Raw genomic sequence first — 72,089 nt, forward strand, 5'->3', positions numbered from 1 at the left:
GCAGATTCCTGTACCAATTCATCGCGCCTTTCCTTAGCGTGGTCGGAAAGATGCGGCATTTGATGGATCCTCGTACCACATGGTAGTCCATGACAGCTTCGATGCTCCTTATGTGGTCATCGGGGTCGGTGGTCCCGTCATAGTGGTCTAAGGCTGGTGGTTTTTCCATCCCCCGGGGAAGACGAACACGCCGGATTTGCTCGGACAAGGGACTGCGGAAATCCTCCTCGTCGCTAGGTTCAGGGGAGTTTGAATGTCTGCCCCGCTGGGATTTAGTGCGTGCTTTGCCAGAGGTTTTGCGGTTGTCTTTTGGAGAATGCTCGCGGACTTTCTGCACGGCTTTGGAGGGGCCTCGGTGTTCCTGCTCGGGTGAGAGACTCTTGGCTTCAGTGGTTTCAAGTTTCTGATTCTTCCGAGTCTTTCGAGGTGGAGAGCGGGAATAAGACCGCTGGCGCCGGTTTCTTCTCGAGGGGGAGCGAGACCTAGATGGACTGCGCTTGCGACTTCTCCTCGGAGGAGACCGCGAAGAGGAATAGGAACGTGACCGATGGCGTCTCCGTTGGGGGGAGCGATATCGTCGCTTCCTTTCCAGGTCGTGGATGCGGTCGCCCTGTTGGCGGATGAGGCGGTTGGTCTTCTGTAGCTCTTTGAGTAGGAGAATGGCGGTCGGATCAGCGCCCTCGGGAATGTTGATCTGTTCCTCCTAGTCCGGGCTACGGCTTCTTCGTCTGCCAGAGGTGTGGGTGAACGAGGAAGCGGGTTGCCCGTCTCGGGTATCAGTTTCATTCACCACTTGGAGCTGCTCTGGTTCAGTCTGGGGCCGGGTCTGCCCGTCTTCCCCGTTCTGAACTTGTCCTTCAGGATGGGTTTGTTCGACGTTCTGGACTTGTTGAAGGCCGTGCACGTGTTGAATGTGCTGAATCTGTTGCCTCTGTCCGGAAAAAGCACGTTCCTGCCGACGGCGATTCGTCAGTTCGCGGCTGGAATCTTCAATCAGTTGTTCCAGGACGAAGGGATCAGGACTAGGTATGTTGTTGTTGGCCATGACGATGGTGAAAGGTTATGCTTTGATCTTTGTTAAAGAAGGGGGAGCAAGGTTCCCACAGACGGCGCCACTGATCGTACCTGATCAGGAGAATCGTCAAGGCGCAATATCTGGCTTGAAGAGCAAGATGGGGGGGGGGGGGTACCTGCAAGGTCCTCCGATGCTTAAGTCAGTAGCTATCAGAGAATGAGGTTTAGAGTTAAGAATAGAATACCTGACCCTCTAGTGAAAGAGGGTATTTATAGCCCCCAGCGCTGGGCCAAGGTTCCCTAATTGGGCCAAATCCAACTGGAGGCCCACGTGCTAGGGAACTGCCAGAACGTCCCATGCTAGGGCTGAGTCAGCAGGAGACTCACGTTCCGGATGATCATAGCGTAGGGTTCGGAGGTGGTTGACCGAATTCCTCGCTGCGTGACGCGTGGTCTTCGTGCGTGGATAACTCCTTGACGGTTATCCAGTAAGTGGGCCTAAAGGTTTGGGCCTGCTCGGCCAGAGTCTTCGCGAAGGGCAGCCCTTATCTGTTGTCCAGTAATTGGGCCCAAGGGAATTGGGCCTGCTCGGCTGGTAACAAGGGTTGGGCCTGCTCGGCCCAGACCAGAACAATTATTTTTTAGAATCGTACCAAAGAACAATCGATTTAGATGTTATGTGTCTTATTTTGTTCTTAAGATAATCAAACGTGACTTCAATTAGCTTAGTTTTTTTAACTAATAATTTTTACATTTTAATAATCAAACAAGATTATTCATTATCATGTGACCTTTTAAATTATTTTATTTTAAAGTAATCCAAATTTTTTAATCAATTTACATTAAAGTTACAAGTACACAATTAGTTATCATAAGAATTTGCCATTATTATAACTTATATTGGTCCTAGACTAATCATTTAAGAGGAAACTGCAATGGGTGTCAAAATTTTCTCATTTGAGAATTTGGAGGGCAGGATTTCCGAAAACGAATTTTTAAAAAAATATAGAAAAATATTTGACATTTTTTGAAAATATGATTTTGTTTAGAATGATAAAAGAGTCATTATCATTACAAATTTTTTAATTTTCAAAACAGTATAACAACCTAAAAGATATTTGAAAAATTTATGTAAACTCTCCAAAACCCTCTTTCAATATAATTTTTGAGTTTCCCCGTTTTATGAGATTTTTGGTGTTAGGAATAAAATCAAACACTCCAAAACTCTAATATCCAAAATCTTTTTATTTTTTTCACCCAATTCTTCCTATTTTTCAAAGTCCTCCCCTACCTTCCCTCCCAAACATAGCCTTAAAGAATTTAACACTATTACATGCCCATGATTAAATTCTAACTCGATCTCTGATTAAAATGACTTTTTTTTTACATATTGACTATTTACATGATAGTTTGATCTCCGTATCTTTTTTTTTTTCTTCTACACATTTCATCTGTCTGCTAATTAACTCCAACAACCATATTTCACATCAGTAATTGGCATTGCATTTTCAAAGTGAAAAAATACAGTGATTTAGGATGCAATCAACACAAGTTATAAGAGGATAATCATGGTAGGATCCTCAAATTAACACACATCTGTAGCCCTCTTATTCTGACATCAAGTTACAAAGACATTAAAAGAAATTTTCATAACCATATTAAAAGAAAATTTGTATTAAAAAAAATCGTAATAAAAGAAATTTTTGTAACCATCTAAGAAAATTTGAAATTTGATTAAACTAAAAGAATTATTCCCAAACAAAACCACAAATGCACCTATTCATCAGGTTCAGCAATGTGGGGATCTAGAGCTGCTCCTAATCTCTACTCATTTGAATTTGGTTTCATGTAATTCCTAACGACATCTCGGTAGAAATCAACGATGTTCCATCGGGCCGGAGCATTTTCCAACCCATCCTCATCAACTTCCTTTTGCCCAGTAATCTTCTTATAAAGTCGTACCCATTTGTATGATGCTCGCTTTAATCGAACACTCTGAGTTCCTCCAAGCAGATACCTGATGAAGTCCCTAGCTAGCTTTGTAAGTTCCACGCCGTTGATGACATAGATATACTGAAAAAGATGTAAGATGGTGTTATCATATCAGACATGGTGACACATACATCATTATCAGAGAGAGCAAGATAGGGAGAGTGTACCACAAATATAAAGCCAATTGTTGCAAAAACAACTTGAAGGGCCTCATCCGACATTCCATCCTCTGATCCACCAGAGCCGTCGCCACCGCCGCCACCACTTCGTCCACCTGGTGGCTTGGACCCACTTCCCCCACTGTATTCTCCCTTTCGGATTTTTTCTTGTAAATTTTTCATAGCTTCCTCCAGAGATTTCCGCTGGGAATCCTAATCATCAATATTCATAAAATGAAGAAAAATTAAAACCAAAATTGCGGAAATATAAATACAGTTTAGTAGTAACATCTAAGCATTTCCTACGTGAGCCAGCGCAAATTCGGCTCAAAATAGCTTAAAAGAATAAATTTTACATGTTCTCTCAAAGGGAATCTAAAGGAAAATTTAGCATCTATAATAAACCAAACGATGAAGGCAAAATGCATAGTATAACTCAAATGAAAGTGCATTATACCTCACTATTATCCATCATCCCTTTACCACCAGCCAAACAAACATGGAGCGGTTTCCGAGATTTTAAAACAGGCAAACATTGTAAGCCAGATGAAGATTTTGCTCTTGGGATCAGGAAGGTCCTAGAGAGAGGGTTGGCATTCATTGACAATCCATGTGGTGTAGAAAGAAAATGGTGTGGCTGATACTTTTTTCTGATGCAGATCCCAGGATTGCTTGCGGCAACTTGGATGGTGTTCATCTTTATTGAATGAAGTGGGCACCACAAGCTTCACTCCTGCACATCATCAAAGCATGATTAAGTCATATAATTTCAGCAGAAAACTGAAAGTGACGGGAACTTTGTAAAATAAATCAGAGATTTCACACATCAATCAAAGCAACTGAACCGCTCAAGTGCTCAACTAAACTGATAATATGTATCACAACATTAACCACAAAAGACAAGTTATTCCATCATCGAACTATGAAGTTCCAATCACAACATGCACTAAACCAGCATAAGTCATTATTCTCTCTAAGATCTTCCAAACAAAAACATAGGAGTGTGCATGATTTGGTTTTAATGAAAATTCAAACAACGTACATACTTAAACTAATAAACTTATTCTATGGATTAGATTTCAAAACTGGTCCTGATTTCCTCTAAGGTTGGCTCAAAGTAAAGTTATGGTTCTGCTTGTAATTATGCCTCCAAGCAAAATAGTCGTTCTGCATTCAATTATAGCTCAAAGCAGACCAGTGTGAAAGCTATTCTATGGCTCTGCATATTGAACCACAATGTTTAATATGTGCATGCAATTATGGTGTCATTGGTGTGCAAAGAAAGCCCGGGCTATGAAGCCCAATGATCTTTGAGTCAGTTATACATAGCCTAAGCTTAAATAACACCTAGAGATGTATAGGAAAGATAAGACAGGAAAATTACTAATTTGATAGAGAATAATATTTCCTTTAGTAAATACTCAATTTTCATGTTGATTCTATCTGTGATCTGACTAAGAACCTGAGGGGAAACTGTTAGGGATCCTATATATACATACTACTTCAAGAAATAGAATTACTGGAGTAGAGTTTATTTTAGAAAAAGGGGAGAGTGCTCTAGTTTGAGGGGATCAGAGTCCTCCGTGTACATTTTCCCTTTGTCATCAATAAAACTAAAGCATCAAAATAAACATGGTTGACCTATCGTTTCAAGGTAGGAATTTCAAGTTCCTATCAGAAACTCTACATAGAAACACTTCAAACTACATACAAATAAATACATCTCAATATGAATGTGTTAAACTTCAGTTGAAGTGGCAAACAGAGAATTAAGATACAATGGTCACCCAGTAAAACTATCAGCAATTCAGCAGCAACAGGACCATAAGACTTAAAAAGAGTTGATGCACGCTCAATTCCTTGTAGCTAATTTAACATTTGACTACAAACTTGTTTATTAGTAAAAAACTACATGTTCTGCATCAGGTATATGGCAGTAGCCTCTACAACCAGAATCATGTCATTAAAAAATACCATGATATATGATCATATATAAATTCAATCACAGGAATGTTTTATAGCTTCATATCTTGCTTAATTAAAAGCAAAACCTCTTGTAACAGAAAAACCTTTTGTAGAGACATAATAAAGATTAAATTCAAAGCACCTATCACTATTTAAATAACATTTACTTCAATATAAACATGAAGTTGCAAACCCAAATTCTAGGCATGTAAAAAACCCACAGAAACAATAAACTAATATCAACCTACCGATAAGAATTTAAAAAGAACAATTTTACAAAGAAAAAATTTTGAATTGAAATCAAGGAAGCATATTGCATGATCAGAACCCTAACCGAAACAAAAACAGAGATAATCAAATACTCAAAAGCATATTACAAAATCAATTGATTCAGTTTATCTAGAAAGAACATATTTTGAATTGAAATTTGTTCATAACATTGAAAAATTCGATGGAATCAAGAAGTACAAGAGAAGAGTGCTGCTTGAAACTTACCGTGAAGTTGATTTGGATACTGAGAAGAGAGGGTAGAGAGATTTGGAAGAAGGGAGTTGCGAAATGGAAGCGCGATTGAGATGTGAGAAGAGAGAAGAATGAACGGTGAGACTACGCCGGTCCGGTGAGAGGCGGCGAAGAATCGTAACCGATAAGATGATTTCCAAATGGTGTATGTCACTTTGTTTATAACGTGTTAATTATTAACCATGGTTTATCTCACATTATTTTTTTTTATTTTTTATTTTTTTTTAAATGTTCTCTTTAATTTTAGAAAATTTCTTTACCTACCTCCTACTTTCTTAGTCACCTCTGTGGCGAAAAATCAAAAATACTCTTATTTCAAAAATATATTTCTGAAATAATTTTTTTTTTTAATTTTTCCAGAATTCGGAAATACACTTCCAAAAACATGAAATGGGAGTGTTTTCGGAGATGCATTTCCGAAAACTCTCATTTTTAAGGGTTTCGAAAATATACTTCCGAAAAATGCATACCCAGACCAACAACTTCCACTGTGGCCAATGTGAGTGTGATGATAGACACAAAAGTGATGAACAAAGAATCTAAATCCGTATGCGTGTGCGTGTGACAGAATATCTTAATTAGTTATCCTTTTTATTTTTTTAACACTTCCTAACAGCTTCACTATCATAAAACCTCCAATGCACCAAACAAGTTCAGGTAGCTTGGTAGCTTGAAATGTTGTAACTTGTTTTCTTGTACAATATGCTACCAGTGCATTTCAAAGTTCATAAATGTTGAAATAAAAGGGTTTTCAAAAAAGATGAGAGAAGAAGAAAGATAAAAGCAGTAAAATAGGGGTTTTTCTAAAGTTGTTGTTCTGGGTAAGATTTTTTCGGAAGTATACTTCCGAAATCCAAAAAAATGGGTGTTTTCGGAAATGCATCTCCGAAAACACCCCCATTTGATGTTTTCGGAAGTGCATTTCCGAATTCTGGAAAAATTTTGAAAAAAAATTTACTTCGAAAATGCTTTTATGAAGCAGGGGTTTACGATGGGGATCACCCCCATAAAGAGGTGGATAAAGAAATTTTCTTAATTTTAACCTATAATTAGTTAGGCAAAGGTCGATAGGATGAATTAGTTATATTTTTAACGATATAATTAACTAATTATATTTAAGAATCAGTTAATTATTGTATTTAAGAATTAGCATGGCTTATATTTCTAAGAATTACTATGATGAAAAACAAATAGGCAAACGAGAATATGAGTACAGGTAGAAAAAATATTGAGAGTTAGAATAGATCGTGCTCTCTATTCTAGAATTGTGTGAAGACAGGTAATGTTAGATCCGCAATGGTAGAGGTGTTCAAAATCAAACCAACTTAATAGAAAATTACAAACTAAACCAAACCAAATCAAAATCGCAAAAAATTGCATTTGGTTCGGATTTGCTTGAGCCATCTTTTAACAAAACCGCACGGTTCGGTTTGCGGTTTGTATTTTGTAAACCGAACCAAACCGAATCAAACCGCATTATGTTACAATCAAACTCAAACTTAAACCTATTATACCTTAGCCTTATGATTACGAACAATTTTCTCATCCTTACACATATGATTTCAGACCCTATCTTCTAAAATCTCTAATAGTATTATCGCGCCTTTTTTGCCACATACATCTTCCATCTTCTTCTCTAATCTCTACTCTCTTATATTCTTTCTTTTTCACACTCTCATTTTTATGAAATGTTCCCTATTTCAGTTTTGTTTTTATCGCACATCTTCACTAATGTCTCGTCTCGTCTCATCTATTTATTTTGTTTCATTCTAATAATTTTTATATTGTTTTATGCTATTATTTTATGTTTATTATTCCACTTTTGTCTAATTTAATTTTTACATATTAAATGGAAAGTTGTTGTCAAAATATGACGAGTTTTGTTGATATTTGATAGTGTATGAATGTCAAAATACAAAGTTATGTTGTCATCTATATGTGTATGGTTTAAGGTACGCACGCTTTTCATACTTCAGTCTATCCCTTTTTGAACTCATTCACTAACTTAGACATTGAAGTGTTAATTTTGCAGATCTACTCTCATGTTCTACTGCTTCGGAGACTTGCAAAATTGTATAAGAAGTCAAGTACCTCAATTCAAGCATAATTCTATTCCAATCCATAACAGTTTCAATACATATCTTAAATTTTATTTTTAGTCCTTTAAATATTTTCAGTAAATTTTGATCAGCCCTAAATTTTCTGTCATGAGTTTTGATTTTCGTTGTTAATTGGATCTATCAGAAGATAACGTGCCACAATCACATATATCACTTTAATAGCATGATTTATATTGTAAGTTGTTTTACTTTGAATTTCTTTCATTTTGGAATCTTAGTGGATAACTTTGCTCTCACGTCTTCCACAACGTTGTATTAATTTTTGAAATAGTCATCAAAAAATACATTAAAAGAACAATGACAAGAAGTTAATATCTTCCAAGTTTATTACTTCAAAATGGAAGTACTTCTTTTGAAGATAAGATCAAGAAAGTTTCTCAAGAAGTTAATTGTACAATAGTATGCTCAACAAATCCACTACAAAAAAAGCATGTGTATTATTCACAGAAATTGTGTCCCACTATCTCATGATAACACTGCAAGCTACATGCATATGAAGTGACATGTCGTACTCTCCAAACATCTACACTTAAATTTACCAGTTGGAATGTATCTATTGATATTGGAAAGGAACTTTATATCCTTACAACATCTCTCTTTTGAAAAGGCTATAAAAAAATGTCAAAGATTTTAGAAGAAGTGCCGAAGCTCATATACTCAAGCATATGCGGAAGCTGATGCAAAAGGTATGCGAGTTTAAGCCAAACAATAAAGGAGATAAAGAATGAGAAGAAAGTAGAAAAAGAAGAACACTACAAGATGCTAACCAAGTGCTGATCAAATACATCTTTGTATAATTATGTAAAAGCAAAGAGTTGTTGCTCATAACTTGCTTAACACTTTGTGTTATTATCTCTTGTACTTAACAATTGATTAATCAGTTTATAAAAAGCAATCATGTAAACACAAATCATTAAGCAACTGATAGTTGTTTGTTCCTTGAGAGACTAATGTTAGTATGTAGACTCAAAAAGACTTTGACAAATTGTCATTGTGGAAAAATCTCCTCAAAGGGACCAGTTGGGTCAGAATCCTTACGGAGGCAATGATCGTTATATCTCTTAGGGGACCAGTTGAGTCACAATTTTTAAGAGATCACTAACAGCTTGATCGTTGCTTTGGTTGTTAGTCACTGGCGGTTAGCCCGTGCATTTGTAATCATTTTGATGATAGTGGATTAAATCTTTTTCTAAGACAAAATCACCTTGACGGATGGATAAGATTAACCTTCTCTAAGGTGAACCTGGATAACATGAATGTGTCATTTTTATCTTCATTGCACTCTTTATTGTTCATCATTTTGAATGCATAGAATTTCTAAGGGAAAAGTTTTGAAAACCCAATTCAAACCCTCATTTCTTGCGTTTTTCTCTACTTTCAATAAAACACATCCATAATAAATTTGAGAGTTTAAATCATTAAAAAAATTACATTATGAGACTAAAAATAATGGTTTATTTATCTATAATCTATAATAGAAGAAAATTTGTTGTTTTGGAAATCACAAAAATACCTTTTTTGTTATCTTAGTCTAAATTATAAATTTAAGGGAAAAAAATGTCTTTTGTTGGTTTTTTCCAACTCACTTTTGACTTTCCAACTCACTTTTCATTTTTTTACTTTTTCACTTTTTACTTTTCCAATCCACCTTTCACTTTTCACCTTTCACTTTTCATTACATTATAATAATTATTTCTAATAAATTACTAATCAAAGTATTCCAATAATTTTTTTTTATAAAAAGATTATTATGATCATTTTAAATGATTGTTAATTTACATTTAAAATAGTATTTAATTTTTATTTTAAGATATAATATTTTTTAAGAAAAGAATAATATTTTTTAGTTTTTAAAAAAAAATCAATTAAAATGAATTTAAAAATATACTTCAAAAAATGTGTTATTGGATAAAATACAAAAATGTGTGTCACTTATCATTAACTTTAATTTATATGATTCAAAATATTATTATATTAATATATGTCATTAATGAAGTTTATACAATTAAAATAATATTTGCACAAATAAATATTAGTAAAATTATTTGTTATTGATGTCATTTCACAAATATGTGTTATCAATGTAAATAGGATATATATATATATATATATATATATATATATATATATATATATATATATATATATATATATATACACACGGAGAAAGTGTATTACTTATTCAATTGTAACATACTACTATTATTTATAGTCAAATTCTATTAGTATATCAAATTCTATTGAATGCAATCATTTTGTTAATAATTTTATGGATGATAATTATTATTTGGCAAAGGAAAACTAAATGCAATAAAGTTCTAATAAACTTATTTTCTTCTAATATGAAAATTATATAAAATAGAACAATGAAACTATTAATTCAAATATTTAAATATGAAATTAATCAACTATTAAAATATTGAATATTTACGGGAACTTTAAATTACTGATCAAAATATTGAATATTAACGGGAACATGAAGTTACTGATCACAATATTGAATATTAACGGGAACCTGAAATTACTATTTAAAATAGTGAATCTTAATGGAAACACGAAGTTACTGATCACAATATTGAATATTATGGGAACATGAAGTTACTGATCAGAATATTGAAAATTAACGAGATCCTGAAGTTACTGATTAAAATAGTAAATATTAACGGGAACATGAAGTTACTGATCACAATATTGAATATTAACGGGAACCTGAAGTTACTGATTAATTAAAATATTGAATATTAATGTGAATATGAAGTTACTGATCAAAATAGTGAATATTAACGGGAACATAAAGTTACTGATCATAATATTGAATATTAACGGGAACCTGAAGTTACTCATTAAAATATTGAATATAACCGGGAACTTGAAATTAGTGATCAAAATATTGAATGTTAATGGGAATATGAAGTTACTGATCACAATATTGAATACTCACGGGAACCTGAAGTTACTGATTAAAATATTGAATATTAACGGGAACATGAAGTTATTGATTAAAATATTTAATATTAACATGAACATGTTGTTACTGATCAAAATATTGAATATTAACGGAAACATGAAGTTACTGATCTAAATATTTTGAAATTAACGACGAGAACATGAAGTTACTGATCAAAATATTGATTATTAACGAAAACATGAAGTTACAAAAGGTTGTTTAGACACAATTTAATTTTGCTGCTTTCAATTTTGTTCCCGAATTTTTTTAGACACAATTTAATGTTAATTATTCTTATTTTTTCCCACAAAATGTTAAGTATTTTAATATACATTTTTTCTATTAAAAATATATATCTGAAACAAATGCGCGTCCGATACTAAAACCCATGCGAACGCACGGGTTTGTTACTATTTTATATTCTAAAAACCAATCCGGACTTCGTTTTGGAGTGTTGAGTTAGTGTTCTTTCTTCTTATATATTCTCATCAATGGCAGGATCTCATCACTTTATTTGCATTACTCATCCATTACTTAGTCATTTTTATAAGAAGGAGTGCTTTAACTGACACATTTGTTATTTATTGATAAGCTCATATTAGAGTCTAATTTATTTGAATAAGAAAGGTAAATTTGGCATATCATACAATTGATTTGTTATTGTTAGATAGTAAATTATTAGATAGTAGATTTGAGATTTTAAATTACTCCCTCCATTTTAAAATATCGGCCGTTTTAACAAATAAAATTTGTTTTAAAATAATTCTCATTCTCATTTTTTAATATAGTAATAAATTTACACTACTTCTAATACTTTAAGAGTGAAGACCCATTTTGGTCCCTCACAAATATTAGACGAGTTAAATTAGTCCCTCACAAAAAAATTGATCCAATTTAATCCCTTACAAAATTTAACCGGATTCATATTAGTCCTTCTGCTAATATTTTTCTCAAATCGGTTTTTTTCTATTTCTAAACCGGTTCTTTTCATAATTTTAAATCGTGACTGGACTAACACGTTGGATTTTTTTTTAAATAGTAAATTAATTTTTATTTTTAATTTCATTTTTAAACAGTTCTCAATGAATAATACCAAAAAAGTCTAAATTATTTCTTATAAAGTAATTTTTAAATAAGTAATTTTCATGATTTCTACTAATATTAACAAATTTTATACATAAATTTTTATCAGGTCTCAAATCCAAGTCCCTTCAAGTTAAATGATTTTCACTTTACAACTAGACAAAACAATTTCTATCGTTAATAAAGTGACTATCATTTACAACTAGAAAAATCAATTTCTATTGTTAGTAAAGTGACTATTATTTACAACAAGACAAATCAATTTCTATTATTAGTAAAGTGATTATCATTTACAACTAGATAAATCAATTTCTATTGTTAATAAAGTGATTATCATTTACAACTAGACAAATCAATTTCTACGGTTAGTAAAGTGACTATCAATAACAACTAGACAAATCAATTTCTATTGTTAGTAAAATGACTATCATTTACAAATAGACAAATCAACTTATATTTTATTAAATTGACTGTCATTTAATCTGAAGAGACTTAGGTTCGAGACCATATTAATACAAATTTTGTATTTTGTATTTTAATTTTAGAATTGTTTAAGATTAACCACATGGGCCTGAGTTCAACTCCTTATAAGAAATAATTTTGGTTTTTTTTATATTATTAAGCTATAATTGTTTAAAAATGAAATTAAAAATAAAAATTTAGAAAATGAAAATAAAATAAAATTCAACGTGGCAATCCAGTCACGGTTTGAAACTAGAAAAAAACCGGTTTGAAAAAAAAATTAACAGAAGGATTTATATGATCCGGTTAAATTTTATAAGGGATTAAATTGAGTCTATTTTATTGTGAATGACTAATTTGAGTCGTGTAATATTTTTGAGGGACCAAAATGGGTCTCCACTCATACTTTAATAAATTTAATTTATTAATGTCTTATCACAACATTACATTCAAAGAATTTGTTGGTAAAAACTTTAAACGAAACTCATTTTAAAACGTAATAAAAGTTTACAACTCGAGACTAAGAGTGTGTTTGGATGAGGTAATTGGAAATTTTAAAGAAATTTAAAATTCAAAGCAATTCAAATGATTCAATTGAAATCCATTCATTTTAAATTATTTTGTTTGGATGGAGTATTAAGGTAATTCATTGTTAGAGTTTTGGGTATTTTTTATAAAATAGAAAATTGAAAAGTAGGGACCAAATTGTAATTTTTAAAATTTTGAAGGACCAAATTGTAAATTTTAAAAATTATTAAGGACTAACTTGCAATTTTTTTAAAAAAATTAGAGTCAATTCTATAATTTTGGAAAATATGAGGACCAATTTGCAAAATTTGAAGAAATAATAGTAACCAATACATTTTATGGAGTAGGAAGGAATTTTAAATTCTTTGATTTTTTGTGTCATTTCAAAATAATTAAATTCAACTTACATAAAATACTTCATAAATTTCCATCATTTTAACAATTCTTTCATTTTTGTATCCAAACTAGCGGGATACCCGTGCTATCGCACGGGGCCGTTTGGGTTTAATATAACTGTATCAACAATTTTTTTTTTAATTTATACAAATATTTGTAACTTATTTCCCTTTATTAATATAAGTGTATCAACAATAGTATTTTCCCTTTTATAAAATATTTGTAATTTATTTCCATTTATAAAATCAGATAACAGTAAACTTTTCTCCGTTTATAAAATGTAAAATATTTGTAACTTATTCAAATTTATAAAATATTTGTAACTTATTTGAAAATATTTGTAACTTAATCATTAATTTAAAAATATTTGTATCAACAATAATTTTTTCCCTTTATAAAAATATTTCCATCAAAAATAGATTTTTTTCGTTTATAAAAATGTTTATATCCAAGATACATCTTTTCCCGTATTTAAAAAGAATGTCGTTTTAAGAAAATTGGATCAACAATATACATTAAAAAATAAAGTAACACTTACGTTTAATTTATGATAAAATAATTTTTTAACTTCTAAATTATAAAAAATTTAGTTTAAAATTTTTATTTTGTTTTAGTATTTTTATAACTTAGAAGAGCGCTACATAAATGTGAAACAAAACACTATGCATGGAATACATGATGAACAAAGCAAAGTAGTTGTATTATGCTTGAAAGGTTATTATTCTTCTATTTCATTTTATAAATTAATAAATATTAAAATTTATATATTTACTTGCATATTCTTATTCTATAGTTTAGTGCAATTTTAAATTAGTGCATGATAAAATTACGTAAGTCCGTTTGTGATATTATACTTAAGAAATATTTAATTTAATTATAAGTGTTATTTTTGAATTAATATAAGCCATTGAATTTATTTACATTAAATTTCCATCATTTTAAAATCAAGACTTTATTGATAGTATATATTTCCACTTTTACATGACTGTGCAATATATTTCCCTTTTTAAAAGTTCTATTTACCTTGTCATTATTGTATTAATTTTCTTAATTTTTAATATCATTAATTCTTTTAATTATCAATAACATTTAATTTAATTACTTCACATTATTTCACATTATCATTAATTCTCTTAATTATCAATAACATTTGATTTTCTTATATTTTTTTCACATTATCTTAAATTTTTAATATATTGGTGTCTTTTTCCATTCCTCTACTTAAAATCCATAATAATTTTCAACAAAACTATAAATTATCTTGAATGCATATGCCAATATAGTGATTAATTACCTAATAATTCAGTAAATTTATTGTATAAATAATAAAAATTAAGATAAATTGAGAAATAAATTCTAAATGAGGCTGATATCTCATAGATATGCTTACATCTAACCGTGAATCCAGATCAGTTAACAAAACTCAATTGAAACTGAATGAGTTAATTGTAAAACTAAAAAAAATTCAAATCTAAAATTTATAATTGCTTTTCATCACATATCAGTTTTTAAATCCTTCTTATTATATCATATTTACAATTTTAACCAACCTACAATATATACGGTTCCCCGTCAAATTTCAGTTCTAAATGAATATCTACACTCCATGCTACACACACTTTTGTTTTCAAAATATAATAAAAATATAAATAATGAAAATAAAATTGGTTTACCAAAATAGTTTATTCTTTTTAAAAAAAGACATATTTTTAAATCAATAGATTAATATCAATATCATATGCATACTATATCAGTACCCGTGTGTTTGCAAACATTTAATTTTGAAATTTAATTTTAATTTCAAAATTTATAATTTAAAATTATCTATTTATTTTGCTTTTATTATAAATTAAATTATATTTTAAAGTTATTAATAATTAATAATAATGATGAATTGGTTCCTCCATGATAAATCATTTAGTGCAATTTATTTATACTAAAGATGCAAGCTTCCTCATATAAGAAAAAGAATCCAACAATATGAAAGATAAATAATCTTTTCTTATGTTTGGGAAAAACCAAATAGAACAACTACCTAAAATATTCATGGCATAGGCAAAACATGAAAATGTGATATAACCATATCATTTAACTAACATACTGATACATAGATAACAACACAAATCCATCGGTAGTGTTACATAGAAGAAAAGGTACCCAATTAAGGTGCCATTTCAGTCTGCAAAACTGTGACGTACGATGTCGCAGCAGGAGCTGTAGTTGCTGGTTGAAGAAGTTGTTTCTCTACATTCAGAATCTCACCTTTTGAAAAGAACAAAGAAAAATATAAGCAATCAAATTATTTTAACAAAATACTAACTGAAAATTGTCAAATGATACATAAAAACTACTATTCTAGAAAGGAACATTAATTTCAAATAATTGAAGAGAATCAATCATATATACCTGATTTGCTCTCTCTCTCACCCTTTTATTCTACTGGGATTTAATATCTTCAATTTGATTCCCTCTACTTCTACCGGCATGCTCAGTTTCTATCACCTAAACTATATCTAAACTATATTTCTCATTCTTATAATCACTAAAATATAGGCTGCTAAAATTTAAAAAAGAAAATTAAAGAGAAATGATTATTCTGTAGAGATAATATTTTTAGGAATAACCTTTGTATATCAATATCAAATGGAAAAACATGTAGAGGTAACAACCTATTTAGAGAAAACTATAAGGGAATGTTTTTGCAAGGACATAACATAACTGAGAGACACGTGTTGTCTAATCCCACTTGATTCACAACAACCATGAACTGTTGATGCAGCTCAATAGACCAAACAACTCACAACTTCTTCATTGTGGAACAATCATCTATCTCATCTACTTCATCTTCCTCAATAGACCAAATAATGAAGAACAATCATGCAGTCCTGTTTCAGCAGAAAAAATTTCAATTAACCACAAACATTAAAAATATTTTTCTTAAATCATATTAAGCCATGTAAAATTGCAGAATTATATTACTGCAGCTACATATCCAAATAACGATATAGTCGTGCCATACTGCCACTGTATTCTTTTATTGTCAAAAAACTATATACCAACACTTTTTGCATCCTCAACAATCTGTCAAGTATAAATTAATAAAAGTAGCATCAAATCATGTTGAACCACAATATATATGCAAATCACGGGGAAAGCGAAGTAGCATCAAATTCATCACCTAACAGTAACAATAAATAGAAAAGTAACATAATTTGTTTTCAATTGCTTTGTCTTTTGATATAAGTCTACACAAATCTCTCATGTCAATATACCCAAATTTCAAAAAAGTCATCACAGAATACCAACTACATTTTAGAATATTATGGGCGTATAAAACTTGGAGTGAGGATAAGACCTATGTTCTATTAGTAGCAATAGTCGATGATGCCTTTCCTCCGAGATATCTTCAATCTTTTTCCTGAACATACAAATTAAAATTAAGTGAGAGAAAAATCGATTTATTCAGATTTAAGAACAAAAAAAACAAAACCTTTTTATAACAACTAATCAAAAGATAACAACAGCTGAAGCATACCTGTTGAAGACAACATCAACAATGACCTAAATTGGGTTCTGATCAGTGAGAAAATTGATAATCTCCATAGCATGCTTGATGATACCAACATGAGCTTCTTCTCATTGTTCATCATGTACATTATGAGTGAGTTTGTCAGCCTCTCAACAATAGGACACTGGGGTTTCCTAAACCTCTTCATAGAGTCACTCAACAAAACATCAGTGAGCTAACACCCCAAAAACAACAAAGTAATCTGAAGTTCAGTTTTGGTTCATACAATTCAACGAACACTTTGTGGACAGACTAACAAAACAATCAATTTCAAAAACAATTGTTTCTCTCTGTAACAAAAACAAAAACACGAAAAAGAAAAAACCTGTGTTAAATTCGTTTCAAAGACATAATGAATGTACGACGCCTTCAAGGTCTCTCTTTTATCAGCTTGTAAAAACAGTGAGTTAAGGGTAGTGTTATATGAAAGATAATACTCTATCAAAGCAGATAAACAACTTCAGCACCCATAGATATATCTTTGCTTCCAATTGCAGCTGAAAGCTCCAATTGACGAGTTGGATTCAAGCCAATACTGGAATCAATAGCTGCATGAGGATAAATATACTGCACATCCAATTGAAAGTCAACCCTTCAATTAGAAAATGCTAGGAAATAAATGATGAAAACAAACCTGGGATTTGGAGGGTTAAGGAGTAGCTCCGACACCGGCAGAAACACAATATCCCTTAAAAAAGTATCTTCTTTTCCAGATCTGCATCATGTTCTCAGTCAGAATCACCGCCGCAGATTAAATCCCAACCGCACCTCTCATAAACTTCGACGCCACCAAGAGCTTCTACCAAATCGCGCCACCCTTCATATTTGGATCAAACCGCGACTGATCCCCTCCAACAGCAGCCACCGTGATCCTTGTTTCAACCATGTAAGCCACACAGACTGATGTTTGGATGAACAACAAATTTAGGGTTTGGAATGTATGCATCCATCTTAATATCCTTCAACAGTAAATCAAACGTTGTAATCTTGGGAAAGGATGCTTTGGGTTGAAAATCGTGAAACGTGTTTGCAGTATCAATGTATCGGTTGGCTGCTCATATTTCACAGCTAGTTTTAATGTTGATGGATTTTTATCGTGATAATAAATATAATTAAAGTTTAGAGGGATAATTGTGTAGTTGGGTAAATAAATCGTGCAGATTTTTGTAGTGATGCCATGTCAGCAAAATTTGAATTACAATCAACCATGTTTCAGTATTTAACATAAAGACTAATGTGCCCTTAGTGATTAGATTAGTTTAAGTTAAACTCAGTTTGGGCATACGTGGAAATTCCAGGTACTTTAACTTTTATATATTGTTAATAGACAATAAATTTGTGCAAATCATATTAAATTCCCTCAAAACATTACGTTACCTCATTAAAATGCTTCATCCAAAGACACTCTGAAATAATGTTTTCTAGTATGCGACGTCGTTTTGTAGTAGACTGCGGTAATTAGACAGTGTTCTTTCTTCTTCCACACTCTCATCACTGTCACGATCTCATCACAAAAATGACAAACAAAACAAAGAAGAAACACCCAACACCAACAACAACCTACGACGATGTAGACAACGACAACATCTGGTCTTCCTTAATCCACAAAGGAACACCAACAACATTCACAACAATCGCTTTATTCGCATTCCTGATCCGTTTCTTAGTAGCGCTATACCCTTATTCAGGCTTCGGAAACCCACCGAAATTCGGAGATTTTGAAGCACAGAGACATTGGATGGAGATAACGATCAATTTACCGATTCGTGAATGGTATAGAAATGGAACGAATAATGATTTGAGTTATTGGGGTCTTGATTATCCTCCTCTCACTGCTTACCAGAGCTGGATTCATGGAGTTTTGCTTCGACGTTTTCATCCCGGTTCTGTTTCGCTTTTCAGTTCAAGAGGGCATGAATCATATCTTGGGTAAGTGTGATTTGAACCCCATTAATATGTTTGACTTATTGTTTAACTGATCTAGGCCTGGTTTGATTAACAACTTAATTAAGTGATTCTAGCTTAAGTGCTTATTGTATAAGTGATTATAAGATAAAATAAATTCAATTGTTTTATTATATAAGCTATGATTTGTTTACATCATGGTTTTAAATTGTGGGTGTGGGTGTGTGATTACGATCATTATGCGTATTGCGGCTGTTGTAGCGTGAATTTTGATTGAGAAGAATGTGAAATGCACGTTAAGATTTTTTTTGAAGTAAATTGAGTTTTGGGTTTTAAATTTTGAGTTTTGACGTAAATACTTAAAGATACCCATGCGAAGTTGTCTGATGTGGTTCTTAATGTAGAAGGACGTGCAATTTCAAATCACACCACAATTGTGGTGTGATGTGGTTGCGAAGACAACCGCATCAGCAATATTGCGGCCGCAATTTAAAACTATGGTTTGCATAAGCTAACCTGGAGAGCTTATGGAAATAAGCTGAAATTAACTTATAGACATGTCATAAGCGGTTTTCATAAGTTATCTTAAATAGTCTTGCAAGTGGTTATGCTAGTAGATAAACTAAATTGAGCTGAATAGGCGTAGTGATGATTGGAGTTTACTCAATTGGTTTCACTGCTTAAGTAGTTAATCAGCTTAAGTTAAGATCAAATTGTTCGTATGGTACTCGAGTTTGATCTGTGGTTGAAACAATCCTTAGTGAGAGGGTTAGAAGTAAAGCAAGTGCTTAATCCGCTTTGGTTAAAATCAAGTCACTTGGATAATACCTAAGTTTGATATTGTGGGGAAAATGCTGCTAATGAGAATTAGAATTTAATCAAGTTGTTAGAAGTAAGTGGTGTATTTAAGATCAAACAAATCATTCAAATAGTACCTGGGTTTGCTACGTTAGTTAAAATGCTGTTGTAACTTGTAAGTAGTGACTTTACTGCTATTTCTATTTTTCCTTTAAAAATGGTGACCTACTTTTGCAGAAAACAACTTATGAGGTGGACAGTGATATCTTCCGATGCTCTGATATTCTTTCCAGCAGTTTTGTACTTTATTATTGCTCATTATAATCAACCTTCACGGAGCCGTAAAACTGATATAGCATGGCATATTACCATGCTTTTGCTAAACCCATGTTTGATCTTAATCGATCACGGCCATTTTCAGGTTTCTTCATAACAGAAGTTCATATGCTGTTTAATTCCTTTGGCTCTTTCCTTCTCTATCAGTCATACGATTGGAAGCGCCTTGATTCTTCAACGTTGCATTTTGTTATGTTTCAGTACAACTGTATCAGCTTGGGCTTTACTATTGCAGCTGTTGCTGCTATCCTCTCTGGGAAAGATCTTGTTGGCTCTGTTCTTTATGTTCTAGCCCTAAATCATAAACAGGTTAGTCTCCTCTATCATAGTTTTGGTCTATTGTTCATTTGTTTTTTTTCTTCTTCAAGATATCTACTTTGTCTATGTAATCATTTTTGTACCATGACACGTTGCAAGCGTACGACTATATCGAAGTAGTAAAAAGTTGTCGTCCTTACAGACCAGTTTGATTACCAGATTCTAATACTCCCATGTTTATCTAAGACAATCGTTAAGATACCGAGGTCTAGTGCAGGTGGTCGGTGCGCCGGGGTTTGAGTGTTGTAAAGTCTGGGGATACCGAGTTCGACTACGAGTGATAAAAAATACCCTAACTAAGATGGAATGTTTATCAATTTTTTTGATATGTGCTTATAATCTGATACTACATCTTTTTTTCCTTCTATCCGTCTAGAGCTTCGTTGCCTTATCATTGTAGTTGTGATACCAATTAGTTGACCTAATTGTACAAAACTGAACTTTTGATGGTAAAAGCCAAGAAAGTAAATTTAGTGTTGTAGAGATGAGAATGTTACGTTGGATGGATGGGTGGTTTCACACAAAAATATACTATTAGAATAGAAACACAATAATTAGAAACATAACTGAAGCAACCTTTATAATAGAAAAGATGGTAGAAGAACCCCGTCTTGTGGTTTGAGTATGTATGGAGAAAACTCATAGAAGCACTGATTGATAAGGAGGGTATTAATCCCACATCGGACAATATGTGCCCGGAACATATGTTTATAAGTGGGGGCAATCTTCATCTTCACCTTATAGAGGTAGTGGGAAACCAAGAAAAACTATAGGCTGCCAAATCATTATTAGTGATTTTACATTGTTGCAATTTTTGTTCTCAATCCAGCCTCCAAAAATGGCAATTCCCCCCTCCCCCCAAAAATAAAGTGATGATTTATTACCCCAATTTGAACCTTAAGAGAAAATACCACTTTTGTGGCCAAATTTCACTTTTTTGGGCCAAAAATCACCCATTTTCGAGCCAAAGAACACGAGTGTGTACCGAAATTTGCCACAAATGTGAAACTTGAGGGACCAAAAAGTTTGATTTTATAGTGGAGGGACTATTTTTGTGAGCCTGATAAAATCAAGAGATTAAAAGTGCAATGAAGCCAATTTTTAAACACTTCACCGAATCAATTTGAAGCCTTTATGACTTTGATACTGTCTTCTGTGTATTTCAACAAATAATTTACAATAAATTCTTCGGTTATTTAGTGAAATGTGGTCTTTAGCTGACAGAGCCATTTAGCTGCCAGAAAAAAAAATGTATCTGGTAGCCCTTATTGGTTGATAAGCTAAGGACATCATGAACTGTATCTAAAATCAAAACGACACACCTTATCATTTCTCCCCTTTACTTTCTTCACGGATATGATATCTGTTTTATGTGTTCTTTTACAGATGAGTGCATATTTTGCGCCTGCTTTTTTTAGCCATCTACTTGGCAAATGCCTGAGACGGGAACATCCAGTCCTTGAGGTGTCAAAACTAGGATTTGTCGTCATAGGAACCTTTGCAGCGGTGTGGTGGCCTTATCTTTATTCAACAAATTCCTTTTTGGAGGTAACAGTGTTGTAATTGGCCATTTGAAAGTGCATTTATATTGTTAACTTATGGTATATTTGCATAGAAGTCGTGTATATTACTTTTGCCATCATGCTTCCTTGTAACTAAGATTTTGCCCGTTTTACTCTTTTCATTTTTTGAAAAATATCTTCTTCTTTGATCTCCTAAAATTGAATAATGCATTTTTTTCATGTTAAAACCTACATGGCGTTTCTGTCTTCCCGACCCTTTAAATTTCAATCTATGAAGAAAAAGGTGGATTTTTATCCTTGTTATTTACATGTAAAACTTGTAACAGGTCCTCTCTCGTCTTGCTCCCTTCGAAAGAGGAATATTTGAGGATTATGTAGCCAATTTTTGGTGTGCCACTTCAATTCTCATAAAGTGGAAGAGATTGTTTACTACAGGGCCACTAAAACTTATCAGCTTCTCTGCAACAATCATATCATGTTTTCTTTCAATGGTTCAACAAATCAAGTCTCCAAGTAATAAAGGATTCCTCTATGCGCTGCTCAACAGTTCTCTCTCATTTTACCTGTTTTCTTTTCAAGGTTCGTACTTTTTTCTTATGAGTAAATCAGCACTTTATGAAATTGTGAGGGTCGGTCAATTTAGTCCCTTAAATTTACGAAATAGCAATTTAGTCCCTTAATGTAGTCCCTTTAATGGTTATGCGATTTCCTTAACGCCATAGAACTACCTGAGTCAATATTTAGGTCTTTCGGTGGTTTTGATCTATGTAGCACCGACACTTCACATTGAAAAGGTGTCCAGTGTCCATCAGATCATCAGGCGTCAATGCTTCATATTTTTTAAAAAAGTTGTTGATTTATAAATGTCTAACAACTTGTTTACATTAATACATAAATATAAATAAATGCTACCATCAGAGACTGAACCCTAGACCAGCAGCTTACACTCATGTAACAACACGTCAATGCTTCATTGATTTTGATATATTTTTACTATAGAAATATTTTGATAGCAACTTAATCGATTGATATTTTTTATTGTAATGGACTAATTTGCTATATCGTCAATCTGAGGGGTCAAATTGCTCGACGCTTCCAATTTGGAGGACCGGAAAAAATCTTATTACTAATCATCTTTGCTCCTGTTATGTCCTTACAGTGCATGAAAAGTCCATTTTGCTGCCACTTCTTCCAGCAACCATGCTGGCCATGGAAGAGCCCTTTATTTTTAAGTGGTTCATGAAATTCGCAATGCTCTCCATGTTCCCTCTAATCTGTCGTGACGGCTTGATTGTTCCATATTTCGCTCTACTCGCTCTCTTCATCCTGGTACTCAACACACCCGATCGACGCAGAGTTAAAGAGAACAACAACTATGTTTATAACTATTTAGGCGCGACAACGATTCGCCTTATTTTATTTTGTTCATTAATTCTTCACATAGTTTATATGACAATGCAAGCTCCTAAGAAGTATCCTTTTCTTTTTGAAGCAATGATTATGAATCTGTGTTTCTCTCAGTTTGTGATTGTAACTATTGGTTGCAATGTAAAGCAATGGATGTTAAACAAAAATGTCAAATTAGATGAAATAGAAAAGAAGCACATTTGACATTGGTTTTAACTTTTGAAGTTACATGAGTTTTTGTTTTCAACAATGGTTTATAAATTATATAAATTGAATTAAGAGTTTGGCCTGCATTGACATATATTGTAATAGTTATTTTTTATTTTTAGTCTTGTGAGTTTGTTGTTCTTATCACATCTCCATTAATATTTACATTTTAATTGTGCCACACAAATTTTAATAATATATAAAGCATGTTGGGTTATTTGCTCTCATGTATCCTTCAGAGCAGGCAGGGTTGAAAAAGAATTATTAATTTACTTAAAATTATTCCCTTTCTTTTTTATGTGCCACAACAAACTAAATATATACGTGGTAACTCCTATACCACTTGTGTTTTTATTTATGGTAAATTGTTGACATTTTTATACATATTAAAAATATAATAATTGTTGTACTGAAAAAAATAATAAGTAGTTTTATAAAATTATTCTTTAATAATGATATTAATTTAAAAAAATAAAATAAAAAGATTAATAAAATATTTATGAGTATAGTATAAAAAATAATATTAATAATTTAGTGATATTGTAAAATAATATATATTGTTATATATATTTTTAAAAAGGAATTTATAATAAAAATTGGAGGGAGTAATATATTTCTTTATCAACAAAGATAAAATAGTAATTTAAACAAAAATAGGAAAATCGTTCAAAATATTTTGGAGTATAGATATGGTAGTATAATTGGAATGTGGTTGGTACAATAAGTTGGATTGGAAGATGCAGGTTTGTCATATTTATCGTGAATTGAATATTTGTGGAGATGCATTTGTTAACATGAAGTGTGATCTAAGTCGTAATATGATGCTTTATGAATGAATTCTTGTTGAGATATCTTTTCTTTTATTAGGTGATTGTATTTGAATTTCGATCCTCTTGTCTTTAAAAAAAATACAAAGTTCTTTTCCAGAATAAACCAAGTATTCATATTCACCTACAAGTTTTAGATTGTATATTCAGGATGAGTTCAGATAATATAGACTACAAGTTTTAGATTGTGTATTCAGGATGAGTTCAGATAATATAGAGAACAATCTAGCCTTAGCTTTGGATATACACTGTGCTTTTAGTTCGGGTGTTGTTAAGTACACCTTATCTAGTGATCATACACTCTATAAAAATTCTAAAATGTCTTTTTTATACTCTAAATTCCAAAATTCGAATGCGTTCAGTCTACAACAAAATTACTTCACAACCAAGGCACTATATTTTTGTCAAAAATTTGTCTAGATTTCAATCTCCGTATCATAGTTCTCGATTAAACGCATGACAATGTTTTTCACCATTGACACTAAGTTAGAATAAATTTGACATTTTTTAAAAATAAATTTATATTATAAGTCATTTATAAATCAATCCACAATAAATCATACACATTTCTCATTCATAATAAGATTAAAATAGAAGAAATTTTGGGTATATATTAATGTCAAAATGTCAAATATAATATGCCACCATGTCATAATCAATCAAAGTACAAACCATAATACAAAAATGTTAAAATATACAAAATAAAACTCCACTACTGCGTATATTTGGTGCCCCTATTACTCCAATGTTGTCGATGTTGGAACAAAATTAGTTGTACCATATCCCTTAGATTTTAATGATAACAAAGTATTTAAAGAACAATTGAGTATACTAATGTTTGTTCAAGTGTGCCGGAACATCGATCAAAGTTTTGATTCAAAGTCAGTTCTAACATCAAAATTTTGATTTAAAGTCAGCTCTAACACTGCATTGAACATTCAAAGAGAAACCTTAAGATGCAGATTCTGAAGATCTGACTTTGAAGAATCAACTTCTGAAGACGCCAGCTTATGAAGACTAGAATCTGAAGAAAGTCAAGCTTTGAAGGATCACAACCTAAAGACTTAGACTCTGAAGAAGTAAACTTCTGAAGATTAAGTCAACCTCTGAAGACTCAGAACCCGAAGTTAGTCAAAGCTCAAGGATTAAGAAACTCTGATAGGTCACTATCATACTCGGAAGACATTTTGGCTTCTTCAAATTGTTCTATTCTGATCACATGAAGACTTAATAGAAATCTGTAGAAGACAAAAGGATTGCAACTGATAATTCCTCTTGTAGCAAAGGATGTTCAAATGGCTTCTCAACGGTATTAACCATATCAGGAAGCTTTCCAACATCTCTGATGACGCTTCTCTCAAAGACTCCTTGTGCATGAAGCCTTCCCCAACGTCTCTTTTGTGTTCATCTATAAAAGGAGATGAAAACTTGAAGAAGACATACAACACTACGCCTTGACAATAAAAGAACCGTCACTATGCTAAAACTATTGCACAAGCTTACACTTAGAACTTCTTATCAATTATACATTCTTAGAAGTTCTTCAATATTAGAGTCTTTATGTGTTGTATCTTGTTTACACCTCTGATTATATATCAAGTGTAAGTCTTAAACAATCCTGAATCTGTAAGATATGTTGTTAGAAGTCACTTGCTTGTTGCTTGAGCATCTGAAGTCTCTTGCTTGTGTGCTTGAATACTGAAGTCTCTTACTTTTGAGTTTGTGCATTTTGAAGTCTTTTGTTTGTATGCTTGAGCATTTTTAACCATATTTGATTATAGTGAAAATCTCTTGGAAGTGCAAGAGGAGTGGACTACTCCTGATTTTTGAGATGAACCAAAATATATCATTTGTGTTCTTCTTCTTTACCTATGAACCTTTATTTCGCTGCTCTCATCAGACTCAGATTCTAACCTTGTGTTCAAAATCTAATAAGAGGTTTTAAAGAGAAAAAGAAGAAAAGGTTAACACAATTCAACCCCTCTTCTTGTATTTTCTCACATTCAATTGGCATCAGAGCATGGTTTGTGCTTTAAAACTTAATTGTGGTACAAAAAGATCTTGAGAAAAACACGTCTGGTGGTGAACATGAATCTGATGTTAACTCTGGTTATTCTAATGTAAACCATGATTATAGTGCTTATGAGAAGCATAGCTACATTGTTAGACCTCCAACCTTCAGTAGAGATTCTACCCAGTTTGAATGGTGGAAGATCAAGATATACACTTACATCACAGGTCTTGATGATGAGTTATGAGATATTCTTGAAGATGGCATTGACATTGAAGTTAATGGAGTAGGTATGGTGGCTGACAGAAAGAGTCTCACACTTTCTCAAAAAAAGATATATAGAAAAAATCATAGAGTGAGAGGAATTCTAGTGGATTCTTTACATCATTCTGAATACATCAAAATCATTTTCAAATCTCTTTGTGTTACTTATGAAGGAAATCAACAAGTTAGCGTGGCAAAGACAAACCTTTTGGTCCAATAATATGAGTTATTCAGAATGAAGGAATATGAAAATATTGAAACCATGTTTTCATGTTTTCAAGTTCTTGTTTATGGACTTCAGGATCTGAACAAGTGTTATACTACCACTGTACATGTCAAGAAGATTCTTAGGAGTCTTTCTGTCAAATACAAACCAAAAGTGTCTGCAATTCAAGAATGAAAAGACTTGAAAATAATAAGTCTTGAAAGTGTGATAAGCAATATGCAAAGTTATGAGATGAAGCTGATTGAAGGTGAACCTGTCAAGAAGTCAAAGTCTCTTGCTTTGAAGTCTGTTGATCATGTTGCAAAATCTTCTCAAGACTAAAAATCAGAAGAACCTACTCACGAAGGAGGTTCAGAAGAAGATTCAGAAGACGAAGAAATGACATTCATAATCAAGAGATTTCAGTATCTGGCTAATAAGAAGAATAGAATATTATCAAGCAGAGGCAATGGTTTTAGAGGGTCAAGCTCCAGAGTCAACAAAGATGACCATAAGGGATGCTTCAACTGCTAAAAGCCTGGTCACTTTATAACTGGTTTTTTAGAGATGCAAAAGAACCAGCCATAGAAAGAAGCTTTCAAAAGTACAACTTCAAGAACAAGGTCAAAAAGAGTCTCATGGTAACATGGGATGAACATGGCAAAGAAGGAGAAACAGACAAAGATGAAGAAGAAGCCAATCTGGCTTTGATGGATTCAACATCTTCAGACATAGAATCTGACTTAGGTTTTGGTTCGGATTGTGAGAAACAAGATGAGGTATTTTCAAAACTTTCTCGTTCTAATTAAATTACTTTAATTTAAGACCTCATGCATGGAACACTATCAGGAGAAATTTAGACACATGAAAATTTTGAAAAAGAATTTTAAACAAAAAACTAATAAAATAAAATCTCTTCAAAATCAATTGATGATTTAGAAAGAAGTCAAATTGAAAATGCTTTTTCAAAATCAAGTTTGAAAAAACATTTTGAACAAAAAACTAATAAAATTATTATATTATAAAACAGAAAATTATAATAATAATAATAATAATAACAATTATTATTATAAGTCTTTGCAAACCCTAAGAGCACAACTCTTGTGCCGTTACAAACCTAAGTTTTATAGTTTTTGACAACACAACTCTTATTCCGTCATAAACTCTAATGCAACACATTCTTCTCATAAAAATATAATGATCAATTATTCAATTTAAATGATCAAAATGTCGTTGCTTCCCCATACAAACGTCAGATTTCGAAGTAGAATGAACATTGACCATTCATATGAAATACAATCATCACACTAATTGAATCGGTGACATAAAACACCTATCAAATATACAGCTGTTGCATCAGAATTATTCATATCATATATGAGAGGCAAAATATTCATTTTGGTCCCTTAATTATACCCCTAGGTTCAATTTGGTCTCTTAATTTTTTTCGTGCCGAATTGGTCCTTTAACTTTTTAATAGGTACATACGAGTCCCTTCCGTCTACTCCGTTAGTCAAAGTCTGTGAAAAGTCTACGTGGCAGTGACACGTGGATTTGACAAACTCTTGTGACGGAGTAAGTATCCGAAAAACCGACGCTAAAAACTTTTTTGGATTTTGATTATTTTTGTTCATTTTCTTCCCCTAAATTTTAAACAATGAAACCCTAACTTCCATCATTGAATTCTTCTTCCTCGTTCTGCAACCCGTAATCAACCTCATATGCAATCGTTTATATATGAATATTTGTGAGTAACATTGTTTCTCTTTTCAAAACATTGTTCTCTTCTTCATTTCCTGCATTCATTCTACTCTCCACTTGCATTTTATTCCCTATAATGAAACCCTCATTTTCTTCTTCCCTTGTTAATTTCAATCAAAAAAATCAAAATCACCATCAATTTCCTCTCTATTACGCACGTTAAAGATAATAATGAACTCCGATTCAATTCATTGAGTTGAACCAAAGAAAGATCTGAATCTATTATTATAATAAACACATATTATTATTATATTATACAATGTTACATATTCCACTTAAGTACATCATACCTTTACAGTAGTGTACCGAATTTCACTTATTCAGTTTATCTCTCATCATCTGTCCTTATGTGTGTGTCTCTGTAGGTTCTTGTAATGTTGACAATTATATCAAATCAAACATTTAATATAATGAATAGTGAGGGGTATCTATTAACACATCACTGCTATCGAAGTCACAAAGATTTCATGTGATATGACATAACCTTTATGTGATAATGTTCTTGTGTACAATTGCCCCTTTCCCCTCATGTCCATAATGAACACAAGGCATAAACTATGTCACCCTTGTTCATTTCAATATTGGGACCTTAGAAATTTATCCTATTACACGTGATGGGAAAATTCTATCTAGGCCACTCATGTCCCTCAACATGCTTTATGGAGTACCCATCAACTTCCTTTATGGTCATCTAGTTACAAACAATATTTGATTAGCAATAAAGCACTCGACTCCACATCTAGGTTCCATAGCGGTTTCAGGTTGAAGGGTGATATATACACCACTATCATTATGAGAATAACTTATGACACTTTGCATAATATTCTATGTAGTATTATCAAAGCGGGTTAATCTGGTATAAACATTACTCCTAATATCCATACCTATGTTAAGACTTGACAACTCTTTATCCATGATCCATGATATGTGATCATCAGTCTATGCACACAATAGTCTCGATGCTTTAATCTTATCCCACTTCACATTAAAGCTCGACTACAAATACTTTAAAAATAATATCCTTATGTTTAATGGGATCTCATGATTAAGTCACACTTAAAATTTCATTAAACATGCTATCTATTATAGGGACTTTATTATTTTAGAAAACAAATATAATAAAGAAAATCCTTTTATTATTAATAAATAATTTGATACAAGTACCAAATTCTAATAAAACTATTGGCCTCCAGGGCTTACACCAATAATGAATATGATCAAATATGAGTGGTCTTGGATTTGATGATCATTTGTATTTGCTTTTATGAGTAAAATAGAGATCACATGTAAACACTTTGACACTTAAGTCAATGACTATCAAATATAAAAGGAAGAAAGTTTTTGGATTTTTGTGTGTGTCTTGATTCAAAATCTATAGCCCCTTAAAATGAGGATTTTTCTACGAGTTTTGGAGACTTATAACCCTTAGTCCAATCATCACCGTCCAGATGCGCAAATGTCTATACACAATTCATTTTATCATCTAATGAACCTGCTATAACTATTTGCATGGATGATAAGTGCCAACATATCGTTATTTTGAGTATATTTTTGTGGCACTTATCGATTCTACTCTTTTCGTTTTTATAATAAAATCCCAAATTTTATGTAAATATTCGTATACTTGAGTTTTGATTCATTTTATGTACCGTTTTACCATTTTTCATTCATTTTATAGGTATTGATGCATATCGGAGCCTCGAGTGATTAAGTGTTGAAGGCACGGTTTCAAATACACAGTTTTAGAGCAATAAGGAGAAAAATTATGCAGAGCCCACTTAGACAAGTCCCTAGGCCTAGATATTTTCCTCCAGAGGCAGTTTAGCTAGTTAATAAATGAAAGCCTGCTAAGCGCAGTGAGCTCGCTTAGCGCAGCTACGAGATATTTGTTTATATGTTTCATTTTGGTTTAGTTTTTAGGTTATGGTTTTGGGTTTTTTTGTGTCCCAATTCCATCAATTCCATTCTTAGGTTAGGATTAGCTTAGAAAACAACAATGGATCGTGCATTTGGATGATCGAAGGTGGATTGCTCATAAATCGGAGCAGACAACCCGTGTGATGTTTGGTTTATCTCTTCTCCTCTTTGTGTGTTTCCTTTGTGTTGGATTTGTATGTATATTTACTCAAATCTTATGTATATTTATCGTTCATGGCGTTGTATAAAATCTGCTTTACAAATTGTTATTGTTATCTTCCCTAATCTTTTTGCATTTATGTTTGGATTTGTGTTTCTATAGAGATATACTTCATTAGTTCTCGTTAGGGATAGATTTTTGTTAGTTTCTAGATTCTAGAGATGGATTTAGAGCTAATAATCACTTGTTTGTCGAAGCTTAATGCTTCCGTATTTGAGTTTCGCGCGAGAAATCGTTGACACGAGAATATAGATGTTCTCACAACTTTGCGTTAGAGATAACCTCGGTTGTGATATGTCTCGTTGGTGCTTCAAAGATGAACACTGATGTGAAAGACACGTGAAGATAATGACGAGTATTGTAGGTTAAGTGCAACTGATCAATAAGTTTAAGTTTACGACGAGTGAGTGCATTTGTATGCCTGATATGTTATTCTCTCTGAAGAATGTATTTATTTTCTTGTTTATATCTTTTTACTTTTCGCTCATTTAAACCCGAGCTCGAAAACATAAAAACCGTTGAACGACATTCTAAACAACCATTCTTTATGGACACGATAATTCCCGGAGTAATACTTTGAAATAATTTATTTGCCGCTTTACTGCGTCAACAATGGATATATTACTTTTATAAGACATGTCTATGCTTATTTATGAGGTCCTAGTATACTAATTTAAACAACAACAATTAGAATAATATTACATCCTCTTACATCATTGATTTGAAGTCATTGTTTAATACCATTATATTTTGACGGACTTTATATTCTTGGGTCGTTTATATCCTTAAATTGAAATACAAAATATATGTATATTTAAAATCTATATATTTTTTTATTTACGGAAATAAACTTATTTCATTTTACTAGTAATAATATTCTGGATGCATATTGGTAATTGTGAAAACTAGCACAAGATGGAGCCATCTGTGCTAAAGCATGAGCAACCTCTTTATCTTGTCTCCTAGTGAATTTAAGATGAGAGTTCCTAAAAAAAAGCTAATAAGCATTGGCATTCGCGAGTAATATCACCAGAATCTGAATAATTTGGTTGCTGACTATTCAGACTATCCACGACGCTTTTAGCATCCATCTCGAAATCCACACTATCATAATCAAACTCTAAATCCACGACGCTTTTCACTCGGTTAAAATTTGTTAATTATGACGGTCCCCTAAATCTTATTATGGTGGGTCCCCAAAATGCCACAAATTACTGTAAATAGTGGCGTTTTCTTTAACCACCCTATTTAAACCGCCACAATTTCCCTATTTTTTTGTAGTGACACCCATTTAATAGATGGCAAAAGCCATAAAGCTTCCGCAACATCGACTTCTGTACTAGGTAAAAATCACTCGATCTGAGCTGCAACAAATAAACCCTTTAATGTGTGGTCATGACATGATGGGGAGGCATTCACATTGTGTCAAACCACATGACCAAGCTCACACACTCATGATGTCCGGGCTGCAACAAATAAACTCCTAAAAGTCAAATACTCACCCAAACAAATGAGAGACACACCACATATTCACCCAAAACCTTAAAGTTATAGGTGTATGAGTCATTTCATTTATAAAATGTTAAACCTTCACTTTTCTAAGTAATGCGAGACTTAGAACTCACACTTGTTTCTCCACACAACTCACACTTGTTTCTCAATAACCCCCCTCAAGCGTGAGTCCATCCACTATGTTCCCCTCAAGCGGAAGCTCTTTCATCCACATGCTTGTACTGCCGTTGAGAGACACCATTATCTCGTCATAGGCACTTTAACGGGACACGCCGTCTGACCACAATGTCAGGAAGATTTTTGACACAAGGAATCGGTCCCTTACTCGAAGGACTCTGATACCACTAATGAGTGATCATGACAAGGAAGCATTCACATTGGGTCAAACACTCACCTAAAGACCAAAGAATCACCCAAACAAGTGAGAGACACACACATATTACCCAAAACCTCAAGGTGATAGGTGAATGAGTTCTCACATTTATAAAGTGTTCAACCTTTACTTTTCTAAACAATGCTAGACTTAGAACTCACACTTGTTTCTCAACACCATTGTCATCTTTGATGCAAGCACCTATTCTAACTTTATTATAAAAAAATGATGCATCAATATTACATTTAAGACGACCAGCCGAAGACTTGCTCTATTTACTATAAGTTAGCATTTATAGTCATTATTAATTTAAACAAAAATAATTATCATGTATAATTTAGTAAAAATTTAAGTTATATATATATATATATATATATATATATATATATATATATATATATATATATATATATATATATATATATATATATATATATATATATCAGTCAATAAATTAACATTAATTTTAATTTCTTTACTTATCACTAATATTTTATAAAAAAATAATAAACAACTTAATATATTATACCATACCTAACAATGTAATATGTTGGTCAAATTTCAAATGTCATATATAGAAATATTTAAAAAAATATTTCTATATCTGTTATATTAAAAAAAATTCAGTTTATTAATTTGTTAAATTTACGAGAAAATAGGTGATGCACTGACAGTGTAAAATAATTTATATTGTTAACCAATCACAATTATGTATTCAATTATTTTACACTTTAATTTTAAAAACTTTTTAATGATATGACATATTGTTGGTTTACTATTGGATGACGTGTCGGTGCATATCCATTAAACTCTCAATTTATTAATTTTTATATTTAATGGAAATCACATTTTACATTATTCTTTTTCCTATCTACTTTTTTTGCTAGTTTTGTTTTTGTATTAATTACTGCAATTTAATTTTAAGATAAAACCTTAACCTTACAACCTCATCGTAAACTGCCCGGTTATAAAATAACACTTTAATTAATAAAATTTTACTTTCTTTAATTAAAAAAATTAATAGTTCTTCGTAACCGTATCATGATTATTAAACTGCAACCAGAATTAACATATAATAATGGAAATTGTTATTGTAATCTCTACCAACCCCATATGAATAACAAATATTGTTAATCCACAACTAGCCCAGCGGTGAGGCTGACTTGTTTTTACCTTTAAAAGAAAACAAATAAACAAATATTAGCATATATTTATAACGTTATTATATTATTAGTGAATAGATTGTTATAGAATTTGAACTATATATATGTTTATTGTAAGGAAGCATCAAATATTCATTCTTCCATAGGAGGAGGGTTGTGAGAAAATGATGATTCTCACAGCCCTTTTGGTCATTCTTGTGACACTATTGATTAAAGTTTTTTATGACACAATTTCTTGTTATTTGCTTAAACCATTAAGCATCAAGAAGGTTATGGAGAAACAAGGTGTGTTTTGTCCTAAACCTAGGTTTTTAACAGGCAACCTTAAAGAGATCTCATCTTTTGTCTCTAATGCAACTTCTCAAGACATGGAATCAATCAACCATGATATTGTTGGTCGTCTTTTGCCTCATTTTGTTGCTTGGTCCAAGCAGTATGGTATGAAAAATAAATAAATAAATAAATTGCAATTCATGATTTTATGTGTATGTAATGTAGCACCAACATTTCAGAAAAAATGCGGGGATTATATTTAATTTATTCATTTTTTAAAATTATTATCGATGATTATGTGTCAGTGTCGGTATTGTTTGTATGTGTACTTCATAGATTTGTTGATATAATGATTTTAAAATTATACTAATTATTTTGTATAGGAAAAAGATTCTTCTATTGGAACGGAATAGAGCCAAGATTGTGTCTAACAGAAAGTGAATTGATCAAGGAATTTCTTTCGAAATATAGTACAATATCGGGGAAATCATGGCAGCAACAACAAGGATCTAAGAATTTTATAGGAAAAGGTTTGTTGATGGCAAATGGTGATGATTGGTATCACCAACGTCACTTAGTTTCTCCTGCATTCATGGGAGAAAAACTTAAGGTATTAAACTTTTGAGAAAATTCGTGACGCTGCACAATCTTACATTCATGAATTTGAATCTCATGCAATCAGAGTTTTTACACATTCATGTCATCAAGATGATATTAACCATTTAATCTTGATAGTATGGCTCTCATAAAACAACTTTAAAAATTTCAAAATTATAATGCATGAATGTGGACTTTTTTAATTACATAAAATTTAAGTTTCACGGATTTGAATCCTCTACATTCACATAGTCATCTGTTGGACTCAAATTCTAAAATTTATAAAATATTCTAATTAATAAATTTAAATTGTTAACCTAAATATAAATTTGTCGTGGTGATTTTTAAATTGTGATCAAAGTCGGAGTTGCAATTACATTATAAATATATTAGTCATACCATCACAAGCATTTTAAAAAAAAAATTATATTGAGATATTGTGGATGTGGATGGTAAATAATTAGTTTATATAGTTTTTGTATTTCACTAATTTTCTCATGAATTTATTTGCTCTCTCTTAATATAGAGTTATGCTGTACACATGACGGAATGCACTAAAGAAATGCTTGAATCACTTCAAAATGCAACATTGGATTGTGATAAAAATGAGATTGAAATTGGAGAATATTTCACGAAACTCACAGCAGATATTATTTCAAGAACTGAGTTTGGAACAAATTATGAAAAGGGAAAACAAATATTTCATCTTCTCACACAATTACAAGCTCTTTGTGCTCAAGCAACTAGAAAGCTTTGGTTTCCTGGAAGCAGGTTTGTAATTTCTATAATTTTATTAAAATTCTCTTTCTTTTCCTTTTTCATTGCATGTATCCTCGACCAAAACGGGCCCTAAGAAATGTTTATTTTGCCCGTGATTTTTTAAGATCGCTACCAATCTCAAATATGTCCTCCTCGTCAAACTTTGTTTTTTTTTTTTGGTTTTTTTTAGACGCAGATATTAATAAGAATTTTTACAACTTTTAGTATTTATTATTTAGAGTTCAATGTCTCCTTATCCCTCACCTCACCATTATTTTTTTGCGGGGATGACAAAAATTTTAGGTCTGCACATTTTAAATCCATTAAAAGAAAGATGGATAAAACATGTATTTAGTGCTTAATGTATAATATATAATTTTCCTTTTCAAAAAAAACATGTAGGTTTTTTCCTAATGCTTATAATAGAGAGATCAAGTCATTGAAGATGGAAGTAGAAAGACTATTGATGGAGATAATACAAAGTAGAAAAGATTGTGTGAAAATGGGAAGAAGCAATTCTTATGGGAATGACTTATTGGGAATACTTTTAGATGAGATTGAAAAGAGTGGTAGCTTAAACCTCCAATTAGTTATGGATGAATGCAAAACATTCTTCTTTGCTGGACATGATACAACTTCACTCTTACTCACATGGACTGTTATGTTGCTTGCTACTAATCCAAGTTGGCAAGAAAAAGTAAGAATTGAAGTTAAAGAGATTTTCAATCAAGGAATGCCTTCTATTGATCAACTCTCCAAGCTCAATGTGGTTAGTACTCTCTCTATTTCTTTTTTAAATATTATTTTTGAAAACAATTTTTTGTTCTTTCGACTATTTATTTTAGAGAGAAAAACATATAAAATGATGTATATATAGTTAGTAATATTATAAAAAATCATAAATAAAAATGTCAGAAATAATAAAATTTGATTGTTTTAAATACAAACAATTAAAAATGAATTAAGGTAGTGACAATTTTTTTTTGTTATATTCTATAAACAAAACAAGTTAGCTTATAACGTATAACCTCTTGGTTTTAAAAACGGTTTGATAACAATTATTATATTATAAATTTATATTTATTTTTATAAGTTTATAGTATTTTTTAATAAATTTTTATTAAATTTTAGTATAAAGCTTATTTATGTTATGAATATATGTTATTATCTTTTCTCTTTTTTATATAAGAGATACTTCACTTTTCTTAATTATTTACGTTTTTAATTTTTGTAAAATTGAGATTTATAACTTCTATTTAAAAAACAAGCTTAAAGATCTTAACTAGGATATGACTTTTGTAATAAAGAAAAAACAACGTGTATGACTCTATAAACAAACAAAGTAAACATAGTTGATTTAAATATATATCACATAGTTTCAAGAATATATTTGAAATTGAAAGGCATCTTACTTTTAGAGTATCCAAATACTCATAAGTAAAAGATTATTTAAATCTTTCTTGAATTTTACAGTAAGGTTACAGCCATACTTCTAGAAAAAAAATTGGCTCTTAATAGATATCTTGTATTAATTAAAGGGAAAAGATATGTGTACACCCGTTTTTAACACTACACCGTATAAATATACATAACATATACTATTTTCATTTTTTTATTAATTTATATTGCTTTGGTTTTTGTGCAAAACAACACTTTGCTACAATTTGCTTTGTTGTTAGATACTGTGTAGCTACGGTGTATGAAATGGAGAGTGTAAGAATAGCATAGCTCTTAATTAAATTATTAGACTGCATAATCTAATACATAATATTTTGCTAGTTATTATTAAATTGGCATTCCTTATGAATGTTATTTATGTCGTTAAAATACGAATGGTTAATCTTCTACTCATGACATGGTTTTATGGCTACCCACTTCAAACATCTTTTATTATATTAGTTCAACTCATAGAGGTGAGAAGGCACAATAGAAAATTAGGGTAAAATCAAAGAGTGAAGTATATTAATGATTATTTTTTAGTAGGCTAGAGATTTTTCAAAAGATGGTCAAAGAATCAGCATTACCTTAAAAAATCATAACTATAAAAAAATGAAGCATCTTTTGCACATCAATTATATAATATCAACTTACATATAGTCTAGTCCATACATTATTTTTATAATATAAAAAAAATGTTATGGTTAGTGTTCTGAACAAAAAATAAATGGACATCGAATGAAAGATAGTGAAGTGAGTTTTTGGTATAGTAGAGTGAAGACTATGTGAGAGTAACATTAACGTTTAAATTAGTGAATAGTTGAAAAAAAAATTTAAGTGTAAGTGAGAGTATCTGAAATGACACGTGTTTGAATTTATAGAGTGTGGACGGTTAAGGAATACAATAGACGGTAAAATTTTCACTTAAATTTTTCTAACACATCTACGTTTTTAGAGTTGAACTCAAACACAATACTTGTTGTGATTAAGCTAGAGGAGATCTTTATCATTTCGTCCAAATTATTTTAGATGCAATTATATTCATGTATTACTATTATTTCATTAACAAAATACTAATCTATAGTTTTATTTTGCAGTTGCATATGGTAATCAATGAGTCAATGAGACTATATCCTCCGGCAACCCTACTTCCTAGAATGACTTTTCAAGATATTGTTTTAGGTGATCTGTATATTCCTAAAGGTTTATCAATTTGGATTCCAGTATTGGCTATTCATCATAGCGAAGAATTATGGGGAAAAGATGCAAATGAATTCAATCCACAAAGATTTGCTTCAAAATCATTCATGTCTGGTCGTTTCTTACCATTTGCTTCTGGCCCAAGAAACTGTGTTGGACAATCATTTGCTATGATGGAAGCTAAGATTATTTTGGCAATGTTGGTTTCTAGGTTTAGCTTCACTATTTCAGAGAATTATAAACATGCACCAATCACTGTCCTTACTATTAAGCCTAAATATGGTATGCAAATTTGTTTGAAGGCGTTAGATTCATAAGATTGTTATGTCGGTAGACAAAATGTAATAATTATTAAAAACTCATACACATAATCGTGAGACAATATTTAAACTCTGGTATTGACATTTAGCCATTAAATATCTGTATTTTGTCAGTTGAATTAAAATTTGCATACTAATAAAATTTATTTACCATTATGTTTTTGGATAGTTATTTTCATCGGAGAAATTTGTTTAGTATTTTATGATTTTTTTTATTTGATTAAATTTTGTAGAAAAAGTATATATTTAGGACCCATAAGAGCCTATATGCCATTACGGTGGTTAAAGAAGATTTTTTCATCACTCTAATTAATACACTAGAAATAATCATTTAATTTTAATAATTATAAATTGATTATATGTTATTAAAAAAAAAGCGCATAGTTTGCTTTTAAAGATGAAATATGACAACTTACGTGGCATGACTAATTTTTGTATGGTCAAGAAACAACAAGAAAATGCAGGATTAGCTGCCATAATTTTACTACAAAATAATTTTGTAGCTAATTCCAATCTATAACAATCATATTATCAAATTACAAATAATTAACTAACATAGTTTTCATATCGAAACATATTTTCTACTTATTGGTGTTTACTCTCAGATACTGTGTCACCCATATTCGTCTTGTTCTCCGTCTCCGACGATCCACCCGCCTTCGTCTCCGATCGCCACCGTTTTCCTCAGACTTTGATTGATCTCATTTTCTTCTGACTCCGATCGTCCTAGTTCATCCATTTCTGATCGATAACTCCACGCGCCGCCCTCAACATGAAGCAAAGAAAAAAAGCAGTAGATGCATTGTGAACAATGAAAAAGAGAGTGTAATGCTCTCGGTGACATAACTAACAACGTCGTTTTCCGATTCAAACAGTCACAAGCAGAAGAAGAACAAGAGAAACTTCGCTAAATCTTGGTACCAGATTAGTTGGAAGATCCTCAGTTATGTGAACCCTATGTTACATAATCACGATTACCTTCGTAATTTGGAGATAATTGTTAAAGAAAATTAAAATTAAAATTGCATTAGGGTTTTGGTTTTCCCTATAAGGGGTGTTCTTGTGAATTGGTTAGTTGAAGTTGCTGAAGAGTACAAGCTTGCTTCTGATACACTTTAAAAAACGACAACAACATCACTCAAAACATGAATGGTGGAACACATACCTGAAATGTGAAGAGGAAGTCAAAGAAATGAGTTTGGAGTTTCTGTCTTCCATTTTTTGTGACAACATTCCTTCGTACATACGAGTTGGAGAAGATATATTGGAGTTTTATGAAAAAATGGTGTGCAAACGTTAATGGAGATTGAGATAAGGCTTGAGAGATATGTTAGGATTTTGCATTAGAAGAGCTACAAATTTTTTGAAAGAACTAAGAAATTTTAATTTTTGCATTAGGATTTTTAATTTTAATATAAAAAATATAAAATATAGAGGACACATCCTTTTTGTATGAAGAAATGGAAAATTGCTGGTGTTGGGATTCAAAATGTGCCACTCCTTAATCTATCACCACTGTAGTTAGGCTAGACCATGGTGAAAAGTGCTTTAGTAAATAACAAAAAATAAATGTACCTAAAGATGAGTTATTACTTCGGTTGAATAAATGGCCGAAGTAAAAAGATGTTACGAAATGTATATTTTGTAGTAGTTTAACTATCAATTGATTATGTATGAATTGATTTAGATTTATTTAAGCAACTAATACTTTTACTTCACCCAAATGGTCACTACATGATTCAATCAATTAGTTTTTAAGTTTTAACAACAACAAGAATGATTTTATTAAATGAAAATTGATACAATTTCTTCATTTATGTCACATGTTTTACATCAACCTTATTATTTAAGGAAATCATGATGGGTCATCATGAAAAAGGAAACATCCACATTAGGTCAAAGACTCACCTAATGGTCAAAGAATCACCCAAAAAAATGAGGGAGACACCACATATTGATCCAAAATCTTATGTGATATGTGTATGGTTCCTATAACTTATAATGGAACTGACCTACACTTTTTAAAGCAATGTGAGACTTACACAATTCACAATTATTTCTCTATAATCTCCCCTTCAAGTGTGAGTCCAACCATTACACTCCCTCGCAAGCGGAAGCTCTTTTATCCACTTATTTGTACCAGCATTGACATACACCCTTACCACATCACGGGAATTTCAATAGGACACATCGTATGACCACCACCATGTTATAAATACTTTTGATACATGGAATCAATCGCTTACTCGAACCTAGCTCTGATACCGTTGACGGGTCATCATGAGGAGGGGAGGAGTCCATATTGGGTCAAAGACTCACCTATAGCTCAAAGACTCATCCAAATAAGTGAGAGAGACACCACATATTCACCCAAAACCTTAAGGTGATTAGTGTATGGGTCCTCTCACTTATAAAGTGCTTAACCTCCATTTTTCCAAGTAATATGAGACTTACAAACCTCACACTTGTTTCTCAATAAATCAAATCATCCTTAAAATATTTAAACGATATAATTCTTAAAGTTAAAATCTTGCTTATTGGTTAGTGTTTTGAATGAGGCCAAAATCCAAATTGTTAGACCGCTTCCATATGCAAGACCTATAATTGAATCAGTTTATAGGCTTTCTGATTTATCCAACGATCTTGAAAGATCGACAAAATCTTCAACATAGGATAAATGATCTAATGACTTCATGTCAATAAAATGTTCATGCATAAACATGAATCATAATCCTAAAACATATAATAAATTAAGCCACATGAATCACATAGTAATCAATGCTCCACAACATCAAAATCAACATCATCACATCTATTCATCATATTTTTCATTAACACATAACATCAATATATGAATATCACCATCTCTTATGTTCTGATGGCATTCATCACCCAATTCACATCAAAACAACATTTGATATGATTAACTCAATTAAAAACAATCACACTTCAATCCAATTGTGGAGGTTTTACACAAAACTCACACAATTCATAAACTATCATCAATGGAGTACAAGGGAGAAAGAGAAGAAGAATGAGGGTAAAGATCCTCATCTATCCTACAATATTAGGAACCCGTATCATGAATAATTCCCTCTTATCTCAAATTTGTGAAAAAACTCCAAACTTGACGATAACAACTCTCTCTTCTTCCTCCTGCTCTCCTAGGGTTTCTTCTATCTTCTCTTGCCTTTTCTCCGAACCCTCATTCCTTTTAATTTAAATAAAATTTATTTTATTTTTATTTTAAGTAACTCTTCCAATCCCCTTCAATTCTTACTAGTCTCATTTACCACCTCAATTCCCTTTAATTTCTATTTTTCTCCTCAAGATCACTTATTCTTTAATTTTCTCTATTATATCAGTTAATTGAATAAAAATCTATAGCATTTCTATCCATCCTCATGGAATTAAATAAAAATAAAAATAAATTCAAAAACCCACTAAAACTCAACTTAATTAAATTAATTATAATTGGGGTGTTACAATCAGAGCCATCGTCTAAGATCAATGGTTATCAACCTCTTATCATTTTTGGTTCCTTCAAGAATTAGAGCATCCATTTTTTATTCTCGAATGAAATATATAAATATATATGAAGAGTGATATTCTTACTCCAAGAGTAATTTATTATAACTTACTCCACATCTTGACCATTAATTTTTTTCAATCTAATGGTTGAAAATAATAAATAATTAAATGTACAGAGAGAAAACTATTATTTTTAAGTACGATTCACTTGTAGAAAAACAATAACCGTTTAGTTCTACTAAGTTATTTTACGGTTGTGCTCAAGTTATTGCTACTGGAAAATCCTGAAGTGACACTTTCAAAATCATTCATAAAGTTCCTCCACTCATTCCCTTTGCAAAATCATTTGTAGGTATAACTAGTTCTAAGATAAGAATTGGGTTTGTGTAGTTGGGGTTGTATTGGATACAAAACTTACACTATGCTCAACTTCCACACTGTAGGGCCGAGGTTCTTCCCTTTCTCGCATATGGCTCCTTACGCAATTACTCTCACATCATTTTATAGTGACTATATTTTGTATTCAATTTGAGAGAATGAAAGAATGTGAGAAGCTTGGTCTTTTACAATTAAGTCATAGTAGTCTAATCAATAAAACTTTATTTCATTAACCACACGTCAATATTCTGGAATGATGTTTAGATTAGTATGGAATATAAAACCAAAATTTATCCCTTGTTAATATTTCGTTGGATGATATTACTAAAAGAAATTGAGCATAGTTTTTGTTAGATCTTGTGTTGGGAGTCCGTTGTAAAATATGGACAAGAAGAAGATGAAAATGGTATGATAAAAATTGCACAAAATAAATTCCAAAGCGTGTGTTTACACTAAGCTTTAGATTTGATTCACCCCACCAATTTAAACAATTGGATGCAAATGAGTTAACCGACGAATCCCCTTCAGGATACTTTGGAAACCTTAACATGAATCGCACATTCACATTAAGCATATCGATCAGTGATATTTTACAGAATTAAGTTCTCTCATTTATTCTCGTGCAATATAAAAATAAAAGTGATTTTTATATAATTTTTGGCACTTGAAACATGTTATTTTTGTATTTTTTCATGCCTATAAATTATCTCTATTTATAGAGAAATTCATGCCACTTGGTGAAGGGAAACAATCCTTTGAAAGATTTTGTTCATGAATGGTTACATTGCTTCAATTGTAAGACATTACACATTTTCTCTTAAAGGTCTTTTTTAACGATTGCAACTTTCCAAATTTATTTTGGAAATTTCGCTCACAATCCCCCACCATTTTCAAAATATATCTAAATCCATTATTTTGGAAATTTCATGATTTCAGATAAAGGTATCTTACGATTTGAACCACTACTTAGTAAGTTAAATTTTCACTTATCCTCGAACAAATTGGTAGACAAGCTTTGAACCAATTATTCATTAGAACAAGCGTGCATAACTCACACATGAAATCTCAGTATCATTGATAGAATTATTAATATGAAACATTTAATATAGCCTTGTGTCTCATATCCCTTTCATAAGAATTTAAGAGTTAAGCCCTTGAAGCGGCACCACTTCATTCTCATATAGGTATACTATATAAAAAATGTACCCATAATCATGCATTCCACTAAACATATGTTATATGTCTAATAAGAGAAAAACTTCATCCTACCATATTTATTCTTATGGTCCAAGTACTTTTACCCCTTGGGATATTATCTATCGTCAAATACTTCAATCATTCTAATAGTTTACTTTCATTATTGAATTCAAGACTTAATGTTAATCAAGTGTGAGTTGAGTTTCCACTATCGATGATTAATTATATATGGGCTTGTTCCACATCCCTAATGATGTCTTCGATCTTTTCAGTTATATCCAAAGATATCATATCCTTGTCAATCCTTTCGTCAAAAAATTGCAAGATTTTCCAAACTTTAATAACCTTTCAATATTTACTATTTCAAATCGTCATGTCTATGAACATTTTATGTACTCTTGATAGTATTTACCTACTATCATCAAACCATGACACTTTTATCATATTAGTACTATTATCATATACAAAATATATTATATATTCTTGATAGTTTCGATAAACTATCATCATGACACTTTTGTCATTCATTTTGTCATATACATAAATTTTATGTCATTCTTCATTTGCAAACATATTTAATTTTGAAGTTTTACTTCCACTAATATATATCCAAAACACATTTGTAACAATCGACAACCATGATCATACAAATTTGTCATGATCATACAAATTTGTCATGACTAACTTTATTTCATGATGCCAGTTTAAACATGTAATTCAAACACTCCATATAAATATATAACCATAGAATTTATTTCTATTCTTTTTAAAATAAACAGTTTTCTTGCATAACTAGCATATGCATAACAAATTCTATATGACAAATTCATGTTTTATATTTAATAATGTTTTATGGTATATAAAAATAAAAATGATAACACAAAATAAACAATAAATCCACATCATTAATATTTTCTATAACTTTTCTTCATAAATATTTGTCAAGTTACAATAATATAAAATATACCCAAATTACTTTTAATATTAAGATGAACAAGAAATAATATTATTCATATTTTGATACACATATAATATGAGATAAATTAATTTAAATTTAATGATTTCTTGCATAAACAAAATTACACATATTTTTAAAATTTTACTTACACACCTTTATATTACCAATACATGCACCAAAGAATAATATTTAACATGTATTTTGCATTCAAGTATTATATTCTTAATAATGTAAATTCACATAATAATTTATAAATCATAAATATATATATATATATATATATATATATATATATATATATATATATATATATATATATATATATATATATATATATATATATATATATATATATATATATATATATATTTGAATTTATAGTCTATAATTTACAATTTATAAATATGTACCTTTCACCATATTATTGAATAAGGAAGAATGAGTGTTCATCTCTCCATGAAAGTTGTTCTCACAAATTAACCACAAAAAGAACCATAATTCGAAATCACTTAAATCATAAAAATTATATGAATTAACTGTGTACCTGCACTGAAAGTTGTTATCATCTTCTTTAAAATTATATACTTTAATATTAATTAAAAATAAGCATGAATCAAATTCGAAAATCGAACCTAAAGATCGTTAGATCTTGTGTTGGGGGTCTGCTGTAAAACATGGACAAGAAGAAGATGAAAATGGTATGATGAAAGTTGCACAAAATAAATTCTAAAGCGTGTGTTTACACTAAGCTTTAGGTTCGATTCGTACTCACCAATTTAGACAATTGGATGCAAATGAGTTAACTGACGAATTCCCTTCAGGATACTTTGGAAACCTTAACATGAATCGCACATTCACATTAAGCATATCGATCAACGATATTTTACATAATAAAGTTCACTCATTTATTCTCGTGCACTAGAAAAATAAAAGAATGATTTTGATATAATTTTAGGCACTTGAAACATGTTATTTTTGTATACTTTTTATGCCTACAAATGATCTCTATTTATAGAGAAATCCATGCCACTTGGTGAAGGGAAACAACCCTTTGAAAGATTTTGTTCAAGAATGGTTACATTGTTTTAATTGTAAAGCATTACACCTTTTTTCTACAAGGTCTTTTTTAACCATTGCAACTTTCCCAGTATATTTTAGAAATTTCTGTCACAATTTTATGAAGACAATAGTGTGAACCATTGATATTTTTTTGTTTGTTGTAATAGTCATTTTGTTATAGTTTTCTTTTTAGAAGCACAAATTCTATTTTCTTTCAAATTATTTCAGAAAAAACATTTAGCAAAAGTTCAAAAGTGTCAAGTAAAGTTGCTTTATTTGGTTGGAGATGAATTCTAACTAGGCTCCCGACTGGATTGAATTTGGTTAAGCGGGGTATTTTGGTGGGCGCTCACAATTTGATTTGTCCTCTTTGTTTTGTGCTCGAAGAAGATTTGGAGCATCTTTTCGGAGGTTGTCGAGTTTCAAATCTTTGGTGTAATAATTTTTGTTGGTGGCTTCACGTGGATCTTTTTTATTTTTCTAGATCAATTGTTGCTTGATTACAAACTTTGAAGGTATTTTATTTATCTCTCTTTAACTGTGATTTAGGATGGTTGTTTGGGTTAGACTTTTGTTGGATGATTTGGAATTGTAGAAACTTGATTCTTTTTAATGGGGAAATTTTGAGCAAATTCGATAGTCTGAGAATGCTTAAATTAATTTCGTGGGAATGATTTCTTGTAGGGAATAAGGTGTGTCTTGACTCTTCTAGGTCAGATTGGAATACCTTTCTGGACCTTTGTTTTGGATAATTTCTTCTTTTGTCGCCGTCTTTTATTTCAGTTCCGTGTTGTATTGATGGGTTATGCACCCCTTGTACTACTTATTAATTCATCTTTTGTTTATAAAAAAAATCCACAAAAATGCATTTCTCATTTAGCACACTTTATGGTATCATTGTTAAATACTTGTATTTGATGAAAATATATATGAAGTTATACCAAAATATACACTTTATGTTATATTTTTTTTCTATTAATATATACTTCTTCCTTGCAAATTCTTCATGTTACGATTTAGTATTATACTTATTCAAATTCTTTTTAATTGATTATTTAATTTTCAAATGCAGTAATGTTAAAGTTATGGAGGATTAAAAATTTTCTTAAGTAGCTAAAAAGAGCTCCACCATTGTTGTATTTGTATCCAGTTATCTAACTCATACTCCATTTGATCCTCTTGCACCAAATCACGTGTCTGTTACTCCTGTACCAATTTTTGATTATGTATCAACTCAATTGCCTCATAAAGTATCCTCTAAACCTTCACAATGCTTAAAATTCTCATCGTAGAGATAATGTATCACATAAATTATCTAACCAAATATCCTCATAACATTCACAATAAAGAGATGTCAGTCCTCATTGTAGAATTAATTGGATCATCGGAGGAGATTTCAACGCTATAAAAGATAATATGGAGATGAAAGGGAGATCGAGGGCGGTTAATCATATCGAAATGGACTCTTTTGCGGAATTTATTCATAAAAGTGCTTTGGTGGATACTTCTTGCAAAGGGAAAAAATATACTTGGTATAGTGGAGATGGGAAATCGATGAGTAGAATAGATAGAATCTTGGTCTCGGTCAATGTGGTGAATAGATGGGGGATTGTTGGTCAATTGATTGGTGAAAGGGATATCTCAGATTATTGTCCGGTGTGGTAAGTGTCGGACAATGCTAATTGGGGTCCTAATTCGTTCAAATTCAATAACGAATTATTTTCTCTTGAGTCTTTTATGCCTTTTGTTGAGAAAAAAATTGAAAAGTTTAAATATAGAAGGAAGAGGAAACTTTGTCCTCAAAGAGAAACTTAGCCTCTTAAAGGATAAATTAAGGAGGTGGAATGAGGAAGTGTTTGGAAGAATAGACTTGGAGGTGGAGGAGGGGGTCCGGGAGGTAAATTTGGCCGATTCGAGGTTAGAAGTGGAGGACGAAGATTCTATTGAGGAGAATTTGGTTATGAGGAAAGAAGCTTCTTGTCGTATTTGGAGAAACTTGAGAATAAAAGAAAACATGCTTCTCCAAAAGGCAAGATTGAAGTGGATGAAAGAGGGAGACGCTAATAGTGGTTTTTTTCACAAAGTGATGAAAGGGAAAAGGAGTATAAATCACTTAGGTCCCATTCATGTTGGAGGAGGTATTATGGAGTCGGTTTAGAAGGCGAGGGAGGAGGTTTGGGAGCATTTTAGGAAAAAATTCATGGAACCGGAGGAAAATAGGCCGTTCTTGGATGGTATTCCTTTTAAGAGTATTTCAGAAGAGGTATCGGCGTAGATTGAAAGACCCTTTTCGGAGAGAGAAATTAGGGAGGCAATTTGGAGTTGCCGTGTTGATAAAAGCCCGGGATCGGACGGTTATACTTTTCTTTTTATTAAGAAATGTTGGCCCATCTTAAAAGAGTATTTTCTTAATTATTTTGAGTTCTTCTATTTTGGTAATGTGCTTTCAAAGGTAATCACTTCTTCTTTTTTGACTTTGATTCCGAAATCTTTAAATCCTTTAAAATTGGATGAGTATAGACCCATTTGTTTAGTGGGTTGCATGTACAAAGTGGTAGGTAAACTTTTGATAGGGAGGTTAAAAGGTGTGTTAAATAAGATTATTTCTCCTTGTTAAAGTGCTTTTGTGCCCGGGAGACAATTGTTGGATGGGGTGTTGGTGGCTAACAAAGTGGTGGATTATGCGAGAAAGGAGGGTAAGAATTGTTTTTTATTTAAAGTGGACTTTGAGAAGGCATCTGATAATTTTAATTGGAGTTTCTTGCGCTATATGATGAAGAGAATGGGGTTTTGTAGGAGATGGATGGTGTGGATGGATTTATTGGTGTTTAATAGCAATATGTCAATGCTAGTGAATGGGAGTCCTACTAAAGAATTCGGAGTTGGTAGAGGATTGAGACAAGGAGATCCTCTTTCTCCTTTTCTCCAGGTTTTAGTGGTGGAAGGACTTACGGGACTTGTGAGGCAACCTATAGAAGTGGGGGAATTTTGTATATTTGATGTTAAAAGATCGTGTTGGGTGGATTTGTTACAATTTACGAATGACACTTTAATCATGGGGGACGGGTCTTGGAAGCATGTGTGGGCTATTAAGGCGATTCTTAGAGCTTTTGAAATAGTTTCAGGTCTTGGCATATACTATCACAAGAGTAAGTTGATTGAAATAAACGTTAGTAATTCTTTCATGGAATCGGTGGTGAACTTTCTCTCTTGTAAAGTGGAGGATAGCAATTTTCTCTTTCTTGGTATTCCTATTGGGCAAGATCCAAGGAAGGAGACTACATGGATTCCTACTCTAGAAAAATTGAAGAAAGATTGGGAGGTTGGAAGAATCGGTTTATTAATTTGAGAGGTAGGATCACTCTTTTGAAATCTATTCTTAGCTCTTTAACTATCTTCATGATGTCTTTTTATAGATGCCTTTGAAAGTGGTGAAAAGGTTCACGAGTGTCCAAAGCAAGTTTTTTTGGGGATGGGCGGAGGAAAATAGAAAAATTCATTGGGTGAGTTGGAAAAAGGTTAATCTTCCTTTTGAAAATGGTGGTTTGGGGGTAAAGAACATAGCGGCATTCAATTTAGCGCTTCTAAACAAGTGGATGTGGAGGATTCTTAAAGAGAGAAATTCGCTTTGGTTTAGAGTTTTGAAGGCCCGGTATGGGGATTTATCTTCCCATGTTTATAGCGAAGGTAATTGCACAAAATACTCTTCTTTTTATAATTGGTGGAGGGATATTGTTAATATTGGGAAAGATTATTATAGGGATCTGATTGTTAAGTGTTGTCGTTTTGATGTTCATAATGGGTACATAACACCTTTTTGGGAATCTTGTTGGTTGAGTGAAGAGGCTTTGAAGAATAATTTTTCAGATTTATTTGAATCTTCTCATCTTAAAGGGGTTTCGGTTGGGGCGATGGGAGGTTAGATTGATGGTAATTGGAATTGGGGGGATTTTAGAATTTCCGCGGATTTATTGGAAGATGCCCACTTTAGGGGGAGGGTAGCTTTGCTATACGATCGGTTGGTGCTTCATAGTGGTCCGACGATGGAGAATGTGATGGATGTGGTTTCTTGGAAATTTGTTAATGATTCGGTCTTCTCGGTGGCATCGTGCTACCAATTTTATTGGATGGAATTTATTCCATTTGGCCCCGTTAACAAGCATGATGAAGCGTATCTTATTCTTTGGAAAGCGGAAGTGCCTTTCAAATTAAAGGCTTTTGGTTGGAGATTATTCCTAGATAGATTTCCCACTAAGAAGCTTTTGGTGTATAGAGGTATTCCCCTTTCTTTAGATAATCTCAAATGTGTTTTCTGTGGTTTTGGTATAGAAAGTAGGAACCACTCTTTTTTTGCGTGTAGTATGGTGAAACGCATTTGGTCAGAAATTGCTATTTGGGTGGGAAAATTGGATAGTTTGGAGGAGGAATGTTTGTCTAGTTTTATGGATTGACATTACTTTTTCCGAGTTCATAAGGTGAAGATTAGCAAGAGGGATGTTGTTTAGCTTGCCACTTCTTGGTCGTTATGGTTGTTAAGGAATGGGGTGTGTTTTCGGGAAGAGGGATGAAGCTTAAACGACACGATTTGGAACATAAAGTTGTTGGCTTGAAGTGGTCTTTTTGTGACAAAATTACCCATCCCAATTATTCTTTCTACGAGTTTTGTAAAGTTCCTATTTCTTTTCTCTTGTAGTGTAATTGGTGGGTAATTTTCTTTTTCTCAAGTATTTCCCTTTCTATCGTGTAAAAAGCTTGGAGAACCTTAGTTCAATCTTTAGTCAATTCCTTGCTTACACAAAAAAAATGTATCAACTCAATTATCTTACCAAACATCCTCACAAACTTCACACCAAGGAAGTGGAAGTTATCATTGTAGAACTAATGTATCATCTCAATTACCTAGTCAACCATCCTCTCAACCAATACAACATGAGTCTGAACGTCCTCAACATAGAGGTGGCCGGGATCTACCTATTATTGACTTGTTGAAGCAATTAGATATAATATGTTAATTTTTAAATCTTGTTATTTGTTATATATATATATATATATATATATATATATATATATATATATATATATATATATATATATAACAAACGACACCAAGATGTCAAACTTAATAACATGACACATGATGGCGTTCCCCTGAATCATCGGATGCTATTTGTTAAATATTGCTAAAAAACAAGAAAGATAGTACATCCTTCATTTGTCATTGAATATATATATATATATATATATATATATATATATATATATATATATATATATATATATATATATATATATATATATATATATATATATATATATATATATATGGCATATCATATGAGAATGCATTATTTATATGAGAATGTGAGAATGAATCTAAACCATTGAATTTTAAAATAAATGGTGGAGATTATGTGTAAATCTTTTTTTTTTCTCTCTCCTACATCATTTATTTTCATAATGGAGGAGAGAGAACAAAAGATTCACACATAATCTCCACCATTTATTTTAAAATTCAATGGTTCAGATTCATTCTCACATTCTCATATAAAAAAGACATTCTCATATGATATGTCATATATATATATATATATATATATATATATATATATATATATATATATATATATATATATATATATATATATATATATATATATATATATATATATATGTATATATATGTATATACATATATACATATATATGTATATATATGTATATACATATATACATATATATATATATATATATATATGTATATATATATATATATATATATATATATATATATATATGTATATATATATATATATATATATATATATATATATATATATATATATATATATATATATATATATATATTATAGTACTTAACAATGCAATATACCATTAATAAATTAACATCAATTCTAATTTATTTGTATATCAATTGTGTTTTATAAAAATAATTAAATAAATAACGTAATACCTTATACTATATATCAATTTTGTTTTACAAAAATAATTAAATAAATAACCCAATACATTATATTCCATCTGGTCCTATTTAAAAGAGAAAGTTAAATTTTTAGATTAATTTAATAATCTATGTATCCTATTTAAAAGAGAAAGTTAAATTTTTAGATTCATTTAATAATTTATGTATAGTTCATGATATAGTCTAAATATATTAATTAGTTAATTAACTTAAAAAACAAAATTTTTCTAATAATTAAATAAAAAACTAATATATTATACTATATATAAAAATGTAATATATATCACTTGTGTTTTAATTAAATAAATATGTATCAATTGTGTTTTATGAAAATAATTAAATAAATAGTTATATTTGACTATATATAAAAATGTAATATATCAGTCAAATTTCAAATGTAATATATAGAAATATTTTGAAAAAAAAATAATTTACTAAATATTTTAATACTTTTTAAATTAAAAAAAAATCAATTTACTAATTTGTTAATTTTTTTTTAATATTTATGGAAATAAAATTTTTAATTATACTATTACTTATAATTCTTTTCCTACTTTTGAATTTTTGATAATTACTACAATTTAAATTTAGAGTTAAGTATATTTTTGGTCCCTACATAATATCTCAAATTTTATTCTTAGTCCTTATTAAAAAAATGACATATTTTAGTCCCTATAAAAATTTTATGCATTCAGTTTTAGTCCCTAATATTTTTCAAAATTTTGAAAACAGCTTAATTACCCTTAAACTTTTAAATTTTTGAATAATTTTTTCATACATATTTAGAATACTATAAGATATTTCTTTACCAAATTATATAATTTTTTAAAATAAGAAGAATTAAATATGAATTTTTTAAATTTCAAAAGATAATGATAAAAGTAATGCAAATCTCGACTTAGAAATTAAATTTTGAGTTTCACAACGTTCTAAAATATAATTGTCTGTAAAATAATCATTCAAAAATACACATCGTTTAACACTAGAAACTAAAACTACGTGTATAATAATTTTGTGGGGATAAAAATATGTCATTTTTTTAATAGAAACAAAAAACAAAATTTAATAATTTTATAAGGACTAAAAATATATTTAACCTTAAATTAAAACCTTATCCTTACAACCTCAACCTAAACTGCACGGTTATAAAATAACACTTTAATTAATATAATTTAATTTTCTTTAATTAAAAAAAAGATTAATAGATCTTTGTAGCCTTATCATGAATACTAAACTACAACTAGGATGACAAAGAATAATGAAATTGTTATTCTAATCTCTACCAACCCCCTAGGATTAACAAATAAACAAATATAATCATATAACGTTATTATATTGTTAGTGAATAGATTGTCATTGAATTTGCACTATATATATGTTTATAACACTCAAGCATCAAATATCATTCTTCCATAAACTCTTACAAATTAATATATTCATAATCTTAACCATTCTTGAATCATCACTATTTCATTAAGAAAATGATGATTCTCACAACCCTTTTGGTCATTCTTGTGACACTAATGATTAAAGTTTTTTATGACACAATTTCATGTTATTGGCTTAATCCATTAAGCATCAAGAAGATTATGGAGAAGCAAGGTGTGTTTTGTCCTAAACCTAGGTTTCTAACAGGCAACCTTAAAGAGATCTCATCTTTTGTCTCTAATGCTACTTCTAAAGACATGGAATCAATCAACCATGATATTGTTGGTCGTCTTTTGCCTCATTTTGTAGTTTGGTCCAAGCAGTATGGTATGAAAAATAAATAAATAAATAAATTGCAATTCATGATTTTATGTGTTTCTTGCTCAGTAGAATCGACACCTCTGACATAAGAGGATATCGATATTTGTGGTTAAATTTAATTTATTTATTTTATAAAATTATTACTAGTATCAACATGCGATGTCGTATCAGACGTATGTGACTGTGTATGTATCTGTCATAAATTTGTTGATAAATGATTATTTTTGCAGGCAAAAGATTTTTCTATTGGAATGGAATAGAGCCAAGATTGTGTCTAACAGAAACTGAATTGATCAAGGAATTTCTTTCAAAGTATAGTACAATATCTGGGAAATCATGGCAGCAACAACAAGGATCTAAGAATTTTATAGGAAAAGGTTTGTTGATGGCAAATGGTGATGATTGGTATCACCAACGTCACTTAGTTTCTCCTGCATTCATGGGAGAAAAACTTAAGGTATTGAACATTTGAGAAAAATCGATTCACTTAAATTCTAAAATTTATAAAATATGCTAATTTTAAATTTCAAAAATCTTAGTTTCAAACAGATTATTTGCAAATTGCAATTGCATAGTAGTTGCAAACTTGCAATTCACTACAATTATGTAGTGATATCGCCACAAAAATTTTAAGTTTTTTATATTGTGATTGTGGAATGCAATTTAAAATTAGAGTTATAATAATATTAATTAATATTGGTTTATACTTTTTCTAATATTCCACTAATCTTTTCATGAATTTCTTTGCTCTCTCTGAATAGAGTTATGCTGTACACATGATGGAATGCACTAAAGAAATGCTTGAATCATTACAAAATGCAACATTGGATTGTGACAAAAATGAGGTTGAAATTGGAGAATATTTCACTAAACTCACTGCAGATATTATTTCAAGAACTGAGTTTGGTACAAATTATGAAAAGGGAAAACAAATATTTCATCTTCTCACACAATTACAAGCTCTTTGTGCTCAAGCAACTAGAAAGCTTTGGTTGCCTGGAAGCAGGTTTGTAATTTCTTTAATTTTATTAGAATTCTCTTTATCTTCATTTCCCGACTTTAATAATGTGTAAAATAGGTGAGGCAAAACAGATCTGATCCGCTGATCATTGATCATGCTCATTTGTACATTCTTTATGAATTGAAAGTTTTTAAGTCCACATTCTCTAATTGTCCTTCCCGTCCCGTCATATTTTTTTCGAACTTTTGCAAACGTGGATATTAACAAGTTTTATTTATTTTTTAAACTTTTTAGTCTTTGGAAGTACAAAGCACGCATGTTTGTCCCGTCGCATCCTTTTTTTTTTTGCTAAAAATGTCAAGATTTTAGTCTTGCAGCCTCAACTATGCCTATTCCGTCCAGCTTTTTTTGTAGGCTTTTACGAAATGGATCTAAACGGAGTAGACATTGTCCGTTTGCCATCTCTATTACAAAGTGGATTACACTGCATCGTTTAAAATTTGCCACAATCAAACCGTGACTAAATAAAATATTTGTCATGTTAAAATGCTAATAGAATCCTTTTTTTATTCTGTCATATTTGAACGGTTGTTAATCTATACAAGATCTCTAAAAACTTAAGACATAACTTTGTAATGTGTATGCTTGTATTGGATAGATCTCCATTATGTATTTAGAGTCGTCTTAACTTTTTAGAGGTCCTGTGTAGGTTAGATCTGATTCAACCATCGCAAAATAATTAAAGATTCTATTTATCAATAGTCTAACAACGAAAAATATTTTATGTGACTCTGTTTAACTATAATTTAATCGTGACAAAGTATATGCGATAGCCTACTTTAAATGTTTTTAAAGACAGCTATGTATATATTATATTCTATATATTATATGTTACTGAATTTGTTATGTTTATTAAAAGTATATTAGAACAAAAACATAAAGTTAAATAAGTGATATACACATCTTATATCCATTAAAGAAAGATGGACAAAAAATGTATTTTAATTAGTGTTTAGTGTATAATATATTTTGCTTTTTCAAAAAATTATGTAGGTTTTTTCCTAGTACTTATAATAGAGAGATCAAGTCATTGAAGATGGAAGTGGAAAGACTGTTGATGGATATAATACAAAGTAGAAAAGATTGTGTGGAAATGGGAAGAAGCAATTCTCATGGGAATGACTTATTGGGAATGCTTTTAGATGAAATTCAAAAGAGTGGAAAATTAAACCTACAACTAGTTATGGATGAATGCAAAACATTCTTCTTTGCTGGACATGAAACAACTGCACTCTTACTCACATGGACTGCTATGTTGTTAGCTTGCAATCCAAGTTGGCAAGAAAAAGTTAGAATTGAAGTTAAAGAGATTTTCAATCAAGGAATGCCTTCTATTGATCAACTCTCCAAGCTCAATGTGGTTAGTACTCTCTATATTTCTTTCTTAAATGTTATTTTTAAAAAACAATTTTATGTTCTTCCTCGTAATCATTTTCGACTATTTATTGCAGAGAGAAAAATACATGAAATGATGTAAAAATAGTTAATAATATAATAAAAAATGATACCCTAAAATGATAATTAAAAATGAATTAAGGCAGTAACAAATTATTCTTTTTGTTTTATTCTATAAACTAAATAAGTTAGTTTATAACTTATAAATTCATTATTTTAGTTAAAAAAACTTATAAATTCATTATTTAAAAATTGTTTAGTAACCATTTTAATTAATAATTATTTTTATTGGTTTATAATATTTTAATAAATTTTATTGAATTTTAGTATAAAGCTTATTTATGTTACATATATATGTTGATATTTTTTATTTCTAAAATATAAAATTGTCTACATTTTTTAATTTGTGTGAAATTATCACTTACAATTTTTATAAAAAAAACCTTAAAGATCTTAACTAGGATATGACTTTTGTAATAAAAAAACAAGTGTACCACTCTATAAACAAAGTAAACATAGCTGACTTAAATATATATCATATAAACATTCATGAGAGCATGTAGTTTCAAGAATATAATTGAAATTGAAAGGTATCTTACTCTTAGAGTGTCCCAAAATACTCATAAGTGAAAGATTTTTTAATTCATTCTTGAATTTTACAGTAAGTTTACAGCCATACTTCTAGAAGAATAAATATAAAATAAAATTGACACTTCATAAATATCTTGTATTAATTAAATTATTAAGATTACATAATCTAATATACAATATTTTGGTAATTATTATTAAATTGACAACTCCTTATGAATATGATTTTATGTCATTAAAATACGAATTGTTCATATTCTACTCATGACATAGTTTTATGGCTACCCACTTCATACATATTTTATTATATTTGTTCAACTCATAGAGGTGAGAAGGCACAATAGAAAATCAGGGTTAAATCAAAGACTGAAGTATACTAATGATTATTTTTAGTAGGTTACAGATTTTTCAAAAGATCGTCAAAGAATCAACATTACCTTAAAGAATCATAACTATAAAGAAAAAATAAGCATCATTTTCACACCAATTATATAATAGCAACTAAAATATTTAAGGGCAACCACTCTTTCCATGGTAATTAGCTGGTGGAGATTACAATAAGTGGTAGGGGTGGTAAAAAGGATAAGGATGGTACATGCATGTCTTTATGGTGCATGTTTTTTTTTTTCATGCTCTCATTTATAGGGTTTATAGGGCAGTCAAGGTTTTAGTCATTAATTATATAATGTGTCTGTTCCGCTCTGTTTTATTTTTTATGGATTTTGTGAGAATGAGTATTAACATAAAATTTTAAATTTTTAAATTTAAATGATCAATGCGCACAGGCCCTTTCCATTCTTTTTTTTTTTATGGAACGAGCTAAGATTTTAAACTCGCACTCTCAAGTATGTCCACTCCGCCTTCATTCTGTTTTTTTAGACTAATGTAGGATGGACCTAAATGGAATACGCGTCCGTTTGCCATCCTAACAATAAGTGGTAAAAATCTCATTTTGAAAATTTAACACTGCAACATACTCAAAATTAAGTTCAAATTCAAAATATCTGATTATGTTGTAAGATAACTGATCATCCCATTCAAGTTCTCTTAGGAAAAACTGTATTCATGTATTATTTTTTTCATTAACAAAATACTAATCAATAGTTTAATTTTACAGTTGCATATGGTAATCAATGAGTCAATGAGGCTCTATCCTCCAGCAACCCTACTTCCTAGAATGGCTTTTCAAGACATTGTTTTAGGTGATCTTTATATTCCTAAAGGCTTATCTGTTTGGATTCCAGTATTGGCTATTCATCATAATGAAGAATTATGGGGAAAAGATGCAAATGAGTTCAATCCACACAGATTTGCTTCAAAATCATTCATGCCTGGTCGTTTCTTACCATTTGCTTCTGGTCCAAGAAACTGTGTTGGACAATCATTTGCTATGATGGAAGCTAAGATTATTCTGGCAATGTTGGTTTCTAGGTTTAGTTTCACTATTTCAAAAAATTATAAACATGCTCCAATCACTGTCCTTACTATTAAGCCTAAATATGGTGTGCAAATTTGTTTGAAGACGTTAGATTGATAAGATTTGTTTTTGTTTGTAAACGAAGTATCAAAATTTTGTGTGTCATGATTTGAATTTTGGTGTTGACGTCAAACTTAGCAGTATCAACATATTATTTTTTGGACTAAATATTTGTTTTCATTAAAGAAGTTTGCTAAACATTTTATGATTTTATATATATATATATATATATATATATATATATATATATATATATATATATGCGCGCGCGCGTATTATAAATTATAAACTAATTTATTTTACTTGCTAAAGTTTTATGGGCCCATAAGAGCCTATATGCTATTATATGGATTAGAAGAGATTTTCTTTCATCACTCTAATTAATACACTAGAGAATAATCATTTGATTCCAATAATTATAATTGATCATATGTCTCTATATTAAAGTGATTAAAGAAAAGAGTGGTTTGCTTTTAAAGATGAAATATGGCAACTTGTATATAACATGAGTAATATTTTTGAAGGGCCAAGATACTATTTCTCCCACTATCTTTTTTTTTTCTTCATTATTTTATTAAAACCTTCATTTATTTCTTACACTATTTTTTTATTTAAGGTAAATCTTTTTATAAAAATCAATAAGGATTAGTACATCTATTTAAACCAGGGCGTAACGGAATCATAAAAAATCAATTTAACTGACAATTTAAATAAAAGAGATTTTTTTTTTAATTTGGTTCAAAAATTGAACCAAACAGATAAAAATCGAGATGATTTGGCTTTATTCTCGAGATTTTTTTGATTGGCTCAAAAATTGAACCAAACAGATAAAAATCGAGATGATTTGGCTCTATTCTCGATAGCTTAAATTACTCTTCTTCGTGTTTTAAGTTATCTTAGTTAGTTTTGACCTCTTTTTTATATATGTTTTTTAGTTTTTCTTCCACAAAATTCCTTCTAATCTTATTACAAAATAGTTTTGATATGTGCATTTGAAGTGTGAAACATGTTAATTCTTTGTGTATGACAATCTTTTATTATTATTGTTGTGTTTTATTTGTTAGCGTTTTATATGAATTAAGTAAAATTGTAAGTTGTTTGAAAAGTAGAGTATGAAACAGATGAAAAAGATTATATGAAATGTATTATTTAAAAAAAATAATAGTAGAAAATACACTTAAAAAACATGATAGCGGAAAATACAAAAATTAATAAATATTTTAAAAAGGATGTAAATCGATAAATCAAAGCGAACTAAACCAATTAGCTTGGTTCGGTTCCATTTTTAAAAAAAAAAACTAAAAACAAAATGAAACCAAACTGATGGAGATATTATTGGTTCATATATTTTTTGACCAAAAATTGGTCCATACCTAACCGATTACACCCATAAACACTAGCATAGAGTGACCACGAGCCAAATTAGTACAACTAAACCAATATCTAAAAATATAGGCTTAATTGCAACTTTGCTCCCTCTATTTTGTCTTTTCTTCGATTTTGGTCCCTCTTTTGAGTTTTCTGTTGAATAAGGGGCAAAATAGAGACTAATTTTGCAGAAAAAAAGTAAAATAGGGGACAAAAATTGTATAGAAAACTTAAAAAGGGACTAAAATAGTAGTTTTTAAAATAGAGGAATTAAAATCAAGAAAAGACAAAATAGGAGGACTAAAGTGTATGGTTCAGTCATATAATTAATAAGGAATCTTCTATTAACAAATTAAAATAAACATAATGATGAAGTCAATTCTCATTGTTTATGGAGCATATATATATATATATATATATATATATATATATATATATATATATATATATATATATATATATATATATATATATATATATATATATATATATATATATATATATATATATATATATATATATATATATATATATATATATATCATCTTTAACTTGATTAAAAGTGTGTTGAATGGTTGAGGATAAAATGCTTTAGTGAAAAATTTTGCTAGCTGATCTTTAGACTTAATTGAAAGAAGCCTCATGATCCCTTGATTTTGTTTCCCCCTCACAATGTGTTAATTAATATCTTAGTTCTTTGTTCTTTTGGGGAAAACTGATTTTCCTGTAACATGCAAAGCATATTGGTTGTCACAATAAATGACAAGAAAAAGTATTGAAATTAGTTCTTCTTAGTTCTTGAGATTGTTAGTTTGCTTCTAAGTTCTCAATGAAATTAGTGACTTGGCAGAAAAAGTATCGTATTGATATGGACATTATTACAAAAAAGTACATACATTGATGCTCATTTTACTATGGTTCATTGAAGGACCGTGGTGACCTCTTGAAAATTGACAAGTGTCAATTTTTAGTGCTTTTGTATACATGTTTTGTGGCACGTATCGAGATTTTTGTTCATATTTCTTGAATAATTCTCCGTTTTGTGTATAAATGCGTATACTTTGTAAATAGTTGTATTTGCATATACTTTTATACCTTTTAATAGTTTTTGTGTCTTTTTGTAGGTATTCTTGCGTATTTGGAGCATGAGCAATAAAGTGTCAAAGACACGGCTTCAAACGCGCGATTTTGAGCAACAAAACCAATTCATCAAAGAATAAGGCTCAAAATAAGGATGATAAAAAATCATCAACTTGGTTGTCATTTTGTCATGGTTAGATAGAGCATTGAATAAGCTTTCCAACGCTTCGAACCAGACGCAAATCAGAGTTACGGTTCTCAAGTTATGGCCGAAACAGTGCAGAATATTTTGATGTTTCCGGTGTGTTCCGCCGAGCGAAGCCGTTTTCCGCCGGGCGAAGCGGTGCTGACAGAAACACGTTTTAAAGGCCAAAAACACAATTTATAGGTTATGGTTTGGGTATTTTTTGCTTCCACTCCATCACCAAACATTTTTTAGGTAGATTAGCTTAGAAAACAACTTTGGAGGTTGCATACGGGTGATCCGGGATGGATTGATCATCAATCGGAGCTGACAAACCGGGAGATTTTTGGTTCGTTTCTCTTCTTCTTTGTGTATTTCTCTTTGGTTGGGTTTTTTATATGATTTTACTTTGAACTCATGTATATTTGTTGATCATGGTGTTGTATAAAGTTTGCTCTACAAATCTTTGTTGATTGTTGTCTTAGATTTTTGCTCTGTGCTAGAGATTTGCGTTGTTTTAGAGATAGACTTCTTGAATCCTTATCTAGGATGATTATCTGTTAGTTTCTGGATTTTAGAGATAGATTTAGAGCTAACAATCTTTATGGGTATCGAAGCTTAATGCTTTCGTGTTAGTTGTGTCGGTTGAGAGATCATTGATACGATTGATATGGATGTTTGTTATGTTGTTGAGGTGTGCTGAGAGATCGTCGCTGAGATGATATAATATTTCTCTCTACTTTGGGTTAGAAATGACTTAGGGTGTGATCGATGCCGGATGACATTGACGAGTATTGTAGGTTGAGTATAACTGATCGATAAGTTTAAGTTTGTGAGAAGTAGATTATAAGCAATGCCTGATAAGTCTCTTCTTTCTGAAAAATGAATGTTTTTTGTGTTGATATTTTCTTTTCTGTTTTCATGCTTTAAACAATTCAATTCAAACTCATAACTTTGGAAACTGTTGAACGGCAGTTCAGTGCACTAGTCCTTGTGGAGACAATAAATTCCCGGATAAATATTTCCAAATCTTTTCTTGCTTGCCGCTTTACCGCTCCAACCAAATGACGCCGTTGCCGGGGATTGGTGTTTTATTGAATTTTCATTGCATCAGTTTCTATAGTGTTGAGTTTTGTATATATCGTACATATTGTATATTCTCACTTGTTTATATTGATACTTGTATATGTTTACTATACTTGTACATGTTTTCTATACTTGTAAATTTGTTATAGTATTGTGTTTCCTTTCACGTTTGCTTGTGTGTGGTTAGGAATAGTCGGGCGGAAGTAACTTGAAGGAACTTTCTTAAATAACAGGCGTCGAGCTTACGACGTAAAACAAGCATGTTTATTTTTTTAGTTTGTGTTTAGTTTAGGTAGTGTGATGCAATTGTTTAAACAAATTTAGATCGGACCAGTTCTTAAATTTCAAATCTTCACTTTTAAATTTGTTTAGACAATTTCATATGGTCTTTTAGTTTGTGTATATTAATAGTTGTGTGTTTGTCTTTGAGCTTGTTTTGAGTAGCTTAAGGAATTTGAGGTGATTTTCCAAGTTTGATCGTTTCGACTTGCGAGTGTATGGTAATGATTTGTTAAAGTTTTGTACACATTCAAGGTATGTGTTTATCGCTTTCTAGACTTTAGCATATTCATGATACTTAGGCTTTTTACAACTTTTATGTCATTCATTCTTTTGTATACTTGTTCGTTTTTGAATCACTTTAGTTCCCACCTTTTTGTGAGGTAGCTTTCCATTGTTCACATATGCTGGAGACCACAATTCTTGTTCTAACTGGATTTTATTATGCTTAATCTTTTGTTTGTGTTGATTATATGATGCATGAAAGTGATCAAGGCATTTTTGTTCCATTTTCAGCACAACTACCTTGGCCAAATATTCAATTCACCTTGTGAGTGTGTGATCATTAGTATCCCTTTTGAGCTTTTTTGTCAATGTCCATGTTGTTTTTGCTAAATGCTTGTCTATGAGTGTTTGGTTCTCATTTTTGTATGGATGTTGATTCTTTGTTTTCTTGAACCCTCAACCATGATTTTTGGTTTGAATTTTTGCCTTGCCTTAGAAAGTAGGGAGTATTCACATGATGATACGGTTGAATTCAAGTTGGGGAGAAAAATGATTATGCATTTGTGGTTGATTGCTATGAGGTTGAAAGAAAAGAAAAAGAAAAGAAAAGAAATGTGAAAAAGAAGTGAAAAGAAAAATAAAGAGAAAAAAGAAAAGTTTTGAAAACAAAAAACAAAAAAAGTATGGAATAATGTTGTGTTAATAAGTATGTGATTTGTTTGAGAAATTTGGGATTATGAAGTTTGATTGAAATTTTGTTTTTGAACTTTTGTGAGTTTATCACTCCCTTAGGTTTGGGCAGTTTTTGTTTCGATTAGCCTTAGGAATTATCCTTTGTTTGTTCACCAAGCCACATTACAACCTTGAAAAGTCCTTGTGATTCTTGCCTTTGTGTTTTCAACATGATTTTTGGATGGTTTCATAATTTAGTCTTTTGTTTGCAAGATTGTTGGATGAGTGAAAATACTCCACTTTTGTGTTTTTCATCTACCGATGATTGTGTGCTAGGTGTGATTCATTTTTGAACTAGTGTTGTTTTGGAATGTTTGGCATATTCTTTGTATTTAGCATTTGTGTCATGTTTATGTTGTTGTTGTAGTTAGTGGTAAGTATATTTACTTTGTGTGTATTGTAACACCCCCATTTTATTCGCTATTATTTTAGTAATTATATTGTTTGGCATTTTTAATAATTCTTTATTTATTTAGTTATTATGTGATATAATAATTATTTAAGTATTTAATTATGAGTGTGTGTTTGTGTTATTTGGCTTAATTGAGTAATTAGAGAGATATAACTAAATGGGCCTAAGTGATAGAAACATAATGGATGGATTGGTGGGTTAAGCCCAATTGACATATGTGAGATAGTAAGAGAAGGTTAGGGTTTTAGAGGTTACTATTTTCATTTGGGGGAAAAGATAGGAAGAAGAGAAAAGAGGCAAAAGGGAAGAGAACAATGGTGGAAGAGAAAAGCTAGAAGAAACCTCATTTTTGCAGCAAGTTTCAGCATTGAGTCATCTTGGAAAATCGGGCATATCTCTCAATCCAACCGTTGGATCGTTATGGTACTTGGGCACAACGTTCCTGACTCATAGAGGTAAGTTCTGACCGGAGCGATTTTGATTTTGAGGGTTTTAAGTTTGTCTGATAAGCTGATTCCTGAACTGGTGTTTAGGTGTGTCTCCATTTGATGTTAGAAAGGATTTCTTTTGGAGAAAAATTTAGAGCTATGATGAAAGAGTCCATATTTACCAAGGTAAGGGTGGGGTTCGAATTATATAACCAGGAATATGATGATTGTATGTGGGATTAAGGTGTATGAATTTTTCCATGGATTATTTGTTGTGATTCTGTCGTGTTGATTCGATGAAATTAGTTGTTGTTGTGGTGATAATTGTTGTTGTTTTATGCGAAGTTGAAGGATGTTTCAGTGACGATGTATACCTCTATTTATTGGTATAGCGACGATATAGGCTTATGCCTTTGTGACGATGATGTTGTTTGTTGTGTGTGTTTGTTGCATTCATATACATATGCATTTTTGGTGACGACCTGATTGGCAAATTAGTGACGAAGGCTTATGCCTTGATGCCTCTGTTAACTGGCAATTGGCGATGGGGGCTGAAGCCCTGGGTACCACATGCATGTGCAATTGTAGAGTCTCATTATATGTGGCATGAGTGTGATTTAATTGTGACGTGGTGTGACTTGAGTTGTTGTTGGATATGACGATGTGAAGTGAATTGTGATAATGTGAAGTTGTAATTATAAGTTGTTATGCTAATGACTTGTTGTGACAGGTACCGTCTGGAAGATGAAAAATAGTTGTTATAACTATTATTATTATGTTGTTGATTTTGTTATTATAACTGTACAGTTTTAAATTGTTGTTATAGCTGTCGTCTAAAAGTTATAAAGTGATAATTTTGTATGATTTAATTCTAACATATTAATTATCATACTTTTGTTTATATTTTCCGATATCTCACCCCTTCTGAATGATGTTTCCCTTACCGTAGGAAACGGACAGGTACTCAAGATAGCGGTGGAAGTTTTGAAGTGATTTTATGAAGTCTTTAGTTGTTGTTAGTCGAGTTGGTGTCTTGCTCTGATACGTACGTAGCACTCGAGGGAATAAAACGATTGCTTTACTTATTATTTCTTTTGCTGAATTTTTATATGGTTTTGGTTTAAATTATAACTTAAAGTTACCGTGCAATGATGCTACGACTTGAATTGAATATTTATGAAGTTTGTTGATTCCGCTGCGAGTTAATTATTGAATTTAAACAAAGTGATTTTTAGTAATGATTTTATTATCATTTTAAATTTATGTGCTATGTATCTATGTGAAGGCAAATAAGCCGTAATTGTTTTTGAATGACGAATATGTGATACCTCAAATGAATTTGTTTGGAATTTATACTCTAATTTTTATTATAATAACCGGGTAGATTTGGGGTGTTACATTAGTGGTATCAGAGCAGGTCGGTCTGTCCGGCCAAGTTGTCGAGTCAGTTGAGTTGTGTGACAGTTGAATGTTGTTAGTGTTTTATTCCTTAGTACGGGACATGTGTGTGAAACACTGTTGGTACTTGTTCGTTTTGTTGCAGGGTTAGTTTGAGCGAAGTGGGGGAGAAGCTGTGCTTCTCGGATATGTTTCAGTTGTAAGTTATTGGTGCAATATATTGCTTAAGGAGACAGAGCAAGCAATGTAGAAGTTTGTTGGTTTCCGAATTCGAAGGTAACATGGATTTAAGATTTTGGTTGTTTAACAAGTCGGAACGTCTTGGAATAAGGATAATTGTTATAAGGTGGAATTTAGGAAGTTGCCATATTCAGCATTATTGGTGGACTGTGAAGTTATCAGTTTAAGTAACCGTTGCGTAGGATGTTGACGTAAGAATAATGATTAAGCGACAGATTACGGTAGACCTTGTCAAGGGATTCTTGGTAAGAGATTAGAAAAGTTGTCGAGGTTGTTGGAGCGTTCAAGTCGGAGTTAGAAATGCGAAGGGACGAGTATGATTCCAATAATAAAAAGTGTTGATAATGGTGTAAAGGAATTCTGTTCTAATGTTATCACAAGGTGTGTGTTAGCATATTCAAATGATTTTGAGAGTTATTAAAGTATGGTACTTTTGGTGACGTAAAGGATTCTATTGCAGTTGAGTAGAGATGGTGTACGCTACCATTATGGTTGTCGGCTATCTATTGACAAATTGAGGAACTGATCACCCTTAATCTCTTGTTGATAGTAGACGGGATCGTATTGGATATGATAGACTTATCTTGCCATCTTGATAATATTGGAAGTGAATGAGTCTGTGCAAGATGGTGTGATGTTGTTTATGTTGTTGGCAACTTTGGATTCATGAGAAAAGAACGATTGATGAATTACCGATAGCTTGCGCATTTGCATAAGTGTTTCCTAAAGATGTAAGTGATTTACCGCCGGAAAGAGAAGTTCAATTTTTGATTGATTTAGTTCCTGGAACCAGTCATGTGTCGATGGATCCATATCAGATGTCAGCTTCAGAGTTGAAAGAGTTGAAGAGTCAACTTGAGGGTTTGCTTGAGAAGAGGTTTATTCGTCCGAGTGTATCGCCGTGGGGTGCACCTGTTCTGTTGGTTAAAGAAGAAGGAAGGTTCTGTGAGGCTTTGTGTTGAAGCAAAAAGGGCAAGTGGTAGCTTATGCTTCAAGGCAACTTAAGATTCATGAGAGGAATTATCTGACGCAAGATTTAGAGTCGGCCGCCGTTGTTTTTGTTTTGAAACTTTGAAGGCACTACTTGTTTGGATCGAGATTTGAGGTATATAGTGAACACAAGAGTTTGAAGTAGTTGTTTGATCAGAACGAGTTGATAATGAGGAAAAGAATATGGTTATAATTCTTGAAGGACTATGATTTTGGTTTGAATTACCACCCGGGAAAAGCGAACGTTGTAGCCAATGCATTGAGTAGGAAATAATTGCATATGTATATGTTGATGATTCAAGAATTGGAATTGTTGGAATAATTTCGAGATTTGAGTTTGGTGTGTTGAAGCTTACTTGTGGTATTCTTGATGAGATTAGAGAAGGTCATAAATCGGATTTAAAATTGGATGACAAGCTGACATTGATTAATCGAGGATAAGGTGATAATTTTCGGATTGATGAGAACGGTGTCATGAGATGTCGTGATTGAATTTGTATTCCTGATGTTTCGAATTTGAAAAAGAGAATTTTTGGGATGAAGGGCATCAAAGTGGTTGAGTAATTATTCTGGTGCTACTAAGATGTATCAAGACTTGAGAAAGTTATTTTGGTGGCGAGGTATGAAGAAGGATATTGCAAAATTTGTGTATTCGTGTTTGACTTGTCAGAAGTCAAAGATTGAACATCAGAAACCGTCAGGTTTGATGTAACCGTTGTCCATTCCTGAGTGGAAGTGGGATAGCATTTCTATGGATTTTGTTTTGGGTTTGTCGAGGAAATCGATTAACTGTGAGGCAACTTGGGTCATTGTAGATGGATTGACAAATTTTGCCCACTCTATTCCGATAAGCAGGGATTATCCGATGGAGAGACTTGCAAGGTTGTATTTTGAAAAGATTGTGAGTTGGCATGGTATTCCGTTGAGTGTTGTTTCTGATAGAGATCTGAAGTTTACTTCTAGATTTTGGAAATTTTTGTAGAGTACTTTGATTATTAAGTTATGTTTGAGTTCTGTTTATCATCCGCAAGCTGATGGTCAAACGGAGAAGACGATTCAGTAGCTTAAGGATCTTTTGAGAGCTTGTATTTTGAAGCTTTGTATGGTCGAAGGTGTGGAATGCCTTTGTGTTCGTGTGAGTCTGGAGAGGACGAAAATATTCTAAGTTGGGGAGAGTTTGATAAGTGCCAATTTTTAGTGCTTTTGCATACATGTTTTGTGGCACGTATCGGGATTTTTGTTCATATTCGTTGAATAATTCTCCGTTTTGTGTATAACTGCGTATACTTTGTAAATAGTTGTATTTTCATATACTTTTATACCGTTTGATAGTTTTTGTGTCTTTTTGTAGGTATTCTTGCGTATTTGGAGCATGAGCAATAAAGTGTCGAAGACACGGCTTCAAACACGCGATTTTGTGCAACGGAACCAATTCATCAAAGAATAAGGCTCAAAATAAGGATGATAAAAATCATCAATTTGGTTGCCATTTTTTCATTTTTAGATAGAACATTGAATAAGCTTTCAAAACTTCGAACCGGACGCAAATCGGAGTTACGGTTCTCAAGTTATGGCCGAAACCGTGCAGAAATTTTTGCTGTTTCTGGTGTGTTTCGCCGGGCAAAGAGGTGCTAACAGAAACATGTTTTAAGGGCCAAAAACACAATTTTTAGGTTATGGTTAGGGTATTTTTTGCTCCCACTCCATCACCAAACATTTTTTAGGTAGATTAGCTTAGAAAATAACTTTGGAGGTTGCATACGGATGATCTGGGGTGGATTGATCATCAATCGGAGCTGACAAACCGGGAGATTTTGGTTCATTTCTCTTCTTCTTTGTGTATTTTTTCTTTGGTTGGGTTTTGTATATGATTTTACTTTGAACTCACGTAGATTTGTTGATCATGGTGTTGTATAAAGTTTGCTTTACAAACCTTTGTTGATTGTTGTCTTAGATTTTTGCTCTGTGCTAGGGATTTGGGTTGTTTTAGAGATAGACTTCTTGAATCCTTATCTAGGATGATTATCTGTTAGTTTCTGGATTTTAGAGATAGATTTAGAGCTAACAATCTTTATGGGTGTCGAAGCTTAATGCTTTCGTGTTAGTTTTGTCGGTTGAGAGATCGTTGATACGATTGATATGGATGTTTGTTATGTTGTTGAGGTGTGCTGAGAGATCGCCGCTGATATGATATAGTATTTCTCTATACTTTGGGTTAGAAATGACTTAGGGTGTGAGCGATGCCGGATGACATTGACGAGTATTGTAGGTTGAGTATAACTGATCGATAAGTTTAAGTTTGTGAGAAGTAGATTATATGCAATGCTTGATAAGTCTCTTCTTTCTGAAAAATTAATTCTTTTTGAGTTGATATTTTCTTTTCCGTTTTCATGCTTTAAACAATTCAATTCAAACTCATAACTTTGGAAACTGTTGAACGGCAGTTCAATGCACTAGTCCCTGTGGAGACGATAAATTCCGGATAAATATTTCCAAATCTTTTGTTGCTTGCCGCTTTATCGCTCCCACAAAAATCAGGCACCATCATTTTATTTATTTATTAAAAATAGTTTACATATTACCACTGTTGGATAAAGCAACTATGGTGAAATCCCGAAAAGTTCTTGGGTTCGAATTCCAGGGCCATCAATTTTCTGATTTCTCTAAATTATAGTGACACATTTATTTTTGATTTTTTAAAACTAAATATAAGCTAGATTTTACTAAGGTTAAATATTTCAATCATTGTGATATATTTTCTCCTTTTTTAATTTTTAAATGGTTAAAAACTGGTGCTTTGATAAAATTATCAAGTAAGTGAGATATCACCACGTCTGGTTTAACCAACCATAGTGAATTGTTATATATTCTTATTCAAGAAACAAAACTTAGTTTGTCATGTATATTCTGGTTTCATTGCTTTTTGAAGCGAAACACACATTAAGCGCTTAGGAAACCATTTGAACCCTCACAAGTTTTTCATTTTCATTGATGAAAAGAACCATCATATTGTTTCATCATTGTTCGCCATCGCTCAACATCATTTATTTACCATGAATATCGCTTCAACCTAATTCATTAGTAAATTTGGAAAAACTCCATCAATATTGCTTCAGTAAACGTACAAAGCAACGAAAATCGAAGGAGGAACACAAAGATACTTGCAAGAAGGAAGGATGGAATTCACATGATTTAGCTTTTTGAATTCTTCGCATGATTTAGCTTCTTGACATATATTGTAATTATTTTGTTATTGTTGTTGTTGATGTTTAATGATATGTTTATTGTTGTTGTTGATGTTATTGTGGAGTAAAAGGATGATTTTGTGTTATTGATATGTGAAGGTTTTTTAAGTTATGTATTTGCATGAATTATTGAGGATAATGTAGTTGTTGTTGTTGTTGTTAAGATTGGTTTAATGTTATAGTGTTGTTTTTATTTTGTTCTTGTTTTTAACATAGATAGACTATTCATCTAGCGATGAAACTCATACAAATGAGTGTTCTACTTTAGAGGGAAAAATTTTTTAGAGGTGCTACAATGATGGCTAGATTAACCAAAGTCTGCAACTCATGTGAAAATTTTCCGATCAAGTTTAATGATAAAACTTGAACTTGTTATGGTATGAATTCTTCCCTATTTCAAAGTTATGTTGTGTTCCTTGGACGTAGAAAAGTGAGTATTTTGATAGATGATCGGACTTAAGTATCAGTAGATTTGAAAGAAATCATATGGACAAACGTTAATTTTTAATTTACTATATTTGATAATTTTTTTAATTACTAATACATACTTATTGATGTATCTGTAGTCGATTTTTGATATTACTAATGTTGATAAGTTGAAGAAAAATGGATCTCTTATGCTGGTGAGCGTTGAAGGGGCTCTAAGTCATAGCTCACACATGAGTACATTATGAAACCTAAATTTTATCGTGAGCATCCAACTGTGAAATACAATTATATTGAGAAACATGTTTGTGAGAAGTTTGTCAAGTCTTGTAGTTCTGCTAATTTCTTGGTTAGTAGTTATATTATTTTATGAATAATAATTTTATGCTTATGATTTTTAGATACAACAATGTAAATTAATATTTTCATTATGTTTATAACAAGTTAAAAGTGAATCAGAAAAGTTAAATAAGGAATAAAATAAATACCTCCATAGATTGTTCCGTGGGGGTTACAAAAAACTTGAGGAAATACCGATTAATGAAAAACAACAATTGGGAGATGGGGCCTCAATAAGTTGTGATCGCATCCCATCTCCACCATCACGACATAAGAAGTGGGAGAGGGCACATCAAAGATGCCTCACTTGTTGTTGTTGAAAAGATTGTAAGTAGATTCTTTTGGCAATTAGAATATTAAATGTAGGATTTGTTGTGTGCAGGATTTTTGGTTTGTAGTTTAAATTGCTTTGGTAATAATATCTTATTCATGTTGAGTAGGATTTATTGGTTGATATGGTCAGTCAATTTTCTTTTGTTCCACAAGTACAACATGATATATTAGTAGAAGCAATCAGAACAAAGGAGCATGGTGGACGTGTACGTGGTGTTGGAGAAGGCATCGACATGAAATTATTCTTTGGCACATCAAAAAAGAGTAAAGAATTGTGAAAGAAAGAGATGAACGTGCTCGTTGATTAGAAGTTAGCACATGAACGAGAATCCTTAAATAAATATTTGGAAGATAAATTAGTACATGAGCGCAAATCCCAAAAGAACGAGTTAGAGGAGACGTACGATATGAAGTTGTAAGATGCATTAGCACAGGAGCGGAAAATGCACAAGAAAGAGTTAGAGGAGCTTTATGTTGTATATGAAAAATAGTGTTTTGTGCATTGAATTTGTTTTGTGTCGATGTAGGATAAATGTTGTTTATATGAATTATGTGTTGATGTTCTTTTTATAATGCAGAAATTGACACGGATGGATGTAATTGTCCAACCGAGTACAAATGAAGATGATAAATTTTTTGAAAAAGTCTTTTTAGGTTGTGCGAGTACAAAAGAAAGTTGTTCAGCCACCCATACTCATATCAAAAAAGAGATGATGGTTCTTTCTAAGGATTCTTTAAGAAAATAGGTATGTTTCATTATGGATGTGGAAGAGCTCATTCTTCTTCCGTTAGAGCATAATCGTGAGTTAGAAGATTTATATCTCGATCTTGAAGATATAAAGGATTTTTTATTTGGAAATGAGTTGTTGGACATAACGATACTACAATTGTGGTGCACGTAAGTACAATTTCTATTATAATAAATGTCAATTTTAAATTTGTGCACATCAATAATTTTAATGTTAAGACTTTTTTTTTTTTAATTTTATTTATCCATTTAGGTACATGCATCATTTGTTTTAATAAAATAAAATAAATAATAGATTTATAGATTCTTGGACCTATATAGTATTTAATTTACAGATAATTCTCTAAAAGTGATTAAAACATACATATCATCACAACTAAGAGAGAAGAATAGAGACGGTTACTTAGCACCATTTATCAATTCGTGAGTAATTTTAAAATTGTGATTTCTCTATTATAGTTAGTTTTCATATTTTTCAAAAATCTATTTTCAATTTTTTCTGAAACTTTAAAAATTTATTTAATTATTATTATTTAAACACAATTTGACATTAGAAACTTAAAAATTAAACTAATCATATAATAAAATAATTGACATTAGAAACTTCAAAATCATCACCAATTATATTTTCAAAAGTATATTTTCAAAGTGTTAATATTATATTTGTTAGTTTAATATTTTAATAAATTTATAAATATGATATTATTTTAATATAATTATTTTAATAAATAATATTTTAATAAATAATATTTTATTTATAAATGAATAATATAAATAAGGGTTAAATATGCTTTTCATCTCTATAAATAATCCATCATTCAATTTTAATGCTTCTAAAAAACATTTCGAATAATAGTTCTCCTAAAATTTTTCATTCTCAATTTTAGTTCCTATAGTCTACTTCCTCTAACGGAAGCTAACGTGGCAAGCCATGACACATAAAATCAACATATAAAAAATTAGTATTATTGCAAGGGTTTTAAACCTCCCTAAATTCCTATATTCTCTCAGCTTTATGAGCAATCTTTCAAGTGTTTTTTTTGGGTCACTAACTCATGTATAATTGAAGGATTAAACATCATTGCTTTGTTCACCAAAGCCTTTTCAGAATCTTTATGGTCTGAACTTTCGGCTATTGTTATTTTTAGAACTTTC

The 72,089-nt window shown here is 31.1% G+C and overlaps 3 protein-coding genes and 1 pseudogene across 3 annotated transcripts; 3 read left to right on the top strand and 1 right to left on the bottom strand.

Moving 5' to 3' along the window:
- Positions 1-2,670: 2,670 nt before the first annotated feature.
- LOC131624336 (uncharacterized) lies at positions 2,671-5,807 on the bottom strand (annotated as a pseudogene).
- A 12,377-nt stretch (positions 5,808-18,184) lies between these two features.
- Positions 18,185-23,317, top strand: LOC131624337 (probable dolichyl pyrophosphate Man9GlcNAc2 alpha-1,3-glucosyltransferase). The gene is made up of 6 exons (XM_058895285.1): positions 18,185-18,684; positions 19,696-19,879; positions 19,996-20,103; positions 21,499-21,660; positions 21,962-22,214; positions 22,795-23,317. Exons 1-6 carry the CDS (start codon positions 18,272-18,274, stop codon positions 23,244-23,246), a joined length of 1,572 nt encoding a protein of 523 aa, XP_058751268.1. The 5' UTR covers positions 18,185-18,271; the 3' UTR covers positions 23,247-23,317.
- A 10,348-nt stretch (positions 23,318-33,665) lies between these two features.
- On the top strand, positions 33,666-38,201 carry LOC131624298 (cytokinin hydroxylase-like). Its single transcript, XM_058895242.1, has 5 exons — positions 33,666-33,940; positions 34,159-34,385; positions 34,899-35,143; positions 35,534-35,900; positions 37,666-38,201. Exons 1-5 carry the CDS (start codon positions 33,667-33,669, stop codon positions 38,083-38,085), a joined length of 1,533 nt encoding a protein of 510 aa, XP_058751225.1. The 5' UTR covers position 33,666; the 3' UTR covers positions 38,086-38,201.
- A 14,409-nt stretch (positions 38,202-52,610) lies between these two features.
- Positions 52,611-57,577, top strand: LOC131624299 (cytokinin hydroxylase-like). Its single transcript, XM_058895243.1, has 5 exons — positions 52,611-52,946; positions 53,171-53,397; positions 53,702-53,946; positions 54,955-55,321; positions 57,062-57,577. Exons 1-5 carry the CDS (start codon positions 52,673-52,675, stop codon positions 57,476-57,478), a joined length of 1,530 nt encoding a protein of 509 aa, XP_058751226.1. The 5' UTR covers positions 52,611-52,672; the 3' UTR covers positions 57,479-57,577.
- Positions 57,578-72,089: the final 14,512 nt, after the last annotated feature.

The sequence above is a fragment of the Vicia villosa genome, unplaced genomic scaffold, assembly GCF_029867415.1.
Source record: "Vicia villosa cultivar HV-30 ecotype Madison, WI unplaced genomic scaffold, Vvil1.0 ctg.000114F_1_1, whole genome shotgun sequence".
NCBI classification, from domain to species: domain Eukaryota; kingdom Viridiplantae; phylum Streptophyta; class Magnoliopsida; order Fabales; family Fabaceae; genus Vicia; species Vicia villosa.

Excerpts from the sequence above, each read along its gene's own strand:
- LOC131624337 (XM_058895285.1), top strand. The coding sequence starts at position 18,272 with ATGACAAACAAAACAAAGAAGAAACACCCAACACCAACAACAACCTAC. Across the intron at positions 19,880-19,995 it reads TCGATCACGGCCATTTTCAG|TACAACTGTATCAGCTTGGG; the intron begins GTTTCTTCATAA and ends GTTATGTTTCAG. Across the intron at positions 21,661-21,961 it reads CAACAAATTCCTTTTTGGAG|GTCCTCTCTCGTCTTGCTCC; the intron begins GTAACAGTGTTG and ends AACTTGTAACAG.
- LOC131624298 (XM_058895242.1), top strand. The coding sequence starts at position 33,667 with ATGATGATTCTCACAGCCCTTTTGGTCATTCTTGTGACACTATTGATT. Across the intron at positions 35,144-35,533 it reads CTTTGGTTTCCTGGAAGCAG|GTTTTTTCCTAATGCTTATA; the intron begins GTTTGTAATTTC and ends AAAAACATGTAG. Across the intron at positions 35,901-37,665 it reads AACTCTCCAAGCTCAATGTG|TTGCATATGGTAATCAATGA; the intron begins GTTAGTACTCTC and ends TTTATTTTGCAG.
- LOC131624299 (XM_058895243.1), top strand. The coding sequence starts at position 52,673 with ATGATGATTCTCACAACCCTTTTGGTCATTCTTGTGACACTAATGATT. Across the intron at positions 53,398-53,701 it reads TCATGGGAGAAAAACTTAAG|AGTTATGCTGTACACATGAT; the intron begins GTATTGAACATT and ends CTCTCTGAATAG. Across the intron at positions 55,322-57,061 it reads AACTCTCCAAGCTCAATGTG|TTGCATATGGTAATCAATGA; the intron begins GTTAGTACTCTC and ends TTAATTTTACAG.